General features: G+C 48.1%; 2 protein-coding genes across 2 annotated transcripts; one reads left to right on the plus strand and one right to left on the minus strand.

The window, feature by feature from the left end:
- The first annotated feature begins 6,045 nt into the window (after positions 1 to 6,045).
- Positions 6,046 to 35,223, plus strand: NALF2 (NALCN channel auxiliary factor 2). The gene is made up of 3 exons (XM_004275788.2): positions 6,046 to 7,890; positions 31,727 to 31,898; positions 32,303 to 35,223. The coding sequence occupies exons 1-3, from the start codon at positions 7,033 to 7,035 to the stop codon at positions 32,686 to 32,688; spliced, it is 1,416 nt and encodes a 471-aa protein (XP_004275836.1). The 5' UTR covers positions 6,046 to 7,032; the 3' UTR covers positions 32,689 to 35,223.
- Positions 35,224 to 58,030: 22,807 nt separating this feature from the next.
- Positions 58,031 to 59,471, minus strand: LOC101282836 (THO complex subunit 7 homolog). The gene has a single exon (XM_033439170.2). The coding sequence runs from the start codon at positions 59,435 to 59,437 to the stop codon at positions 58,832 to 58,834; it is 606 nt and encodes a 201-aa protein (XP_033295061.1). The 5' UTR covers positions 59,438 to 59,471; the 3' UTR covers positions 58,031 to 58,831.
- Positions 59,472 to 71,266: the final 11,795 nt, after the last annotated feature.

A 71,266-nucleotide genomic window follows, 5' to 3' on the forward strand; every position in this document is an offset into this window, starting at 1 on the left:
GTTTCTGTTAGGTAAAAGAAGTTGAGAATGCTGATTAGGGAGCAGCTGGTCAAGAGGGTTCTGGTGGAAGACTCGGGAAGGTGGAGAAAAACTGGAGGGATGGATTGGATAGTAGTACTATCACTACTCTGATAGTAATGTGAAAATCAGTGGGAGGGTGGAAGTGAGGCTTACACTGTGGGAGTGAACTGATGACTTTGGGAAATGTGGGTCAGGGTGAATTTAGTCCTAGTATCTTTGAGGAGTTATCAGACTCTGGGCCTGGTGGCCAGAAAACCAGCTCTCTTGGCCTGGGTTGGTAGCAGCCACAAGAGCTGCAGGCCCTAGGGTAGTGGTGACCCCAGAGGTGGCTGACCATCTCTACCTTTTCAGCCTAGAGTGGAAGAGTCTAGGGTGAGGTCACTCTGTCAATTACCTAGGATTGAGGTTGGATTCCTCACACTAGAAATTGGAAGAGAGGGAAAGCCCAAGGTGGGCTAAGATGTGGACATTTACTTCTCTTGGTTTGGACTGAGAAGGTATCAAAGTATCTAAGAGGAATCCCCTGAGTTAGAGGTCTTAAACTGGGGCCCTATATCTCTCTGCCCCATCTGTGCCAACTTACTCACCACAGCTGAACAATCAAGCAAGCTGCAAATGCTCTCTGGTGTTCAAATCTAGGCAATTACCCAGAATCGCCAACCCTCTTCCAAGAGGAAGTAAGGTGAGCATGAACACCTGTGTTCAAATTCAGCCACTTGCTGTGTGACCTTAGGCAAGTGACTTAACCTGTCTGTCTTCATCTGGAAAAATGGAGACAATAACAGTTCCTATCTCATTGTCTTAGAGGATTAAGTGACTTAATACATTTAAACGCTTAGGACAGTACCTGGTACATACCAAGCACTATATAAATGTTTGTTTTTATTGTTATTGATTCTCTCTCCCACTTAATCACTTGATACTACCCTGCTTGCTGTACTATCCCTGGCTCTGAACCCTAACTTGAATAATTACTTCTGACCGTTCCTTCTCTAGGCCTGTTTACCTCTAGACCAAATAAGCCCAGGTCTTTCAAGTGTTCCTCACATGATGTAGCTGCTGATGCACCAGCCTAGTGACTCACCTTCGGACACGTTGCACTTTGTCATTGTATCCTTATTTAAATGGGATGTCCAGGATGGAGCACAGTGCTCCAGGTGGGATGTGACAAGTGTAGAGAAGGGCAGAACCATCTTTTCTCTTGTTCTGGTTCTATACTTCTATTAATGCAGCCTAAAATCGAATTACCTCTTTTGGCAGCATCATCACTCTGTTGGCTCACATTGACTTTACAATCAAATCAAGGTCTTTTTCACATGTGCTGTTGTTAAACCAGGCAGGTCTCTTCTATCCCGTGCTAGTGGAACAAACAAGCTGTAGTTGCTGTGAGGAAGTCAAGTCCAGCAGTCAAAGCCCAGTATCTGCAGGAAATGTAGTCCAGGCAACCAGCTGGTGGTTGGGGTTCATGGCAGATGCTTCCAGTTGCCTGCTTAGTAAGGATTTCTCTTTCTTGCTCACTTACAGAATCCCAACTTTGCTCGGAGCAGCAATGTGCCAGCTAAAAGTATTGGATTTCCCAGCTTCCTCTGTAGCTAGGAGTGTCCATATGACACAGTTCTAGTCAAAGAGATGCAGGTAGATATCACTGGGGAAAGTGTTCCATTCTGACTAAAAAAGCAAAGCCTCTCTAGAAGGTCCATTGTCCTTAGCCATCTTGCCCTGTGGCTGTTTCCCCTTCTTTCTGTCTATAATACAGACAGGAGGCCCAGAGCTGCAGCAACCATCTTGTGAACATGAGGCAAAAAGCAAATAGATGAAAGCTGAGCCTAAGGATGGTGGAGATGATAAGCCAGGGTCTTGATGGCATTGTTGAACTGCTCTTCCATCCCTGGACCACGTACTCAGGGAACTTTTGTTGCATAAGACAAAGAAACATCTATCTGTTTAAGCTGTGGTTGTAGAGTTGTCTATTATTTGCAGCCCAAAGCACACCTAACTGACATAGGGTTATAATATAGGAAAACCGGGGATCCAAATGGAGGACAAACATGACTAGAGGCATCTAAACATTTATAAATACAAGTGGGCAGCAGGATCAGAGGAGTCCATCAGTAAGACATCAGGCCTCAGCCACTGGGTCGGGGCTTGGGCTCAGGACTCTCTCCCTAGATGGTGTACTAAAAGAGCATGACTGGGCCTAGGCCTTGACAGGCGACTGGTGGTCAGGCCGGGTCTCTGACTGGAGGACTCAGACACAGAACATGAGACAAGGCCAGGGATCAGAACTGAACAAGGAGACTGCCTCAGTGGAAACCTGAGATCAGACTCAGACCTGTGGCAAAGGGACTACTTGATCCTGAGTTCTAGCGTGCAGGGTGGGATGACTTCAACCCTTCCCGCCTTAGGACAGGTATAGCCTGCAGGTGGGAGGAAAATTACTCCAACTATGGAGGGAGGAAAGGGACAGAGGGTGGGATCAGGCAAAACCTGACAAGCTTCAGCTCAAGCTGTGCTTTAGCCGTCCTGACACTCTTCCTACGGGTATGTAAATTCACCCTTAATTACGGGCTCTCATTTCCATCTTTTGCCCATGACCTTTTAAGATCTGAGCTTAACAGAAGGCTCCCTGTGTCACCACATTGGTCTCTTTAAATGGATCCCACTTTTACTTCTGCCTAATTGTCAGAATTTCACTGTGGAAAAACCCTTTCCCTCCCTCTACTCCAACTTGCCTTCCCCACTGCCTGGTTTGAGAGCATTCTCTCACTCTTCTTGGGCAGTCTGGGTCCCCTCAGAAGTGACCCACCTTTACCCTCTGGCTTTAGCCCCTGCTGACCTGGGAGCAGGTAGAGAGAAAGGGCTGGGAAGAAGGCTGGTCAGGGCCCACCAGCTCTGGGGAGAAGCAGCCCCCTCCCCACCTGGCTATTCTGTTCCAGGGGCCCAATTAGAGGCCAGTGCCTTCCCTTCCCCCATCCCAATTTCTTGTGTCATCTAGAGCGGGAGAAGGAGAACTTCCTCTGACCCCTGGTGTGCTACCACTTCTCCTTTGTGCACAGTGGGTACTGTGTGGGTAAGTTATTGTTATATTGTGCTCCTGTGATAAATGGACCTTTGTGAGACACTTTTTCACCCTGTCTGTGCTGGGGAGAAGGGAGGGAGTCTTGCCTGAGTGACTTCTCACAGAAAGCTCCAGAGGTGCTCAGAGCTGATAGCCTAGGCCTGGCAGGCTGCTCTTTCATTGGCACTCAAGGGTGTCAATCATTGTGGTCCTGCCAATCAGCTGTGAACTAGGTATCTGTAGGTGATTAGCATTCTTTGTTAAACAGAACACTGAACCCTCCAAGGACTAAACAAAGAATGGCTCTGGAAAGACGGTTCCTAGGTGCACAGGGGCAGTCGTGCCCATGTCACTAATTTGAACCCTTTAGTTTCATCCTCCTTCTTCAGGCCCTGTCTCTACTTGATTCCTTACATCTAGGCCCGTCCTAGGTTCTTTCAGTTCTACCCCTGTTATTTCCCTCCCATGTGCATTTCTTCTCTCCTCCCCTGCTGCTGCTGGCCTTGTTCAGCCCTCAACAACTCTTACCTGGACTACTAACCAGTCTCCTAACCCGTTTCCCTGCCTGGAGTCCCCCGGACCCACCCCCTGCCCCACCCAACACAATCTCTATCCCTGAAGCCAAATCAATCTTCTAAAAATACAAATCTGATTGTGTCACCTCCTGCTGAAAACCTTTCAACCTCTCCCATGGCTCTTAGTACCCTTGGGATAAAGTCCAAACTACTTAGCATGGCACCCGGGGCCCTTCATGACTTGGCTCCTGCCAAATCGTCAGCCTCATTTTTGGCAGTGCTCCCATTTCACACGTAGTCACAATGAACTACTTCGCAGGTTTCTGAGCATGCCATTCTTGGCTTTGCTCCTGGGACTTTACACATGACATTCCCTCTGCCTGGGACATCCTTCACACACCACCTTCTCTCCCATCTGTCTAACCAATTCTTACTCATTCCTTAAGATTTCGACTAAACTCCCGCAGCCCAAGATATGTATTTCACTCATGTCTATATCTCTGATGCCTAGTACAGTGTCTGGAACATAACAGGTCCTCAGTAGATGTTTGCTAAATAAATGAATGAATGAATGCCCCCAACTCAGTTGGCTATGTGCAAAATCATCTCTGAGGGACGCTGGCAGAGTTGATCAGTCCCTCTCTCTATGGAGGGAGACCTCTCCTCCCTTGCATATCATCCTTACTATACTGGGTTACAATTCCTTCTCTAAAATATCTGCCTCCCTAATTCAATTGTGAGCATCTGAAGGGCAGCGCCATGTCTGATCCACCTCAGGCTCCTACCTAGTCCCCAGCGTAGTGCTTGGAATATAATGAATAAGCCTCCCAAATGCCTGACAGTTTTGTCCCTTGTCTCAAATCCCTCTACTCTTCCCCACAAATTCTCACCACCAATACAGCCAAACTGTCACACTCGTGACTTTGCAACCATACAAAGCTCCTCCTCATCCCTGAAACTTTTCACCTGCATTCCTATTACCTGAAATGCCCTTCCCACCCACCCACCCACTCAAATTCTGCTACTTCTTTAGGAACCAGCTCAAATTCTCCTTCTTCCAGACAGCTTTCGTGCATCCACCCCAGCCCACCTCTGAGTAATGCTAACAATGCCCACCCATCTCATACAGCCCTGGGCATCCCCTCGTGTTACTCGGGGGAAAACCGAGACTCAGAGAGAGAAAGGACTCTCTCAAGGGCACAAAGGATGTGCAGTGGTAGAACTATTACCTGAACCCAAGTCTCCAGTCCACGAGTTCTCCCAGTAGCCAACATATGTGCCTCATCTGTATATTCCTCATAAAGACTACAATTTCCTAGAAGGCAGGACTATCTTCCACCCATTCATCTTCCCAGGGCTTGACTGGAGTGTGGGAAGCTCTAGAGCCAGACTACCTGCGTTTCTCTCTTGGCCTCATTGGTTACTAGCTGTGTGACTTTAGGCAACCTAACCACCCTAAACCTCAGCTTCCTCATATGTAAATGAAGATAACAGCAGTGCCTACGTAATTAGACTGTTGTGAAGATTAAATGAAATAATGAATGTAAAGTGCCTAGAGCAGTATCTAGCACCTAGTAAGTGCTCAACAAAGGCTACTTTATTGTTGGTATTCTTAATATTAACAAAAATTAGAGGTGGGAGTTACTGGGGTGGGAGGGAACAAGAAAAGGAAACAAGCGATCGGATCAGTCTGAGATTTGGTGGAATCCAAACAAGGTTAGTGGTGCAGCAGGACGTTTGTACGTCTGAGTTCCTAGTGCCATGTGACTCTGTGAGGGCCCCAAGCACATGGTTCCATCCTGGCGGCGCAGCTTCCCTAACTCTCGCTCAGCTATTCTCAGCAGCCTGTAGGGGGAGCCAGGAAGCTAGGACGGGGGAGAGGCTGGTGGAAATCTTAGTAAGGGCAGAAACGACACCCCATCGCTACTACCCATCTTAGCCCACTGTCTTGCCCCCTCCAGGACTCTCTCTAAGCTCTGTCCTCTGCAGCAGCTAAGCCGGGAGCTGTCCTTCAGCACCAGGGGCCGCCTTGGCCTGGGGCAGGACAGTGAGGGCGACAGCGGAGTTAGGGACACTGGACTGGTCCGATCCGCAGCCGGCTCCAGCGTCGCCTAGTCACGGGGACGGGGGCGGCGACCCAGGGTGGCAGCGAGACGCTACGGAGGTGCCTCCTTCTGCCTCTAACAATCACCCTCAGAAGTCCCCTAGTCCTCAGGGGGAGCGACCGGCTGCTTCGGGGAGGGAGGCGGGCTCCCGGGTCACCAGGGGAGGGGGAGCGCCGGGCCTGGGACTCAGCGTGCGGCCAGTACACGCGGGGAGCGGGCGGATGAACGGAGGCGCTGAAGTGAATGGAGTTGGGGGTGGACTGGAAACATCCCCAAACAGCACAGGCTGCGGCCGGCTGGGGGGGGGTGGGGGGGGGAGTCCTGAGGCGCAGGCGCAGTCGGGGCCCCAGTCCCGCTCCCTCCTCCTCTTCGTGGCTCTTTCTCCGCCCCCAGTCCCCCCCAAACACACTCGCACACGGGCTCTCAAGGTGTTCTCTGCACAGCGGAAGATGGCGACAGACTGAGGGGGCATGGCCAGCGGGAGCCAAGGGGCCGTGCCGCTCGGCGGCCGCCACAGCGGTGCGAACGCGAGGCGGAAGCGAGAGGCGCACTAAGTAAAGCCCCGCGTCGGCGTCCGGCGCCTGTGGCGCCGCCGGGAGCCAGGTGGCCCGCCCGAGCCGGAACTCCGGGAGCGGCGGGCGCGGAGCCGGAGCGGAGCTGGCCCGGGACCGGCCCCGGCCAACGGCCAGGGCGCGAGCGAAGCCCGAAGGGCCGAACAGAGGGCCGGCTGGCGGGCCTAGGAGGGCGCGAGCGAGGCTGGGAGCGGCGCAGAGCGGGCGGTCGGCGGGCGGGCGGACGGGCGGGCGGGAGCTGAGCAGCGCGGCGCGGGGCGAGCGGAGCGGAGCGGAGCGCGGCGGCCGGGCCCGCACGGCGGCGCTGAGGGGCGCAGAGCTGCGCCGAGCCGAGACGGCCGGAGCGGAGTGCTAGCCGGGCGGCAGCCGGCGCGGAGTGAAGTGGCGCTGAGCCCGGGGCAGCTGAGCGGCCCGACACTATGAGGAGTGCGGCGCCGCCGCCGCAGCCGCCACCGCCCCAGTGCCCCGCACCGCCCCCCGCCGGGACGCCGGGCAGCGCCTAGCGGGCCGGGCGGCCGCGCCCGGGCGGCGAGCGAGGGAGCGCGGGAGGGGCGCGGGGACGGCGCGAGAGCGCCCCGCCACTCCGGCCTGAGCGGGGCCCCGGGCCGGCCGGCCTGCCTCGCCATGCAGCCCCCGAGGTAGAGCCTGGACGGCGCCGAGGAGCGCGGAGCGGCGCGCAGCCGGCTTGCCCGCCCGCCAGCCCGAGACGGCCGTCCGGCCTCGCGCCCGCCTTTTCCCTCCAGCCCGGACCCCCCTGAAATATGTTCAGGGGCGCTTGGATGTGGCCCGGGAAAGACGCCGCCGCGCTGACTATCTGCTGCTGCTGCTGCTGGGCTCCCAGGCCGAGCGACAAACCTTGCGCCGACTCCGAGCGGGCGCAGCGATGGCGACTGTCCCTGGCGTCCCTGCTCTTCTTCACCGTGCTGCTCGCTGACCATCTGTGGCTGTGCGCGGGGGCCCGGCCCCGGGCCAGGGAGCTGAGCAGCGCCATGCGGCCGCCCTGGGGGGCCGGCCGGGAGCTGCAGCCGGTGCCTCCTCGCGCGGTGCTGCCGCCGCCGCCGCAGCCGCCCGACCAGCCCAGCGCGCCCCCAGGCACCTGCGGCCCGCGATACAGCAACCTGACCAAAGCCGCCCCCGCCGCCGGTCCCGGGCCGGACTGCGGCGGCGTCCCAGAACCCACGGGGCTGGACGCAGCTTGCACCAAATTGCAATCTTTGCAGAGACTTTTCGAACCGACCACCCCAGCGCCCCCTCTACGGCCCCCCGACTCCCCTTCCCGTGCCCCGGCCGAGTTCCCCACCGCCAAAAAAAACTTGCTCAAAGGCCACTTTCGGAACTTCACTCTTTCCTTTTGCGACACCTACACGGTCTGGGACTTGCTGCTGGGCATGGACCGCCCCGACAGCCTGGACTGCAGCCTGGACACCCTGCTGGGGGACCTGCTGGCCCTGGTGGCTAGCCCGGGCTCCGGGGCCTGGGAGGTGTGTAGCAACTGTATCGAGGCGTACCAGCGGCTCGACCGACATGCTCAGGAAAAATATGACGAGTTCGACCTCGTGCTGCATAAATACTTACAGGCAGAAGAGTACTCAATCCGGTCCTGCACGAAAGGCTGTAAGGTAGGGACTGGCGTCCGCGGCCACAACGGCTGCCGCTTCGGCGGCGGGAGCCGTGGCCGTGGGACCGGGAGAAAAAAGGAGGTTTCCCCCTCTACCCACCTCACCTCCCCCCATCACCCCCACCGTTCTCAGTGGGGCACGGGTAGTGCTACCTTGGGACCCTCCCGGGAAGCAGGGCCTCAGGGATTCAAGTCAGGTAACCACCTGGCCAACTTCTATTGATTCTGGCTTTGGGCACCATCTGACTGGGGCTTTCTCGCGCCCCGCCCCCCGCATGAGGAGGGAGGGGTCCGGGGGCTCCCCCGGTTGGCAAAGGGATGGAAAGAGAGCTCTGGCTCCCCCAGCCCCCGTCCTCACCTAGCGGTGCCCCTTTCCTTTCTTTGGCTGGAATGGAAAGTCCTGGGACTGGCTGGTGCAGGGGGAAGGCCAGAGGTGGGGGAAGACTATTTGGCAACCTAACCCTGACCCTTTGGCCCCTGCCAGTGGGTGAGAGGAGGGGCACCTGGTTATGGGGCACAGCACACTGTTGACCTTATATGACCTGAGGTGGCTAGTCAGAGTCTAAGCAGGTGGAGCCCCAGGGTGCCTGTTTTCTCCCAAGGAGGGTACCTGCCAGCTCCTCTCCCCTGACAAGAGAAGGAGCTGGGAGCAGGGCACAGCAGCTTGTGGGAGGACTACTGGAGGCTGGTGCACTACAGAAGTTCCAGTGCTTTCCCAGTGCCCTGGGGTGGCAGTGGAGGGAAAGCTGGCTTACTGGCTGTTGGGGACGGGCATCCAGAGGAGAGGCGGGGCCCCTGCAGAATGGGCCTGCCTAGGGCAGAGCTGAGTGTTGAGAAACTTCTTGACCCTGAGCAGGGTCGTTCTGGACAGTGGGTGTATGGGGGCTGTAAACATTTGGGACGTGGTGCTACTGCTCTGTTTGTGCAGCCTGGCCAGGTGGCCTGCCTCTGAGAGGAAAGAGAACAGCAAGGTCAAAGGGTCAAGTGAAGAGGAGACCAGGTGGGGTGCTGGTCTCACCCATCCTCAAGCTGGGGGCTGAGAGCTGGAGAGGGAGACAGTTGTCTCATAGCCTAGCTTGTCTCCCTCCGAGGCTTTGGGGAGGGACAGAAAGTGCCCCTTTCCATCTGACGTGACCCCTGCGGACTTCTGCTCAGTTCCACGCTCTTGGTGGGCTCCTTAGGGATTTGGGCAGGGGGTTGGGGAGGAAACGGGTAGCTCCTTGCTCCTGACTTCACTTTCTCGTTCTCCTTTTTCCTGTTCTCGTAACCTAGCAGTCTCCCTCCCGCCTCCCTCAGCCTCAGCTGACTCACTGCCTCACTCACACTACCAAATGAGATATTCCACTTCTTAAAGGTGTACAGACAGATAGACATACACACACTGCCAAACAGCACCACCACCACCCCGGGCAAAGTCACACAGAGGTAGAGAGAGGTCGTCAACACCCACAAACGGTGCCACAGAAGCAGACAAGGTGTCATACATATGCACATCTCCCCAGGATGTCAGAGACACACAGGCAGTACTGTCACATGAAAAAGGACACATTTTGTCATATAGAGATAGAGACACACACCCTTGATGTCAGTGCGAGCAGAGGGACACGGGCCACTAGCAGACGGAATAAAGGATGTCTGCCTTTTGTGGCCTTCCCTCCAACCCCGTGGCCCCGACTTTTTCTTTCCCACAATCTCCAGGATGAAAAAGAGACCATGCTACAACTTTCCCGTGGGGTTTTCTCCAGGTCATAGTTGGCTTCAGGCTCTGTCTGATCCGGCACTGAATGATAATCCCTCATGTTGATTATTTTTACCAAGCAGTTTGTTGGAGGAGAAAGACGACTGATATCTTGGATTCAGGAGGCCTGATCATCTCTACCACTTGTTCGTAGTGTGACCTTGGGCACATCACTTCACTTCTCTAAGCTTTTGTTTCCTCATTCGTAAAACAAGGATAATAATCCTGGCTCTGCCCACATCCTGAGTCTTTTGTGAGATTGAAGTGGGAAAAGGTAGCTGATAGTATTTTGTAAGAATAACAGAACACCTGGCAGTGATGTCCTGCTTAGGGTTTGTAGCCTCTTTCACGTGTATTATGAGATCACAACTGCCTGGGGAGGCTGGTAATACCAGCATCATGGGCCCCATTTTACAGATGGGGAAACTGAGGTGCAGGGGGCTCAAGCAGTTTGCCCGAAGGCCAGTCGGCTAAGGAGCAGAAGTGCCAGGACTCCAACCCACATGGCGTCGATGCTAAGCTCACGCTTTGGCCATGGCCTCTCATCAGGTTTGCAATGGCCAGGGCCCTCCCTGCCCTCCTTTGTCTCCTTGCCGCTTTCACACTCTCACTCTCTCTCTCCCTCTCAAGTGAACTCCACCTGCTCTCTTGCTGCCTGCTGTGCTGGGAGAAGGGCAGTGTCAGCTCCACAGCTTTCTTCCTGTCTTTCCCACCCTCTCCAACATGCTCTCCCTTCACTGAGGCCTATACCCACAGGCCTCTGGATTCCAGCTGTATTATAGGCCCTACAGGAAAAGACAGCCCTGCTCTCCTCCTTCCTGCAGCCCCTCTGTCTTCACCCCAGTGCCCCACCTCTATCCCAGGCCTTTTTTGCAGATCCCCAAGCCTGCCCCCCAGTTTCAAGCCCTGCTGTCCAGCCCCTCCCCAAAATGGGATCCCTTGGAGATAATGCCACATCCTCCAAGCTTCTCCAGGGTGGAGAGCACACCGCCCCAGGCTAGGGTGAGGTGGCTTCCTCTGCTGCTGGAAACCAAACCTGGAGCCTTTGCTCCAAGGCCAGGTGACCCCGATCCCCGGGGGCCTGTCCCCAGTATTTCAGTTAGATCTTTCCCGGGCAGCCCCAGAAACCCTGTTCTCTCCCTTTGCAACATCTGCCCCTGTTTCGGGCCACACAGGGCCCCACACATCATACCTGTCCTCAATGCTGCCTGTGACACCTCCCAATTTAGTACCAGCTGTGACATTTCCTTAATGTGTGACTGACTTCCTCTCACACAGCAGGGCGATGATAACTTAGGGAGGCCAGTGCCCGTTCCCACGCTGGCCTCTCCCAACCCCTGGGGCCCCGCTCCACCCCTCCCTTACCTCCCTGTGCACGCATCCCCTCAGCCCTTGCCTCCTGCTCTGCTTAGCCCTTCTGGCCCTGCCTGTGGTTACTGGACCACCCCCTCACTCCCCCAGCCCTCTCCATCTCCCAGCCCTGCCACACCCCACCTGGTTCTGATTGCCTCTTCCTCCACCTCTGCCCCTTCCCTACTCTAAATTGAGGATAGTCTGATGGGGTGTGGGGGGGGCAGTGGTGGAGATGGGAACAAAACCCTGGCCTCTTCTCTCATAGCTCTGATCCAAGAAGGGATAGAAGGCCAGTTCTCAGTTCTCACTAGCCATAGGGCCACAACCATAAAGGTTAGTGCCAAGGAAGGATGCGATAGTTCTGTTATCTTCGGGACTGGCCCACACCCACCTGGTATACTGTGTGTTTGGTTCTGGGTCTCACACTGAGCAGTTTAGGAGGAGGCTAAAACTCAAGTTCTCCTGGACAGAGTTGAAGGAGCTGTTTCACCTGAAGAAGAGGAGACTCAGGAAGGTGTGGTCTCCAACTTCAGACCTCAGAAGAGTTGTCAGGATGCAAAACAAGAGGCATGTCCTGCTTAACCCCAGAGGGACTTCATGGTTAGAAAGTCCTGGGTTCAAGCCCAGCTTTTTTATGTATTACCTGTGTGACCTTGAGCTAGGGACTTCAGCTCTCTCAGCCTCACTTTTCTCATCTGTAAAATGGAGGTAATTCATCAGAACAGCCCTATGAGCTCATTATTAATGAGAAGTCTGCACAGTACCTAGGCCTGGCATATCAGAGTTGTTCAGTTAACAGTTTTTTCCTTCCAAAGAGGGAACAGAGTGCCTTGAGAGGAGGTGAGTTCCTGCTCCCAGGGGAAAGGTCTAGCCTGATTCAGACAGAGCCCTGGGGGAAATGCTGTGGAGATGACTCTGGCTCCGGAGTCTAGAGCGGGTTGGATCAGCTGACCTCTGAGGTCGGTGTCAGCTCAGAGTTCAGGCCAGTGAGCAGAGCCTGCCGCCTCAACAGCAGCATTGGATAGGCAAGGCCAGGGAAGGAGGCCTAACACCCACACCCAGGGGAGGGGGCTGCCAGAGCCAGCACCTCGCCTTCTGCCCTTACCCGTTGGGGACCTCTTCCTCCACTCCGGCTGGCAGCTGTTTCTGCCTCACTGCCTTCCTCTCTCCTCCCACCTGCCACAGTTTTCCTGCCAAGCAGGATTCCCAGGCTAACGCTGGTGCTGAGAGCAGGAAGCTCGGGGCACTGGGCAAAGGGCAGGAGCCCCAAGTTGGCAAGTGGTCCCTGTTGTCACCCAAGCTTTCAGGCACGGAGCAGTGCCCCACAGTCAGCCTCCCTGACCCAGGGTTCGTGAGGGCAGAGAGAGTACCCTTGTCCCCATTTGGGGGTGGAGGAAGGGGGAGGCAGTCAAGAAGCAGCCTCCCAGGACCATGGCAAAGGCTCCCCTGAGGAGGGGCGTCCAGATCCACCGAAGCTCACTGGCCATGAACGTGAGCACCGGGCTTCTGGGAAGGGCCGGGGACGGAAAAGGCAATGTTTGTAGCTCAGACAGGGTATAGGGGCTTAAACGTGAGAGTGGGAAAGTGGCCCCATGCTGCCCACAGCTCTCCGGATCCCCTTACCCCTACCCTGACCCACCCCACTACCAATCCCCATATTCCTCCCAATTTTGGCCCACAGCCAACACCCCCACATACCAATGACCCCACAACCTTCCCAACCTTCTGCTAGACCCTTACCAAACCGCACCCACACCTCACTCCTCCAACGCCCACTTCTCCCCACAGTTACCCCCACCTGCTCCCACCCCTCCCCTTCCCCCCACGCCCCTCCCTGCTCCCTTCTAACTGCCAGCCCTCTCCCATCTCCCATCCAGCTCCACTCCCCTCATCTCTCACCTCTACCTCATACTCCACCAACCTTTACCCCGCGTCCTGACCATCTTCTGGCCTCATCCCTAACCCCCGTCCCGGCACTGCACCTCTTGCCCTTGTCTCCTGCATGCCCCCTCACCCCTCGCATCCCTCGCACCCCTCTCACACTTCGCCTCTCTGATCCCCATCCCTCCTCCTGCCCCCCTTTCATCTTCTGGTCCCCTCTTCTCCTGTCCCCTTTATCCCTCTCTGCTCTTTTTCTCCTTCCTGCCTTCTGTCCTCCCCACTCAGTGTGGACGTGTGTGTGTGTGTGAATGCACACATGCTTAGACACATAGACACACACACAAGGCACAATCTTCTTCATGGCTACTTCCCATCCTTCCCACAGGCTGGTGCCTGACTACTATAGTCACCATAGCAACGGGAACCTCCATGAAAGATAAACTGGTATCTCCTGAAGGTGGGGGCGGAGGGGAGTTAAGTGGAGGAAGGGAGCCCAGCAGCCTTCCACCCACTCTCATGGTCTGACTGGAAGAGTCTGCTGAACACAGTGGAGGTAAGGGTGAGGAAAGGGAAGACAGTGGGTGCGGCTGAGGTTAAAGGAGAGTCAGGGATCTCCGAACACATTACAAGCATGAGAGGGTGCCTCTAAGCCATGTGGGTGCATGTTGGTCTCCTCCCCAGGCATCGGTGTCTCAGGGAAAGGGCACACCCACTCTTCGGTGTGTGGGTGCATATGTAGGACGATACCTTAGGCTCGAGGGTGGGAGTTTGCCCTAGAAAAACTTCTCCCTCGGGGCAGTTCTTTTATGGGCAATTCTTTTATGTTCCCACCCTGTGAGGCTGTTTATCTGCCCTGTGCCCTTGCAGACTGGGCATCAGACCTGCCCCCACCCCTACTCCCCCATCCCCAGCTCACGTCTCAGCCACATGTGGATTCCAGCTGCAGGTGTTTGCTGGAAAACCAGGGGCAGCTTCTGAGGGGGGTTTAGACAAACGTGGGCCTCCAGGAGCACCATTCTCCAATGCTGAGCCGGGAGGCCTCTGGGGAATAGGTATGTTGTGTTCCTGTGGTTACAGGCGCACAGACCAGGGTGTGTGCAGGGATGCTGGACCAGACTTTTCTCCCTGGGTGTATGAGGGTGTTCAGAAAAGCCTGAATTTTTGATACCTCGAGCCAGGCAGCCATGCTTAGAGAGGAGAGCAAGGGCACCAGGTGAGTTGCAGCTGGTCCTGGTGAAGGAAGGGGTTACCATGGAGTGACAGGAGCTGCCAGGACCAAAGCTCCTGTTTGAATGGATTCTGGAAAAAGGAGCTGGAACCTGAGCCACAAGTCTCTGGGCCAGAAGGTGAAGGCAGGCTGGTGCCAAAGAACAAAGGGAAAGGGGAAAAGAAAACTGCCAGCCTCCAAGTGCCTGGGAGATGCCAGGGGCTTTATGTGTGTCCATGAACTCATTTAATCCTGATAGTCATCCTAGCAGGCAGGTACTCTCATTATTCCCTTTTTACAAATGTGACAACTGAGGTTCAGTGAAGGAATGTGGCCGACCCATCCAGGACACATAGCTAAAAGGTGGGAGGACTGCCACACAAACCCAGGTCTGTCTGTTCTTTCCCCAGTGCACACATGTATGAAGAAAATCTTAATAAACTCCCCCAGCTGTCAGAGGCAATGCCCAGCTGGCTCTTGAGAGGCTGGAGTGAGAAGCTGATGAACTGCAAGGGAAATCCAGCAGCACCTACTGGCAACTTGTAGGGACCCCCTGGAGTAGCTCAGATCCAAAGTGGGGACCCACCAACATCCTCCTTGTTCAATACCCCAGTCTCTTGTCCTTGAGCCCCAATGATAATCACCAGTATCCTCTTGAGATTGTGACAGAGGATGGGCGTGAGGAAAGGAGGTGTTTGCTCCCTCCTTTTTCTACAGGCTCTACCACGGAGATGGGAGGAGCTGGGCTCCTCTTGCCTGGAAGGAGGGTATCTGTTAGATTCTCAGCCCCAATCTGCCGGAAGGATCAACCGGGGCAGGAGAGGAGTAGGTCTCCTAGACAGACCTAGTGCAGGCCTGAGCCCTGCCCAGCAGCTGCTGGGAGAGCTGGGAGGGGAAACCATCAGACCTTATCACCCCAGAGCCTGTGAAGGCCTGGCTTGGCCTTTGGACACCCAGTTCCCATGCCAGGCTTTTGGTGAGCCCTGGCCTGGGATGGCGAGGCTTCTCTTGGAGGTAGAAGGAAGTGCCAACTCACCAAGCTCTGCCTGGAGAAGGACGAGTGGTGGTGGTGAGTGTTACCATTGTTTCCTGTCTTTGTATTTGGTTTTCAGCAGATAGCATGGCTACCTGGCTGATGTGTGAAAGGTGAGCATATCTGCTCAGTGTCGAACTCAACTAAAACTTCCAACCAGGTTAATCTTTCAGAGCTATTAGAGACTCAGAATCTTTTAAAAATACCTTTTTTTCCAATTGCCAAAAAGGTGGTCTCTGAGAAATTTTGGAAAATAGAAATATAACAGGAAAAAGGTCCCAGAGATACTCTTAATGTTATAGTGTATTTCCTCCTAATATGTCTTTTTGTAGCATAGTTTTTTATTGTGGTAAAATATACATAACATCAAATTTACCGTTCTAACCATTTTTAGGTGTACAATTCAGTGGCATTAAGTATATTTGCAATGTTGTACAACCATCTCCACTATTCATCCCTAAAATGTTTTTATTCTCCTAAACAGAAACTCTTTACCCATTAAACAATAACTCTCCATTCCTCCCTCCCCCCAGCCCCTGGTAACCTCTATTCTATTTCCCATCTCTATGAATTTGACTATTCTGAGTAATTCATATAAGTGGAATCATACACTTTTTGTCCTTTCATGTCTGGCTTATTTCATTAAACATAATGTTTTCAAGGTTCATCCATGTTGTGGCATGTATCAGTACTTCATTCTTTTTTATGGTTGAATAATATTCCACTGTCTGGATGTACCACATTTTTTAAAGTCATTCATCTCTATGGACACTTGGGTTGGTTCCACCTTTGAACAATTATGAATAAAGCTGCTATGAACGTTCATAGACAGGTTTTTGTGTGGACCTATATTTTCATTTCCTTCCACATTTTGGCCATTGTGAATAATGTTGTTATGAACATTGGTATACAAGTATCTGTTTGAATCCCTGCTTTCAATTCTTTTGGTTAGAGACCCGGATATGGACTTGCTGGATCACGTGGTAATTCTATATTTAACTTTCTGAGGAACCTCCATAGTGTTCTCTACAGCGCTGCACCATTTTATATTCTTATGAGCAATGAATGCACAGGGTTCCAATTTCTCCACATTCTCATCAACATTTATACTTTTCCTTTTTTTTTTTGATAATAGCCGCCCTAATAGATGTGACTATATATTTTTACATAGTTGAAATCATCCAGGTTTTTTACCCTGCTCTTTTTAACTTATTGCTAAAGTTATACTGAATATCTTTCCATGTAATTAGATATTCACAAACCTCTTTTATTTGGCTGTGCCGCATGGCTTGCAGAATTAGTTCCCCTAGCAGGGATTGAACCTGGGCCCTTGGTAGTGAAAGCATGGAGTTCTAGCCACTGGACCGCCAGGGAATTCCCACAAACATCATTCCTGATGAGCATGCAATATCCCATCCCATGAATTTAGTGCAATTTAGTTACCTAGTACCCTATTGTTGGATATTTACTTTAAACTTTTACTATTGTAAATAAAGCTGTGATGGATATCTTTGTCCATAAATCTTTGTCAGATCTGTGATTCCTTTTTTTTAATAAATAGTATCTCAATCATTTTTTTCTTATTTCTCTGCTTTGCTAGTTTCTTAAATCACAAAATAATGCACCTTCATTGTACCAAATCTAACAATACAGAGGTTTATAAAGAAACCTCTGTATTCCACTTAGTAATCTTCATGTTCCCTCCCCCCACAGTCCCACTGCCCTGAGGTCACTGATGTTAACGATTTGGTGTGTATCCTTCCATCCCTCTCTGAGCTTACATCAACATTTGCACACAAAATGACTTTTTCTTTCCCTTGTTTTGCATACAAATGGAAGCATATACATTAACTCTTCAGGACGAACATTTGGAACTAGTCTTACAGAATCAAAGAGTATTAACCTTTCTAAGGCTTTTGACATACAAATTTCTTTCTTACCAAATTTCTTTCCAGAAGGCTGCTTCTAGTTTATACCCTCACCAAAAATGTGAGACTAATTTACCACCCTTGTCTAATATTGATTATCATATTTTTTAAACTTTACTAATTTGTAGCTGAAAAGTGTTATAGCATTGGCTTGTAATTTGCATTCCTTAGGTCAGATTTTGCTTTTCTTGTTTATGGGTCATTTGTTATTGCCTGTTTTATGAATTGTCTGTCCATGTCTTGTGTTTTTATTATTGATTTGTATGTATTAATGATTTTTTCTGATTACATTTGTGGCAGTTGTGTTTTTTTCCATTTATTATTTGCATCTTACAGCTTGAAAGGAGGGCATGGGAAGGAAAGGAATTATCCCAGGCACTTTTTATATACTTTATCTCACTTAATTCTTACATCTGTCCTGTGAAGTGTATGTATATTTATCCCCATTTTACTTAGGAGAAAACAGGCTCAGAGAGGTTAAGTAACTGGCTCAAGGTCATCCAGCTAATAAGAGTTGGAGCTAGGATTTGAATCCAGGTCAAATCCAGGGTACCCAATCTGTACCAGTGTAATTTTACTATAGGTAAAGCTTTGTGCTAGTTGCTTTACAGACATCATTTACAGAAAGGTTATGGATATGTGCTTTTATTATCTCCATTTTGCAGATAAGGAAAGTATAGATCAGGGAATTTAGTAACTTGTTTGAGTTTTCATAACTGGTGACAGCAAACCTGGGATTTGACCACAGGAATGTTTGAGGTTAAAGATGTTTGAGCCTGTCTTCTCCCCATGCATGCTGCCTCCCTAGGGACCATCTTCTTGGATCCAAATTGAGACTCAGAGAGGGAGAGTACTTTGCTTACAGTCACATAGCAAATTAGTGACTGAGTCCCTACCTCCTTACAGATGACTTGTCCAAGTTCATACAGCCAGTTAGTGGCAGAGCCAGAATCTGAACCCAGCTCTGGCTAACTCTCCACCTGACTGGAGCAAAGGCTTTTTGATGAAGAACATTTATGGAGCAAGCTGGGGAGAAGGAGCAATTAGGTAGAGTGTTGTGGCTGCCCTGAAACCTTTCTGAAGGAATGGACTCTAGTATTGGAGTCTTCCAGGGCAAGGCAGTTCCAGGAGCCCCTACGTGACAAGACCTAGAACAGGAGAACTCATGTCCAAAGGCAAGAAGACCTTTGTACAAGGAGAGAGCTGCCTTCCCATCACAGGTTGCCAAAGATCAGAGCAGGAACAGTTGCCTCTTTTCAACACTCCCAGGGTGTGTGTGTGTTTGTGCTCCCATGCATGCACACATGCATGCATTTAGAGGAAAGAGGAAAGGGAGTGCTTTGATGGGGGAATGGAAGTGGTCATTTGTAGCCCCTAGTACCCAAGTATTCTTCCCCTGACACTCCCTTACAAAGAAAACTTTACTCATATTGGGAGTGAGCTGAATACACTGATTTTAGAAAATCACTCTCCCATCCAGTCCTAGAAATCTCTCCCCAACTTGACTTGAAATTCCATCAAAAAGATTCGCTTAAGTAACAAGCTAATTACTTCAATGGTGATAGTGAAATGGAGGGACCATCCTAGGGGCAATATGGTGTATAAGCTTGGGAACTGAAGCCCAGGTAAACTTGACTTCACATTCCAGCTTGAAATCTGTCTTCTCCATAAAACAGTTGTTGAGACCTTTCATCTCTCTTGGAACCTCATTTTCTTTGAATTCAAAACTAAGAAATAGGGTCATTATTAGGCTTCAATGACATATAACATGCTAATCTCTTAAGAGCACAGTGCCTGTGAGATGGAAAGTGCTCGGGAAATGGTAGCCACCATATATTATTATTGGCTGTGTGGCCTTGGACGAGCTTTTTTTTTTAATTAAATTTATTTTTGGCTGCATTGGGTTTTCGTTGCTGCACGTGGGCTTTCTCCAGTTGTGGCGAGTGGGGGCTACTCTTTGTTGCGGTGCACGGGCTTCTCATTGCAGGGGCTTCTCTTGTTGCGGAGCACAGGCTCTAGGCACATGGGTTTCAGTAGTTGCAGCATGCAGCCTCAGTAGTTGCAGCATGCCTGCCCTAAAGTGCACAGGCTTCAGTTGTTGTGGTGCGTGGGCTCAGTAGTTGTAGCGCACAGGCTCAGTAGTTGTGGCGCACGGACTTAGTTGCTACACGGCATGTGGGATCTTCCCGGACCAGGGCTCGAACCCATGTCCCCTGCATTGGCAGACGAATTCTTAACCACTGTGCCACCAGGAAAGTCCTGGACAAGCTATTTTAACTCTGGTCCTTCCTGTCCTCACCTGTAAATGTTTCTCCATCTCAGGGGGTGGTTGTGAGGATTCAATGAGTTAATAAAGGTCAGCTGCTTAGAACAGAGCCTGGCGTATGTTAAGCACCTAAAAAATGGTAGCTATAATTATTGTCACCTTAATTAGATGTGTTTAATCTAAATGACTGCTTAATACTCAATTGAGATTGACAACACTTTCCCTTAGGAGAAGGGAAAGGTAATTTGGGAGCAGCAGGTGAAGTGTCTAGTGTGGAGGTGGAAGGTTAGGAGCCAGAAGGCAACTGGAGAGATTCTAGTGAATGAGGGCACAGAGATATGCTCAGGTAGGGGAGGGAAGAGCCAGAGATGGAAGGACTCCAAAGCCTTGATTTACCTCACCCCCAGAGACCAAGCACAACTAACAGGTCCTTTTATTAGGTCTCTCCCCAGCCTCTCATCTGTTTAGCAAGGTACTGTGTTTGGGGACAGAAGTAAGGTAGGGGCAAGGAGCTGGTTTCACAATGATCCCTGCAGGGAGCTGGAGATTTCTACCTGGGCCTGGGCCCAGACTAACAGTGTGTGCCCCCTGGGAGGGGGCAGCGGGATTTTATGCCAAACACATTTGTGTGCAACTCAAATGAAGCCATGGTTGTCATGTCACACTGGCACCATTTCTATGGTGGGTGGCCTGCACAGCTGTTGGGCACAGAGGCCCTCAAAGTTCCCCTCCTCTCATATGAGTTCTCTTTGGCTATGGGGCCACTCATTAATTCCGCTGGCCTGTTAAGCTGACCTGACCTAAGCCCATGCCCCAGACAGTGGTGATGAAGTAGACGATCCATGACTGGGCAATAGGGCCTGGGGTTTTTTGGCTGAGTCTGGCAAGCTTGGTCAGGTCAAGTCTTAGGGATTTTGTTTTGTTGTTTTTGAGGTTCATGGCTGCATATCAGTTTATATATTTATTTTATTTTCATTTTATCAAAGTAATGTATGTTCATAATTTTAAAAGACATATAAGCTACATATATATAGTCACCCTTCAGAGTTAAACACTTGAAGCTCTGTTAGCTTTTTCTTCTGATATTTATTGTCACATTTTTAATGGTGTGCCAAGACTGCTATTTCTTGACTTTTCTGTTTGAAATATCTTTGTGCACACAAAGATACACACATATACATATATATACATGTATACACATATGAATATCTATTCCATATATAGATATATATTCTTGTAGCATCTGTCTTTTAAATGATATGTAATGTAATATCTTTTAAATGATAAATATAGAGCTCATTGCTTATAATTAAAACAGAAGCCCTCTGCTCCAACCCTAAGCTTCACTCTTCATAGTCAAATACTTCTAAACCTCTTAGCTGTTTCTTCTAATATTTACCTCCACATCCCTAAATGATATACCAATACTGTCATTTCTTTATTTTTTTTTCTGATTTAAATATGTACTGCCTTTTTATTTTTTTAGAGTGGAATTTAGCTCTCTTACTACCAGCAGCACCGTATGTGCACTCCCCTCATATATCCAATATTGTCATATCACAATTTCTGGTGTTAACAGTATTCCATATTTACATTATAAGGATTATAAATATTGTTCACAGCTGAGTCATGTAGAATACTGTGATTACATTTTCTTCCTTGGCCAACTTGTTTTCCTGGAGTTAATAATTGCCTCTCTTTTTTCTATTTGCTTAGTTTTCTATGATTTTTTTCTTTTTTGTTTTTTTGCTAATGCATCCCCAATTTCTCCATCAAAGCTGTAAGATTCATGCAACACATTACATAAGCCATTACTTTCACCCTTTTCTTGGAGATCTCCACCTTACTCCAGTCTGGGCTAGTTGCTGGAGGCTTGGTTTACAAGTGCTTGGATTTCAAGTACTTAGCAGGCATCTCTTCTGTATACCTAATTCCATGTGGAGTCCTAAGGGAAATACACAGATAAGACACAGTCCCTGTCCTCAGGGAGCCTACCGTCTCAAGGATGTTTAATTCATTCAGATGTCTTGCCAGAAGGCTTGAGCTCCTTCCAGGGACTTTGATCTAGGCTGTGTCTTTGATCCCACACTCCAGGCAGAAATTCCCCTCTCCATCTCCACTGAATTACCAAAAGAATACAATACAGTCTCCCAGAGAGCAAATGTGGTCTTAGGCTGCAGTAACAGAAACAGAGCTTCTAGGATAGGAGGGCTGATACTTCTACTTGACTCTGTGTTAATAAACTCTGTCTGGGGATTGCATTCAGTTGCAAGGGACATAGAAAAATAGGAACTTGTCTGAATAGGAACAACCAGGGTAGAACAGAGAACTGGAAACCACATCCCAAAAAATAGTTGAAAAACTAGTTTGGCTTCCTGGAAGAGTAGTCTACACATAGCTCTCTCAATTTTTCTTCCCTCACATTCCCTTTTAAATTGGCTTCAATTTGGTTTCTGCCCCCACTGCTCCACTGAAACTGATCTCACCATGATGAGACTGCCAGCATGTCCGCATCTGCTGACCACTCTTATTCTTTGAAACTCTCCTCCCCTAATTTATAGAATGCCACTCTCTTCTGTTTCTTCTCCAAGCTCTTAAACCACTCCCCCATCTTCATCAGATTCCCTTCTTCTACCTGCCCCTTAAATGTTAGTGTTTTCCAGGGATCCATTGTTGGTCCTTTTCTCTGTGCGTTAATTTTCCCTAGGCAATATCCTTGGCTTCCACTATTACTTTATCAGTCAGAGTGAGCCAGGTTACGCTGTAGTAGCAAACAATTCCCAAATATCAGAGGCTTAACACGACAAACAGTTATTTCTTGCTCATAATACATGTCCAAAATAGGTCAGCAGGGAGCATCTGTTCATGATAGTCACCAAGAGACCCAGGCTAGCAAAACGTCCATTTCAACACCACTTCCACAGTCAGCAGCGGAGGCAAATCGTACTCCAGCTCTTAAAGCTTCTCCCCAGAAGGGATCCATGTCACTTCAACTCACATTTCATTGGCCAAAGTAAGTCTTATGGCCATACCTAATGTCAAAGGGTGTGGGAAAGTATAGTCCTACTATGTTCCTGATGATTAACTCCTTAATCCTTGATGACTCCCAAACCTTTATTTCTAGCCCAGACCCTCCTTCTGAGCTCAGACCATTGTGTCCAGCTGCCTCCTTGACATTTCTACCTAGCCTAGTATATACTGACCTATATTTCAAAGTCAGCATGACCAAAAACTGAATTCATCTTCTTCACCCCCAAATCTACTCCTCCTCCTGGTTTCCCTTCTTTAATGAATGAAACTACTATTCATCCTGCCACCCAAGCCAGAAACCTGGTATCCCCATCACCTCTCATTCAGATTGTTGCAATAGGCTCCTAACTGGCCTCCCTACCTCCAGCCTTGATGCCTGTGCTCCATCATCCACACTTTCAGAACATAAATCTGAAAAGTTAGTCAGTGATAAGACTAACTTATCACTGACTTAAAAGTGATAAGCAATCTTTTAAAAAGCAGTTATTTAAAATCCACTAAAGGCTGTCCATTGCCTATAGGATGAAGCCTGGCTCCTCCTCAGCATGCAGAACATATCATAATATGGGCATGGCCTTCCTCCGTAGCCTCATCTCCCATCATGGCCCCCTTTGTACCCTCTAACTATGCTAAACTACCGACAGTGCCTGAAGCCGGCACTGTTTCACACCTCCAGGCCTTTATACCTACTTATTCCTTTGCTTTAAGTGCACTTATTCCTGCCCTATTCCACCCAGTGAACTTCTACCCATTTTTTCCAAGCCCCAACTCTAGCCTCTCCCACATGGAGGTATTTTCCTGTGCTTCAGCCCTCAAAACACCATTGATCCTTCCTCCCTTTGTGCTATCATTGCACCAAGTACATACTGTTTATCACAGTGACTTCTAATGATTGATGCACAAGGTTGTCTCTCCTGCTCCTTAAAGATAGCAATCTTGTCTTCCCTATCTCTGTCATATGTAGTTCCCCAGCACAGTGCCAGGCACTTGAACATGTTCAGAAATTGATCATTGCAGGAAAAAATGAATGGGAAGACCTGACCTGATTCAGGGAAGTTTACAAATACCTACTGCAGGGCTGGCATGGGGACAGGAAGTTTATGGTCCCAGGAGAGCTAGGAGGAGCCACGAGCAATGCCACAGAGAGGCATTATCTCAGCTCAGAAGGAGAAAGAACTTCTTTAACTGTGAGACTTGTCTGAAGATATGGGCTGCCCTAGGAGAGAGCGTGCGCCCTGTGACAAGAGGTGTGCAGTCAGTAGCTGGATAGCTTGTGGCAGTGACGTTGGAGTGGAAATTCCAACAGCAGATAGGGAGGTGGAGTTGTGATTCTCACAGTCCTTCCTATTCTCGAGTGGTCATGAACCTGCCTCCTCTGCTCACCTGATTGATATGGGTCATCTAGGCTCCTTCAGAGAACTGCTCCTGCACTAGGGACACCACTTCTCCACTAACCAGGCTGCCCCTGGCCTTGGAGCAGGTGGCCTAAGAGGCTTGGAGGTGACTGGACCCTCTGGAACTGCAGTAGCTCTGGGTTCTTATCCACCTCTCAAGCCATCTCCCCCGCCTTTCCTCCAGGCCAGGCCAGGCCAGGCCACTCTGACTCATGACTGCTCATTCTCAGCAGCAGGAAAGCTGTTGCTTATTTTTACAGCCACTTAAAGTAAAGCCATGTCATCCACCTGCATTTGCCCTGTAATGCCTCTCATCTCAGTCTGACTCTGCCAATCCCAAGGAACTACTCCCAGAGATATGTCCAAGATCTCCCTCCCCTGGGTTGGAGAGATTGACCTTGACCTTACCCTGTTCTGACCCAACCTTCTGAAAGCCCAGAATCAGGAATAGGAGCGTGCGGCTCTTTTCAGACCTGCCCAAGGAGGTCCTTCACACAATGCTTTGTGTATTGATGGATGCAGCACAAAGAGACATGGGATTAGTCACCAGAGTACCTCCCTTCTAATCCTGGCTTTATAGTTGATTTCTCGCATGTTTCTGACTTGGCTGAACCAAATCCCTTTTCTGAGCCTCAGTTTCCACCTAGGTGAATTCCAGGGGCAGGGTGGTTATGTATGTGCTGTGGACAGTGGGTTTCATTCCCAAGCCCAGCCCAGATTGCCACTCTGCCTCCACGGTCTCTGCAGCTGCAGCTCCTGGCCAAGTGTCCCAGGAGTGCATTAGGAAAGCAAAGAGCCATGAAGAGGTCTGTAGGGAGGATTTGGATGGGGAAATAGGCCCTAGGGAGGGAAGCAAGCTGGAATCCAAGAAGGAAACTGCCGACTTCCTGGTTGGCAGGAACTGAAGCTCTCCTCTCTGGAGGGTTTTCCCGCCCCCTAACCGAGGAGCCCAGGATGGCCTCCTCTTCCTAAACCCTCTGGCCCTGAGTCTTGGCTGTGGGCTGTGTTTGTAGGTACACACTTGTATGCATTCCCGTAGCACCCTGGGGGCCAGGAGAAGTCACATGCTTCTTCCCAGAGGAGCATAGGGATGAGAATGCCCGCCAGGGCTGCAAGTCAGGGAGCAGGAAGGTAAGGCTCTCCAGGTCCTCCCACTCCTCCCTAAACTAGCAGCTGCAGAGCCCAGGATGGGTGGGGATCCCCCTCGTCTTACCTGCTCCCATTTCAAGAGTGGTTTAAGGGACTTCCCTAGTGGTCCAGTGGGTAAGACTCCCTGCTCCCAGTGCAGGAGGCCCGGGTTCGATCCCTGGTCGGGGAACTAGATCCCGCAGGCATGCTGCAACTAAGAAGCCCACATACTGCAACTAAAGATCCCGCGTGCCGTAACTAAGACCTGATGCAGGCAAAATCAATCAGTAATTTTTTTTTTTTTTTTTTTTTTTTTTGCGGTACGCGGGCCTCTCACTGCTGTGGCCTCTCCCGTTGCGGAGCACAGGCTCCGGACGCGCAAGCTCAGCAGCCATGGCTCACGGGCCCAGCCGCTCCGCGGCATGTGTGATCTTTCCGGACCGGGGCATGAACCCGTGTCCCCTGCATCGGCAGGCGGACTCTCAACCACTGTGCCACCAGGGAAGCCCCAGTAAATATTTTTTTAAAAAAAGACATTATACAAAAACAAAAAAAAGAGTGGTTTAACAGCCCAGCCGGGAGGAGGGGTGGGATAGCCTTCTCAGCTTCCTTTTTGGGTTAATTGGTGTTCCCTCTAGTTACTCCCTGCTTCCTTCCCCTCCCAGTTCCCATAGCAACTTGGCTGTAGCAGCCAGAACTTGATTGAGCCCAGCGATGGCCTGCTGGAGGTGGGGAAGGGGATTCTGTAGGGAAAGCAGGGCACTGTCAGGTCAAGGCTTTTCACCCCACCCATCATCTGCTGCTACCTTGAGGGTCCAGGATGGTTAAGCTCAGAGGACAGGGCATGATGAAGAAGGCTTTCCTGCCAGGGCTGGAGTTTGAAGAGCCTGAAAGCCAAGAGCAGGCCTGGTTCTCCTCAGCTCTCCTCCCCTCCCCACGCTAATGTGTCCTGCCCCCTGAGTTTGGAATGCAGTCACTGGTAGGATGGTCCAGTAGGAAGAACCCTGGAGTTAGAGTCGAGAAACTGGGTTTCAAGTTCCTCCCTCTGCCACTACTTTATGTGACTGTAGAAGAGTCCTTCCCCCCCACCTTTTCTGGGCCTCAGTTTCCTCAGCTATAAAATGAAGCAGGGCTAAGTTCTCTGCATATTAAAATTAACTGAGGTGTTTTGAAAAACTCTAGATGTGTGGGCCCCACCCACAAGGATTCTGACTGACTTGATCTGGAGTGCAATGTGGGCCAAGCAGAAGCATTTTTAAAAGACTCTCTGAAAACCATAATTCAAAAAGAGTCATGGACCACAATGTTCATTGCAGCTCTATTTACAATAGCCAGGATATGGAAGCAACCTAAGTGTCCATCATCGGATGAATGGATAAAGAAGATGTGGCACATATATACAATGGAATATTACTCAGCCATAAAAAGAAACGAAATTGAGCTATTTGTAGTGAGGTGGATGGACCTAGAGTCTGTCATACAGAGTGAAGTAAGTCAGAAAGAGAAAAATAAATACCGTATGCTAACATATATATGGAATTTAAGAAAAAAATGTCATGAAGAACCTAAGGGTAAGACAGGAATAAAGACACAGACCTACTAGAGAATGGACTTGAGGATATGGGGAGGGGGAAGGGTAAGCTGGGATGAACTGAGAGAGTGGCATGGACATATATGCACTACCAAATGTAAAATAGATAGCTAGTGGGAAGCAGCCGCATAGCACAGGGAGATCAACTCGGTGCTTTGTGACCACCTAGAGGGGTGGGATAGGGAGGGTGGGAGGGAGGGAGATGCAAGAGGGCAGAGATATGGGAACATATGTATATGTATAACTGATTCGCTTTGTTATAAAGCAGAAACTAACACACCATTGTAAAGCAATTATACTCCAATAAAGATGTAAACAAAAATAAGAAATAAAAAAAGAGGGAAGAGATATGGGAACATATGTATATGTATAACTGATTCACTTTGTTATAAAGCAGAAACTAACACACCATTGTAAAGCAATTATACTTCAATAAAGATGTTAAAAAACTAGTTAAAAAAAAATAGCAGGATACCTGGGGAAAAAAAAAAAGACTCTCTGAATGATTCTAATATGCAGCCAGAATTGAGGAACTAGAGCAAAAGACCTCCGAGGGTCTCCCAATTGACTGTTGTCTGGTTCTGAGACATTTCTTCCTTTGCTCTGCATGCCCCGCCTCCAGCAAGCCCCACAGCTCTCCTGGCTCTTCCCCATCCTTGTGGATGAGTGCCCACATCCCCTGCAACTGCCCAAGCAACCCGGTCCCCTCTGGCTCAGTCCTAACACTGATGAGATGGGGCAAGTGACTTAGGCCTGCCTAGGGAAGAGGGCTACGGAGACTAAGGCAGGCTTGCTGTCCAGGTGGTAGCCCTGAGAGCCAGACTTCTCATTTGAGAAGGACCCCAGCCCCTTTTTAAAGCACATGGGCCAGCAATGACCTCAGCTGGCCATATGTGGGGCTAAGGAATTGGATTACCTCTCAGCCCCGTGTCACTCTACTTCCTCCATTCCTCTCACTAGTTCCTTGCCTTTTCCTGTCTTGCCTCCCACAGGCCTGGTGTCCTCCTCAGGCAACCTGCTCGCCATGGTGACTCTGGGGCCTGGGGCCTGAGGGAGGGTCGTCTAGCTAAGGAGAAAGGCCTCCCTCCCACTGTCAGGCCACCCCTCTCCCAGCCCCGCCTCCCTCAACTCCCTCTCTCTCTCCCAGAGCAGAGGCGGGGAGTGCCCGGCCACCAGCGCCTGCTATTAGGCTAATTGCAGTTGCCTGGGAGGAGAGCTGGCCCTCCACTGCAGCCTCACCTGGGAGCAGGAATATTAAACCGAAAGAGCCCAGGGAGAATCGCGCAGGGGCCTCTGAACCCCAGCAGTGGAGGACTGGGCTGTTCCACACAATTCAGGGTGAGGGTGGGGGTGGACTCTGGGTCCAGGCTGCAGAGATTGGGGCAGAGGCTGTGGACAGAGCTGCCTCTTGGCGCCCTGGGACCCACAAGATGGAGGGGGGGGAGTCTCCAGGGTACTGGGGCCCTTAGCGTTAGGGATATCCTTTTGTTTCCTGTCTTACTTTTCTTTCTGTCTCCCCCATCTCCTTCTGTTGTCTTATCCCTCTTTCTTATCTTGGCCTTCCTCTGTTCCCATCTTCTTTACCCCCCTTTATTCCCCTGCTGGCTCTTGAACCCTCCTCTTTCTTCCTCCGTCTTTCTTACCCCTCCTCTTCACAGCCCATCTTCCACGTCTCCTGTCCCCCACCCTGTTATCCCCTACTCTTTCTTACCCTTCATCTTCTCTCACCCTCACTGTACCTCTTTACCTCCCTTACACCCTCCATCTCTTATTCCCCTGCTTCCTCCCCAGTGCTGTTTTTTCCTACCCCCGCTATAACCACCATTTCTTACCTTCCAACTCCCTACTCTCTTACCCTCTCTTTCTTCCTCCCCTCCTCCCTTGTGCCTCTGGACTCCACTGCCACTCTATCCAACCCCTGAGCCCCTCTCCTACCCCTGTAGCTCCCTCTTCCCCTGCCTCTTACCTTTACTTGTTCCTTTCCACCTCCTTCCACTCCCTTCTCACTCCATTGCACATACCTTTTATCCCAATAATTTCACTCTTGAGTTTATATAAATAAAATGTAACACAAGTGTTCAAGAGAGGTGTGTACAGACCTGCTCGCTCACCAAAGCATTGTTTGTGATAGTGGAAACCTGGAAATAACTTAAGTGTCCATCCACGGGAGATTGGTATCCTTTGCACTTCATTCATATGAAACCGTTCTCCATTCTTTTAGCACACCATGATGTGCTCACATCTGTACCTTTGCTTAAGCTGTTGCCTCAGTCCAGAATGCCCTTTTGTCTCATCTCTGCCCATGCCATCTAAAATTCTACCTTGAGTCCCAACTCAACTCTTTTTTTAAAAATATTTATTTATTTATTTTTGGCTGTCTCGGGTCTTAGTTGTGGCACGCGGGATCTTTCGTTGTGGTGTGCGGGCTCTTCGTTGCAACATGCAGGCTTCTCTCTAGTTGTGGCACGTGGGCTCCAGAGCACGTGGGCTTGGTAGTTGTGGCCCTCAGGCTTAGTTGCCCCACAGCATGTGGGATCTTAGTTCCCTGACCAGGAATCGAACCTACCGCCCCTGCATTGGAAGGTGGATTCCTAACCGCTGGACCACCAGGGAACTCCCCCAGCTCAACTCATAACCTCACTGAAATCTTTTCTGGCTTTTCTATTTGCTTCACTCCAGTGGCCACTGGTTTAACTTCTCTTATAATATAGAAAATGTGCCATCGTTTCAAGTGAGATCTGTCTATCCATGAAACTGAAATTTCTTTGAGAGTAGGGACATGTCCTCATTTACTCATCTGGTTCATTCCATCAACAAGACTTGTTTTTTTACATATATTGTGATGAGTACTCAATATGGTCAATAAGACCAACCCACGTCTGCTTTTATGTGTCTTACGTTTTAGTGAGGTTGACAGAGAAAAACAAAACAAGGATGCAGACAAACTCATACTTGTGGTGAAGAAACATTTAAGAAAAAGAATAATGAGGGGGCATTCTCTAACTAGAGTGGTCAGGGAGACCCTCTCTGAGGAGGTGACTTTTGAACTGAGGCTTCAAAGTTGAGAAGGACCTAGCCAGGCCAAAAGTGGTGGGGGGCAGGGGAAGAGTATATCAGGCCAAGAGAACAGTGTGTGCCAAGGCCCCAAGGTGGGAAGAAGTAGGGCATGTTCAAGGAAAAGAAAGAAAACCTCAGCGTGTGGAGCATTATGAGCCGTATGGGAGAGGGAGAAAATGAGGTTGGAGAGACAGACAGGGGCCAAGTTATGCAGGGGTTTGAAGTCTGTGGTCGAAAGTTTGGGTTTTATTCTAAATGCATTGAAGGGTTTGAAGCAAGGGAGTAACGTGATTGAATGTCATTTTGAGATTGCTCTTACTCCTGTGTAAACAGTGCATTGGAAAGAGCAAGGGTGGAGGTGGGGAGGCCACATAGGAGACTGTTGTCCAGGTGACAAATGACAGTGCCTGCACAGAGTCGTGAAAGTAGAGGGAGAATTGGCATGCCTTGCTGATGAACTGCGTGTGGGGATGCTGGCAAAGAGAGGAGTGATGGCTGACACCTAAGTTTCTGGATTGAATACCCAGGTCGATGGTCATGGCACTTAACCGAAGTGGTCAAGACTCAGGGGCGTGGGCAGATTTGGAGTAAAAACAAGAACTGAATTTTAAGATTTAGAGCATGTTAAATTTGAGAAGCCAGTGAGGTATCACATCTGTGTTCCTCAGGGGGGTAACTTGCACCACAACCCACTACCACCCATCACCACGCCCCTGCCCCCACTTTGGAAAAGGCCAGTGTGGGATTACATTGCCCAAGTCCATGTTCACCGTGGAGTTATTTGTATTTGAGTGTAAATGTTTAAAATCTGTGTAAGAAGCTCTGACCACGTTGCTCAGAGTGTGGTTGAAAGGCCTCTGGCCGCAGAATGACCTGGACCCTTGTTCCAAAGGCAGATTCCTGAGCCCACCTCAGTCCTCTTGAAGCTGAATTGGAGGGGGGCATCTGCCTTTTTAACAAGTGTCCCAGGGGATTCTGAGGCACACTGAAGTCGGAGAACCATCGCTACAAGGAGCAACTATGGGAAGGTGCCCCTGAAAATACGAAGAATGGATGTGGGCAGGGCTCTGGGCATCCTGTTAAAATGCAGGTGTGACTTGTCAAGTCTGGGGCAGGGCCTGAGATTATGCACTTTTCACAAGCTCCAAGTGATGGTGATGCTGCTGGTCCAGGTCCACACTTTCAGTAGCAAGGAGTTAGATCACTGGTTCTCAATGGGAGATGATTTTGCCCCCCACCCAGGGGATATTTGGCAATGGCCAGAGACATTTCTTGGTTGTCACAATGAGGAGGGGGAGGATGCGACTGGCAACTACTGGGTAGAGGCAAGAAATGCTTCTCAATATTCTATAATGCACAGGACAGCCCCCACTACAAAGAATCATCCAGTCCAAAATGTCAGTAGTGTCGCCGTTGAGGAACTCTGGTCTTGATGATAGCCAAAGAGTATAGAGCAGGGAACCTTTCTTAGCCAGGACCAAGTGCCTGGTGGAAATGGGCTAGATGAGGGGCAGGAAGTATACCCACGAAGTGAAACGGCCAAGCAAAGTTTCCAAATGAAATGTGGTGTCTGCTCCACTCCAGGGCGGACACCAACAGGACAGAGCACGGGTTAAGTAGAGCTTGAAGGCACATGTGGTGCTTGGTAAGGCAGATTCCTGTTTTTATTAAAAATAACCCCTCACATTTGTATTGCACTATAGAATTTACAAAACATTTTCATATGTGTCATATTATTTGATCTACACAACACCCTAATGAGGTAAAGCAAAGATTATCCTCTCCATCTCTCTTCTTGAGTTTAGAAACTTAACACCATCAGCCAAAGAAATGTTTGCTGAATTGAATGGAAGTGAAATTTACCTCAATATAGGTGACCTCAGACAAGTCAGGACATCTCGCGGGACCAGCTATAAAATGGTATGGTTGGATGGGCCTCTTCCAGCTCTGATATAGGAGTCATTTTGTGATTTTACCAATGAACAAATTCAAAGTCTTGGATGACTGCGGATTGGGGACTTGGGAGTTCTGGCTATGAAATGGGAGATTTTAGGGTCGGAGGTAGTGGTCTTGACCCAAACCCTTCTTCCCCACCCCCTGGATCCTGAGGGTGGGTTGGTGAGCACACCGTGCCCTCCCCCTACAGAGTATAGGTACACCCCTCCTCATCCCTCTCCTCTGAAGCGGAAAGGGGCTGGCGCCTGGGCTGATGCTTTTTCCTCTCCCTACAGGCTGTCTACAAGGCCTGGCTGTGCTCAGAATACTTCAGCGTGACCCAGCAGGAATGCCAGCGCTGGGTGCCCTGCAAGCAATACTGCCTGGAGGTGCAGACCCGGTGCCCCTTTATCCTCCCTGACAATGAGGAAATGGTGTACGGAGGGCTCCCTGGCTTTATCTGTACAGGTAAAGGCAGGGCCCTGGGAGGAGGGAGGAGGCCAGGGGCCCAGAGCAGGCACCAGGTCGGGGCTGTGGGAGCAGGGAGGGCAACAGGGAAGTTGGGTCAGGAGAAGGTTAGTGGCTGCAGGAGTAGGTAGTGAGGCCCCAGGTTGGGATGGGGCAAAGTGGAATAGGGGGAGAGAGCAGAGTGGCCATCTGTATCCAAAACATACCTGGCCAGGGAGTTACCCCAGAAAAACTGTCTGGGGTCCCTGGAAGATGTGTCCAGAAAGGGACGATGCTAAGGGGCAGGGGGAAGAGTCTTGGGCAGGACTACCAGAGCAGCCCCAGCTTTGACAATCACCTCTCTCAGAAAGACATAGCCAGCAGCCCCCTTAGCACCCCACCCCGCCTTGCTTATCCATTGGCAGGGTTGCTGGATACTTCGCCAAAGCGGCCGGAAACCAAGTGCTGTGACGTGCAGTGGGTCTCCTGTGAGTCGGAGAAGAAGAAGTTCAAGGAGTCTGAAGCCCCTAAAACCCACCACCAGCAATTCCACCACTCTTACTTCCACCACTACCACCAACAGTACCCCCACTACCACCCCCGCCACGACCCCCCAGGCCACCTCAGCCACAATCCCTCCCTGCTGCCGGTCTCTGGGGGCTCCCGCCTCAGTCCCAGCAGGATCCGGCTCTACGTCCTTGTTCTCATGCTCCTCCATACCATGGTGTCCTTCTCCAGCGGCCAGGGTGGTGGGGGACCGGGCCTGGAGGCACTGCCTGCCCTAGACGAGGGCCTGACTCGGGAAGAGTGACAGCAAGGAGGGAGATCAGACCTCCACCACACACCGACATCAGCTCCAGCGCCCCCCCCAGGGGGAGGGGGCGGGGGCCCCTCCCATGGGAGGTGTAGGACCAGGTGGGGGGTGGGGGAAATGGGGCAATCACACATCGCCCCCTACCAACCCCCACTCCAAAAGCAGCTCCAACAGAACCGCAGAGGGCCCCAGGGAGCTGCAAAACTCATCCAGGAGAAAAAGGCAGGAGCAGCAGGTGCCCCCCTCCCAGGCCCCCATCTATGGGGCTTAGCCAAAAAAAAAGGGGGTAGTGGGGGGTGGAAATGCCCACCACCACTGAGAGCCCTGACCCCAAGGAAGGAGGCTTCTCACCCAGCCTTGGCTCTTCAGGGAATGTTGGGGGGCACAGAGGGGAGAAGCTCTTTCCCCCCTCCGCATTCCTTTTGTTGCCACGATCCTTAATTCCTCCTGCCCACACCCCTGCAGGCAACGGCAGACGACGCAGCAGCCCTCCTCCCGCTCCAGCGCACCTTGTCCCATGTGGGGCCGCCACAGGGAAGGGCCCAGCTGGGACATGAGGTGTACGCAGTTGCGGCTAGGTCAGGGCCCCAGTTAAGCTGTGCCCCAGCACCCTAGGCCATGAGGTATAGGAAGTGGGTGCAGAATGAGTGGCGGGAGAGAGCGGAGATAGGGAAGAGGGAGAGGAGAGGAGAGAGGTGGGCAGAGGGCTTAGAGAGATGGCTAAATGGGCTGTCACCACCTGGCTTTGGGGAGGCAGATGATCAGTGTTGAGGCAGGCTCGAGGACACATCCCCAAATCAGAAAGGGTTGCGTAAGGAGCCCTCTGGAGAAGGCGCACAGGGACTGGGTTCTTGGGCCTTGAAACAGAAGGCTGAGGGCACATGGTCAGACTGCCGCTGTCTGAAGGGCCATATCTTACAGAAGGTGCACATACTCCCAAGGGCCACTCTTGCCCTGGAGATCTTGGCCTTGGGGCCAAAGACGTTTCCATTTCTGATCTCCATGGGGAGGAGGGACTTAAGCCCAAGAGGGTCAGGCCTGGCCTGGGTCCCCAGACTCCCCCAACTCGTCCTAGCCCAGGCCTCCATGACGGAAACCCTGGTGGCGTTGCCCCAGAGCTTTCCAGAGATGAGCCTCCCCCATCCCCAGCCTGTCCCCGTCCCCAGCCTACCAAAGAGTATTCATCCCTTCTCATCCCTGACCCCATGGGTTACTATCCCAATTGTGGAACCACTACACTGCTCCTCACCCTGTAGCAGGTCCCCTAATCCAGCCACCCGTGCCCCTAGCTGGAGAAAGTCCAGAAACTGGCAAGAGGACCTGCTAAATAAAGACAATGTGCTGTGGTCCCTTGGTTGAGAGACTTGAAGTGTTTAGTCAGGCTAGAGAGCTGCACGAGAGAAGAGGCCTGGAGAGCCCCTTGGGGGCCATTAGCCTTGTGCTGATCTCCTAGGGGTGGGAGGCCACATGGCCTGGGACATCTACAAGCCAATAGGAGCAGACGAGAAAGGAAGCCACAACTGTGTTCCTGGGACAGGCCAAGCGGCTTTCAGTGCCAGAAGGGCCTGTGTCCTGGGCTGCAATGCCAGTGAGTTAAGGGGAGGGGTGGGCCTGGAGCTGCATTAGGGGAAACCAAAAGGGGGAGGGGGAGGGAACAGCTGGAATCAGCTGGCTGGGGGATAAATGGGAAACCTCACTAGTAGAGAGGGAATCATTCAAGGGCCTCAGCTGGGTCCCCAAATAGGCTTTGTGAGACCAGGGAGTCCTTCCCTGCCAGTTTTCTCATTTCTCACAGCGTGTTCCCCTCCCCCTGCCCAGCCCTGTGCCCTGCCCACACACTCCATGTTTGGCCTTCAGCATTTCAGGCCTAGCCACATACCCCATCCCTAGAGTGCTCTTTTCAGCTGGGGAGGGGAAGAGGTGCTGGCTCCTTTCCAGAGATGCTTCTGTAGATGTGAGAGACTCTATGTATTGCCTTGTAACTCCTGCATCCTCAGGAGGGACAAAGGGACCGGGAAGTAAAGGGGGACCTTAGGACCCCAGGGAATGGACCCTTGGAGACTCCCATCCCCTCTTCCCCCTCACCAAGTGCCCAGGAGACCCCTGGCTCAGACCAGCCCAGGGCCTTGCCCAGTGGCAGGGGAAAGGGGCACCTCACTCCACCTCGAAGTCATTTGACTGTCCCCATCCACCCCACTGCCCAGATCTTCCACCACCCCTCCAGCTGCCCCTGCCGTTCGTCACAGGCAGCAGAGCTGGGCAGCTTTCTTACGCCATTTTCTACACTGTGCTTCATGAGTAGGACTTTCTTGCACTAGTTCCTATGACTGAGTCTCCAAGCTGGATTCCTAGTAGTCCCTGTCCCTTCCTCCCTCACCTGGCTATGGTTCAGTTGTCGCCCTTCCCCTGCCTCTGTGTTTCGGTGAGAGTCTCTGTATGTGTACCGCTTTCTGTTTTGTTGCACTGTGGGGCAGAAGCCTCTCTGCTCTTGTTTAACCCCATAAAGAAATAAATGGTAAGACTTGATGATAACCTTCCCTTCTTGGTTTTGTTCTGTGGTGTCAAAAATTGCCCAAGGAAAAAGTCTATGGCTTGGGGAGGAGGCGGGACCAGAGGATGCTGAACCTCTGTGCCACCGCTTGTTGGCTCAAGTCTCAGAAAAAAAGGGGAAACTCTGTAGTAGGCCATTCTAGAGAAGGAAATACAAATTCAACCCCATCATGTGTTCAGCAGGGATCAGGCAGAGAAGTGTGAGTGAAGGAAGTGGGCTGGGCTGGCTGAAGTATGGACGCCAAGGCTGGAAGTGGTGACAAGTGCAGGGTGTGGATGTCTACAGGGGCAGCTCAAGCCCAGGGTTGACTTGTGGGAATGTGGGCCCAGCGTTGCCAGGTCTTCTCATTCTTCAAGGGACATCAGGACTCGAGAATTTTACGTGAAGCCTCTAATTTCAAAATGTTGGCTCAAGTCTAAAAAAATCCCATATACCTCTGTGTGGGCTAAATATGTCTGCAGGCCCCACATGGCCTGGGGATTAGCAGTTTTTCACCTTCGTCACGGCCTTTGCTTCTAGTCTCCCAGTCTCATCTCTTGCACTCTGCCTCACCAGGCCCATCTTCCTATCCCAGGCAGGAAGGCGCTTGGGGAGCACAGGAGAGGTGACAGACAGAGCCCTCCACCACTGCCACCTTCTCACATACCCAGGAGAGGGGAGAGCATGAGTTAGTTGGGAGGGAATCTGGTGTCCTCACTGAGCTGCTGAATTCCTTCACGGAGAAAACCCAAGTCCCTCAACTCCCCAGAAAGCAGCAGAGCACGGAGTTTAGGGCGTGGTCTCTGGAGCCCGAGTGTATGAGTTCACGACTTGGCGTGAGTTCCCTGACTTTCTTGAGCCTTAGTGTCCTCATCTAGCAAGAGGGTTATTGTGAGACTTAGATGATGGACATAAAGCGCTTCGCACAACAGCTGGCATGAAGGAGCCGCTCAACTATTGATCATTATCATTGTCATCGGTCACCCGGTCTTTCTTCTCTTTCCTTGACCTCCACCTAAAACAGTCACCAAGTTCCGTCAATTCTCCCTGTGTAACATGCGTCAACTCCTTCCCCTCCTTTCCACCCGCTCCCTCTCAGCCGCTTCAGACTCTCAGCAGCTTTTGCCTGGACTACTACAATACCCCACAACTAATCTCTTCTTCAATTACTCCAATTTCGATCCATCTTCCCCAGCACTGCACACTTCGGCACTTAGGAGGCACGCCATAAATATTTTTGTGAAAGAACTGCTGCCGTAAAGCACACATCTAATCTTCCCAAAGGGAACATATTACACCCGTGAGCAAAAACATCAGATGGTTCCACATTGCCTGTAGAATCGAGTGTAAACTTCCCAGCATGACTTTCAAGGCTCTTTGGATTCTGATCCCATCCTACCAGTCTGAGGCTGTCACACACTCCCATCCCACCTTTCACTGAATGAGCTCTGCACCTTCTCACCTCCTGCCCTTGGCTCACATGGTTTCTTTTTCCCGGGATGTCCTCTCTCCATCTCTGTCCATCACTGCCTTTCAGAGTCCAGTTCAAATGCCACCTCTGCTGTGAAGACTTGCACATTCCCCCTCTCCCAAGCTGAACACCCCCTTGTCCTCTTCAGTACTTCTGTAATACTTTGTACCTTAATCATGGTACTTACCACATCCTGCCTGTATTTGGCTTATTCACTCATTCAAAACATACCTATCGAGCAATTACTATAAGTCAAGCACTATGCTGGGTGCTGGGAATAGCAGTAAAATACAGACACGTTATAGATCCACAAGATAACATGATGTCATGTGTTCAGCAACCATCATATGCTTACTATAATGTTCAAGTTTTTGTCTCACCACATGTCCATGAGGGAGCCAGGCTCTCTTGGCCTTGAGCGTAGGAAAGAGAGGCAAGGGACTGGAGGAGGCTATATACCCACAGTGCTAAGGGAGTAAAGGGCACAATGGCTGTGCCAAGGAAGTGACCCTACCAGCCACACGTTGCCCTTTGACTCCTGGATTTTGCCCTGCAGCTGCTCCTCTGAGCGACCCCTTCACGCGCTGGGCCTAGGCCCTGGTGCTCTCCCTTCAGGGCAGTCCAGCTGCAGGCAGCCTCAGTCTCTTCCAGCCTCAGCATGTGCAGGAGGGGCGGCGGCAGTGACTCACACCCCTGGCCATGCAACAGAATCACCTGGAGAGTTTCCGCTCTGGTCCCACCAGCAGAGATTTGGATTGAATTAGCACAGGTTGGGATCCCAGCTTCAGTATTGTTTAACAGACTCCACAGGAGATTCTAACGTGCAGCCAGGCTTGCCAATCACGGGATGAAGCGATGGCTGGGGCTATGTGAAGTCCTTGTTATTCTCAGATAAGTGGTGCTAGAAAAAGGCCACTTACAATGAGTCCATTTGAAGTGGGGACCAACATTTCACAATAGAGTGGGGGAAAAGGAGGGAAGGGTTTGACTGGGACTTTATCTTGGAAAATAAAATTGGAAAGGTGAAAACATTTTTGTTTAAATTTAAAATGTGTAAATAATTGCACATATGCACTAATTCTTAGAATGAACAAAGAATGAATCCAGCATTGGGGGATAACAATTTTCCTGACTGACGTGCATGACAACACAATATTGACTTTTGCCACGCAATCATAAACAGAGTTTTGTTTTATTTTTCCAAAATTAGAGAGCTTCTTCAATTATCCCAAGGACCTCGTGTGATCCTTTGAGAGTTGAATCATTCTCTTTGAAGCCTTGATCCTGTCATTACCCAAGTCAATTTTCTCTTCTGCTGGTGGTAACTGGTCTCTCTCTGCCAAATTCCATTTATGAATGACTCCACATGACGTTAGAGATGGTCTTCTACGTCACTTTCATTGACTTCATGAAACCCTATATCTTTTTCGAGACCTTCAGTTTCACTCTGAAATATATTTGCATTGTGTAATACTAGCAATTAACAAGAGGCTGAAAAAGACCTTAGCATAATGGGTTTGGATAAACTGTATTAGGCTGTGAAATGGGGGGGAAGGGACTTACATGTAGGACTCAAAATAGTGAATTATTTGGTGCTATGACGGCTTTGCCTTTCATAAAGTCCCGTTTCCTTTTGGGGTTAATGTACTTATCTCTAACATAAAAGGATAGGGTTAGATGTCGTTATAAAAATTAAATAAATTAACTTAAATGAAGTAGTATATGTGATAGCGTTGAGCACAGTTCTTAGCACAGAGGAGGAATTCATAATCCTTGCTTTTCCTTCCCTCCAAAAACATTCTTAGATGTTTTGGACACATGAACAGAAATTACTCCAAAATACCTCTAGAGTCTGACAATTTCTCCCACCTCCATTGTCACCACGTAGACCAGGCCACCATCAGCTCTCTCCTGGACCACTGCAATGGCACTCTAACTGGTCTCTCTGCTTCCAATTTTGCATACACACACACACACACACACACACACACACACACACAGTCCACCCACAGTGATCTTTCAAAAATGCAAATCAGATCATGTCTCTCCCCTGCCAAAACCCTCCAATAGTTTCCCAGCTTAATCGGAATAAAATTCAAACCCCTTACCATGGCCCACAGGGCCCTACATGACCTGTCACTTGCCTACCTCCAATCGCCCAGTACACTCCCTTTAGTTTCCTTCAGCCACCCGGCCTTATTTCTTTTCCTCTGATACACTCAGCTGACTCCTGTCTCAAGACCTTTGTACCTGCCCTTCCTCAGCCTGAAATGTTCTTCCCCTAGATTTTTGCAAGACTGACCCCTGCTTATTATCAGATGTCAGCTTACATGCCACTTTCTCCGAAAGTCCTTTCCTGACTATTCTGGGTATGCTAGTGCCCTTCCTGCCTGCAGATGCTCTATCATACCACTTGTTTCTATATGATCTAGTGCTGGTAACTATTTGAAACGATCTTGTTTACACATCGTCTTTCTTGTTCATTGCCTCTCTCTTCACTTGAATGTAAGCTCTGAGTAGACAAGCGCTTTCTGTCTGCTCCCTGTTTCCCCAGTGCCTTAGTAAAGTTTCACTAAGTGAATGGATGTGGATGCGGATCAGTGGTTCATTTGGGCAGGCGTGAGTGGTGGTCGGATGCGTGGAGTGGGTGGCAAAAGATGAAGCCTGAAAGCCTGAGGTCAAAACATGGAAGGTCCTGAAGGTCAAGGTGGGAAATTTGAGCTTTACAGCGAGGCCCATGGGAAGCCATGGAAGATGGTTGAGCTTAAGAGGAGTATTATCAGCTGACCCGGAGGAAGAGTCATCTAGTGCCACGTGCCGTATGGATTGGTGGGCGAAGCGAACGTAGGGTCTGGTTTAAGAGTCCATCAACCACTATGTGCCCCACCTTCGCACTCGCTACCCTCTAAGCCTTCCTCCGCGTACCTGGTCCACTCAACTCCCTCACTCTTCTGGGACCACGCAAGAGCCCTGACTGCCGTTCCCCGCCACCGGCCGCTGGGTGGCGCTGTGGCTCCTCCTACCCGGGCAGGAGGCGCCAGGGAGGCGGAGGCGCAACAGCCGAACCGGGCCTTGGCGCGGGGGTCCGTCGGCGCCTGCCCCGTGGGCTCTTCCTAGTCCGCCTCGTTCTCCCTCCTCCGCGCTGCCCCGCGTCCAGGCCCTTCCCGTCCCCGCCCCCACCCCAGCCAGTGGGACCCGCTTTCCTCCCCCTGTGGCTCTCCTTGGCTTTCCGACCCGCCAGGCCAAAGTGAGGTCGGGCGGAGCGCAGGGGCGGGTGGGGCCCAGGGGCGCCCTCCCTTTTCAGCCCATTCAGGCCTCAGGCCTCCCTGGACCCCAGGGACGAGACAGAGCTCCCGCGGCCGCCGCCCTGAGCCGCTCGGCCACCCGGTGCAGCCAGGCCCGAGCTAAAGGGATGTCAGGGATTCAGGGATAGCCTTTTGGTGAGAAGGGGCCCCAGCCATGAAGGGGCCAATTCCCCTTTTGTGTTAACAGCTCTGCTTTTCCTCTCGGCCCCTGGAGCAAACAAGAAGCCAGTCATCTGGGACTCCTCCTTTGGTCGCTTCTACTCCACTGCTGTTAGCCCAGGTATCCGATATCTCTATGCGCATTCTATATCCTAAACTGATCCCTCCATCCTCACTGCTGTTGCCTGCCCAGTTCCTCATTACCTCCCAACAGGCCTCCCTGCCTCCAGCCTCCTGCCCTTGCAGCCCAGACTTCCTTGCACAGGACCAGGAGCCTCCTGGACCACCGGCCTGACATCTTGCCCCTGTAATGGCTCCCATTGTTTGGAAAAATGGGAAGCTGGCATTCAAGACCCTCCACTGACCTCACTATTTTAGCCTCTCCTCAACTTACATCTAGAGTAAAAGGCCTACCGCTGGTCGGCTGCCCCGAGTAGAAGAGGAGCTGGAAGGGGAAGTGAACACAGTGGGAGGCTCTGTGGGACTCTGTACAGGGCTCCATAGGCATCTGTTTGAACAGTGTTAACTCATGATCACACTGTCACAGCTGGAGGTATGCAGAGAACACAGCACCTGCCTCCCCTAGAACATGGGAGCATATCCATGTTTATTCCTTTGCCTCCTCCCTTTGTCTCCCCTGTCCCCTGGATCTGTTTTGCTCTCCTGCCATCTCCCTGTACCCTTTCCCATCCACGTTGCCCACGCCTTTATGCCCCTCCTGCTGGTCCATGAGGCTTTTACTCATCAAAGGCACACCATCCTTTCACAAAGTGGTTGATGACATGCATGACCAGGTTTCTCTGTGATGCTGAGTCTCACTTTCAGCAGTTTTTTCTTGAGTAACAATATTCACAGATGCTAAGACTACAGGTAGCTAGACTCCTATATTGAATTTAGCCTTGTTGAACCCAGCACATAAACATGGAAATTAACATGGAAAAGCATACAAGTGAACAGGAAAATTGGCAAAGGCAGATGTATTGGCAAATAAAGCACTGATGGTTAATTTCAGGCTGCTTGCGCCCTTGAAATCCGTGCCCAGAGTTAGATATGGCTCATTCATGGTCTTAGGAGTGGCCTGATAGAAGAAAGAACTTGGGATCAAAAACATAACCCTGAGAAGGGTGGGATAAGAGGAGACAGCTCATCTTCCCTGACTCCATCTCAGGGTAGCTTCCCCGGGGAAATGACAGCTTCCTGTCCCCCAAACAAGCTCTACTGCTAAGAATATCCTCTTCCATTTGCTATGCACATGTACACACAGTGTCTGGTGCTCCTCACCATAACCCTGTGCAATAGGGACTATCAGTTTGAGTTTACAGATGAAGAAACTGAGGCTCAGAGAGGCTAAAAGCCCCACCTTCGCCCCCACCACCAAAAAAACCAGAGAAAGAAAACCATAAATAAAACGCAGAGCAAAAGGCCAGGACTAGAAGCCGAGATTCCAACTCCAAGAGCAGTGCCAGCACCCTCTCACCCACAGTTTGGTGACCTGTTTAGGACCCAAAGGTAAGCCAACTGGCCCAGGCCCTGTACCATCACTCTGTTCTCAAGAGCAGTTGAAAACACAGGTAGCGTTAGTGAAACAGAGGAAAGGGCTTTCACCTGGATCCTGGGCTGTGCTGACACCCTGCCTGGGTCTGAATGATGGCAGGGCAACTCAGTCAATATTGAGGTTTGCAGGATCAACAGAGCAAGAGCCAGCTTCTTGCCAGGTAGCCTCTAAAGCTGAGGTCTCCAACCGGAGGCTTCCAAAAGCATTTTGTCTGGCTTGGCAGTGTTGGTCTGTGCAGTGCTTAAATTTGACTTCAGTTTCCTCGATAAGAGGTTTAATAAGAGTGTTAAACAAAAGTTCAGTAAGAGTATAGTCATTAAGAGCATGGCCCGGGTTTGCATCCTGACTGTGCCACTTGTTCTGTGTGACTCTGGGAAGGTTACTTAAACTCTCTGTGCCTCACTTTGCTCATCTGTGAAATGGAGCTACACAATAGTCCTCTACCTCGTAGAGTTACAGCGAATATTGAGTTAGGATGTCTAAAGCACCTAGAACAGTGCCTGACATGTAGTAAGTGCTATAGACATGCTTGCTGTTGCTATTACTATTTTTATTGTATATAGATTAGGGAGAGTTCACATAAAATCCAGATTTCTATCTTCTTAAAAATTCAGCAGTTCTGACATTACTGGACCCCCATTGCCTGCTGGAACAGAATCTTCCCTCTTCAGATGGAGTGCACCATTGCTTAGTAAACTACTTGGAGAAGTCACTACCACAGTCATCCACGTCCAAGTGTAATTAAGTCAGTTTCACTCTGCTCCTTCCTGCCCAGGCCACCTGGTCTACTCTGGTCTGCTTGGCTTTACTAGACCTCTACGAAGTCCAGGTTTGGGCTGCCTCCTTGGCACCTAGAGGTGAAACCTTCTGGGGATTTCGGCTGAAGTGAAAAGGGGTTGGCAAGAGAAATGCACCAGAAGACCAGGACTTAAACCCTCCTTCTCCGAAAGCGTTTCTCCCAGTCATCTGGGAGGGAGCAGAGCGCCTACATCTGAGTAGGGCACCCTCCTTACCAAGGCCCCCTTCCTTTACCTGACCAAAGGTCCCCAATTTGATCCAACAGACTTCCTTCTTTTTCCTTTTTGTTTTTTAAAAGTCTGTGTGAAGCCCTGGACTGGTGTAAAGGTCCTGAGGTACAGGGAAAGCAAAGTAAAGGAGACAGAGCACCTGCCTTCTAGAGACTCACAGTATAGATTCTGAAAAAGTCTGAGTTGGAAAGAATCTGGAGAGATAACTGAATCTGGAGAGATAACTGGAGAGAATCTGGAGAGATAACTGAGGTGATGGCTTTTGCCCAGAGTTCTGTGGAGGCCTCGGGCTTTAGAGATGAGCTTCGGATGTTCTGCAAACATTGGATGTATTGGTAGCTATCAGACAGCAACCAAGGGCCATAACCCTTCATTTCAAATCACTAATTTGATCAAAATCGCCCCATAATTCTGCTTGATTTACTTTCTACTAAGGCAAATGAGATAAATTTGAACTCAGTAAACACATTTCTATTCACAGAGCACTGCTTTGATCTGTTTTATTTAGTACGGTTCTGTTAAGATTTCATGAAAAGGGGGAGGGTTCAGCTGCCTTAGAAGGGTCTCCTTGTTTGGCAGAAAAGGAAACAGACCAAGAGTAAGGAAAAGACTTACCTAAGGTCACACAGCCTGGCAGGAGCAGAGTCTGGTCCAGAAGCAGGGGCCCCTGTCAACCAGTACTAGGCCATGCCCACTATACCTCTTAAGTATTGAATACAAAATCTGATTTAAGAATTGAGTTGGATTAAGAGCATCCTTCCCTATGGGATCTTAACATGGCTAGAACAGATCCTGGCTCCAGGATACTTTGGAGCTCAACCAGCCTAGCAAACCACCATCTTCTCCACCATATGACTTTCTTATGGGGCCTGAGTGTTCAACAGGCCCCAGGTCTAGGCTTCTTTCTGTCAGAGGCATCACCCTCCTGCTTGCTCTGTTTTCTGGGGCAGCCTGAGAGTCCCTCAAGCCAGAGCCTGGGCTAGGAAAGCTGAAATTTATTACTTGCTCAACATGGCTTGACTCCCAAAGGCTGGATCTGAGCTCTGAGCTTTTTGCCTACCCTTCCTGGGGACTCGCAGCCCTTGTCTTTTTCCTACTCGTTCCACCCCCTTCCTCCCAGGTGTTGGACCCCTTCAATGCTCACTTGCTGGCAGACATTCCTGTGGGCCCTCCCCCTTAGTCACCACTCCCCCTGAAACCACTACTGCTGCCTCAGACCTCCTGCCTTTTATCTTGCCCCAGAAGCTGAGCCCTCTGGTCCCTTAATTGTTCAGGTTGCTCTTTTCTGAACTCACTCCAATTGAGCTCCATAAATTGAAGGTAATTGGACTGTCTCGCTCAGGTTATGAGCCCCTGGGGCGGTGTCTTCTGGGTCTGGTACAGCCATGCCCAGAAAGGGTGGGGGCCGAGGGGAGGGGCACAGAGGAGACCAGCCTAGGGGTCTGGCTCAGACCCCTGAGGAGAAAGCAGAGGGTCACAGTGCAGACATTCCTCCACCCGCTAAGCTTTGCAGCCTCAATCCCCGCTGCCTGCCCTAGTCCTCCCAGGCCAGTGACTGTGTGATGGGCCAACCCTTCTCCACCAACGATGTTGGCAGCAGTTGTCTGGTATATAAAATGGTTTTTCAAACACTGTCCAAGAAGTTCTAAAACTCTGGATAAAAGACCCTCCTTGGGGGACACCTGAGTGAGTCACCAGTGAAGAGCTAGAAGCTTATAGGAGGAAACTCAGACTGAGAATTCTGGGCAAATTGTCCCTCGGTGGACATGCTCCATTCCATACAATAACACCTCCCCAGGGAAGTTGATGCTGCCGCCTATCTCGGAAGGTTGACTTGGCCACATCCAAGGTATCCAGGGAGATGGGGGTCATTGTTGCTCTAAGAGGTGGTCACAGCAAGGATTGAGGAGCTAAAACAGTAATGTTTTGCTCCACACTCATGACTCCCTCTCTGCCCGCCATCTCATGATGTCACACTGTCGTGGTACTGCAGTGGGCCAGGACACATCCTGGAGCAGCCCTTTGGCCATTCTCCCCTCGACATGGGAGGTGCTCACTCCCCACCACCACCAAGGTCATGCTCCACTGGCTCATCCCCTTGTGCTTCCCACTATGTCAAAAACTTCCCATCATGTCCATCAATACTCCTGAAGGCAGGAGAACCCACATCATACCCTCAGAGCCTGGCACAAAGTAAATGTCTGTTGAATAAATGAATGTGAATGAGTTAATGAATGTAGTAATTATGGTCTGAATTCTTCCATGCTTTACACCTCGACAGAATCTACCTCCTTCCTTCCCTTGAATGTCTAACATCATAGCATTCCCTCACAGGAAGTGACAAGGGGACATATATTGTCTGTCCTCTTGCCTCCAGTTGGGACTGTATCCAAATGCTCTGAAGTAGAGGGTTTTTTAGGACTTCCAAGGCTGAAAGGGAAGCAGCTGGGCTGTAGTTGAAAGAGCACTCAAACTCGGAATCAGAAGTCCTGTGGTGAGATCTGTTCTTGCACTCACTAGCTAGAACCTAAATTGCAAGAGAGGAAATGAGGCTGGAAAGTAGGAATAGGCTTTGTATATCACTTTGGAGAGAATTTGGACCTCCATTCATTCAACAAAACTTTACTGAATATCTAATCGCTCTGGCTGCTGGGTGAAGCAATCACTGAGGACCAAGGCTATAGACAAAGGGACAAGTTAGGAAGCTGTATCACTAGTTATGGCGAGATATAAAGACCTGAATGAAGACGGTAGCAGCGGAGAGCAGTAGACACATTGGACAGCTATTTAGGAAGTAGAATCGATAGGACTTGATGTTTAATTGGATGTGAGCATTGAGGGAGAGAGGACAGTCTAGATAGCTACACCAGGGTTTCTGTTGTGAGAGACTTAATGGATAATACCGTCACCAATAAAGGTGAGAAACAATGGGCTCTGGTTTCATAGTTTGATGGAAGAGGATTCAGGAAAGTAAAGAGCTTGTTTGGGACATATAAAATACTAGGAGGAGGGAGAAGCGAGATCCAGTAGACAATTGGATATATAGGTCTAGAGCTCAGCCAAGGGGCTTGACTGGACTGAGAGTTTGAGGACTCCTTGGTATGAAGCTAGCTAGGGAGAAGGTATAGAGAGAGGCAATGAGGATTAAGGACAGGACCTTCAAATCTGCCAAATTTTAAAATACATATAAAAGACTATGGATGGGGGGATAAATTAGGAGTTTGGGATTAACAGATACACACTATTATGTATAAAATAGATAAACAACAAGTACTTATAACACAGGGAACTATATTCAATGTCTTATAATAACCTATAATAGAAGAGAATCTGAAAAAGAATATATATATATATATACACACACACACACACATATATATATATAGAACTGAATCACTTTGCTGTACACCTGAAACTAGCATAACATTGTAAATCAACTATACTTCAATTAAAATAGAATATGGATGATGCAGCAATGAAGACTGAGAAGAAGCAGTCAGTCAGTGAGGTAGGAGGTGAGCCATGGTAGGGGAGAATCATGAGACCCAAGGTAGGTTTTCAAAAGGCAGAAGTAGTTAACACAGATGGTATAGAGTTCCAATCAAAGAAAGATTGCAAATGTCCCTGTGGCTTCTGCCCTGACTGTTGCCCATGCAGTTAGCATAGTAGCAGAAGCCTGGTAGCTGTGGTTTGAGAAGTAACTGAGAGGTGAGGAAATGGAGACCGTGAATTAGACCGCTCTTTCAAGAAGCTTAGCTGAGACCAAACACATGAAGGTAGTAGCTGAAGGAAAATACAAGCTCAAGAGAGAGTTTTTAGAAGATGAGAGAGATGGGGTGTGTGTGTGTGTGTGTGTGTGTGTGTGTGTGTGTGTGTGTAGTCTCAAGGGAAGAAGCCAGCAGAGATTGAAGAGTCAATAAAGAAGGAGGCATGATGATTGGATCCAGAACACGGAAAGAAGAATTAGCCTTGTGCAGGAAAAGGAACACTCCTCTGAGAGCAAAAGGAAAGAGAAAAGGACACCAGGAGATGCACAAAAGCTTGTAGTTCTGGAAGGGGAGCTCATACCTATGGCCTCTATTCAAAAAAGGGACAAAGGTTTAGAATTGTGGCCAAGGGAAATGGGAGAGAGAGTTGAATAGAAATCAAAGGATCAACAGTGTTCAGAAAACAACTAAAATTAGAACTCACACATTTGTAGTGGTACCCATTTGACTGGCATCCAATTCTTCTCCAGAAGTGCTGGCAGAAGAACAGATGAGGCAGATTTTCCAGTTGAATCAGGGTTTGGGATTTGTAAGGTAAGTGTAATAGATAGGCAAGAGAGCTTGGGTAGGGCTTCCCTGGTGGTGCAGTGGTTGGGAATCCGCCTGCCAATGCAGGGGACACGGGTTCAAGCCCTGGTCTGGGAAGATCCCACATGCTGCGGAGCAGCTAAGCCCATACGCCACAACTACTGAGCCTGTGCTCTAGAGCCCGTGTGCCACAGCTACTGAAGCCCATGTGCCTAGAGCCCATGCTCCGCAACAAGAGAGGCCATCGCAGTGAGAAGCCCACGCACTGCAACGAAGAGTAGCCCCCGCTCACCGCAACTAGATAAAGCCCGTGCACAGCAACAAAAGATCCAACACAGCCTAAATAAATAAATAAATAATAAAATAAATAAATTTTTTTAAAAAAAGAGAGCTTGGGTAGTGAAGTTATACTGGTGAGAATGATCAGTCATGGAAGCCAGTATGTGTAGGGAAAGAAGCAAGGATGGGGGACTGCTAATAAACTAGGAGAATGGTGGGTTTGAGGGTCAGAAGTTGTAATGAGATGGAAGAGGTATGGGAGTAGGGAAGTGTGAGAGCTGCAAGATTGTAGTGGGACTCTTGGGATGACAGAATTCAGAGGTAGTGAGATTCCAGGTGATGCCAAGGTCAGGATATGACCATGAAATTGCTTTCTGAACTGTAGTGGAAATGAAAGTCATTAGAATTGAGGATATCAAGGATCTGTGAGGCCAGAGCAGTAGTCCTCAATCCTGGCTTGCAACGGAAATCTTAATCTTCACTGCAATCCTGGCACACTAGAATCACCTGGGGGCTAAAAAAAAAAAACTGTGCTAAAGCCACATCCACAGACATTCAGATTCAATTGGTTTGGGTTGGTCCCAGGCATCAGTATTTTTTAAGTTTTCCAAGTGAATGCAAGTTGAGAACCACTGGGCTACATAAACAGGTAGAATCATCTACATGGATTTTGAAATCAGCCAGTGTGACAACAGGAGTTGGAATGAGGAAGGAATATATAAACCAGAGAGAATCAAAACACTCTAAGAATGTGGGAGACTGGATAACAGCGATGGTAGAGGGAGGAGGATAGAGGGTGATAATATCAGATGGAAAGAGTATTGAAGGAGGAAGAGGCTTTACGCAATAGTGGGGGCCAGTGGTCAGGAAGCAGCTGCAGGGATTTAGGTGATGCTGACCCTACTTGGAGGCAATGTGCTGGTGGGATGTGGGAGGAGGAGCTGAGTTGTAGAGAAAGCACTGTGCCCACAAAGAGCCTGGTTTCAGGAGTTAGTGCAGGAGGTACAGGGTGCACTCTGAGAAGAGGTTGAGCGTGTAGGGGAGTTTGCTTACCTTAGAGTGACATTTGCAGAGCACACATTGGAATCAGAGTTGACACACTGCTCAGCTCCAGGGATGCCATTCACATTGAGAATGATGGGCTTGGTAAGGAAGAAAGTCCAGAGCAGTATGGGAGAGAATAAAAGAATGTGACCAGATGAGACTTCTGTGATCCTTCTCACTCTTCTTGCTTTAAGTTTTGCTTTGTTTGTTTGTTTGTTTGAAGGACTAATAAACAAACAGGCTTTGGATCCCACTCATTTCAGGTGGGTCTCTTCTGATGGCCTTCCCCTTACATTTCTCAATGCATCTTTTTTCTTGAATTTTTCTCAACCTTCTTGGCCACTTACTCCTTACAATTTCCTGGTGGGCCCCAGCTTGAAAGAACACCATTGTGACCTGATTTCACCACATCGCCTTGCATTCAAAGGTCAGAGAGTCAACCTAGTCCCTCTACAGTAGTGGCTGGTCTGCAGTTTCAGAGAGGCTGTTGAGTCTTTTACCACAAGGCTCCCATTGGGCATTCCCTTCTTCAGACCTGATTCTTTCAGGCAGAAGAGATGTGGTAGATGTCTCCAAGAGAAGGGCAGAGGGACAAAAGGAGTCCCATGGCTAAAAGAAGTCACAGCTAAAAGAAGTTTCACCTTTGGGCCCCAAACACTGACAATTATCTGACTAGAACGCTTATTAGCTGAATAGAGCAGAGACAGAATACTGACTCTGGTAAAAGTTAGACGCAAGAGGGAAGAGATATGGGAACATATGTATATGTATAACTGATTCACTTTGTTATAAAGCAGAAACTAACACACCATTGTAAAGCAATTATACTCCAATAAAGATGTAAAAAAAAAAGAAAATAGATTGCAAGAGAGTGGGCATTTCCTACGTTAATTGGACCTAGGAAAAGCTTCTGCTCTGAGTTGGCTAATCCGAGCTCTATTTTCAAAGAAAATGTTCATGTAATAGTGCCCTTCTCCCATCCCATGCTTCGCCTCACCGTCATAGCTGTTTAGTGCAGAGTGAAAGCACCCAGCATTAACTCTGGGAAGGAACAGCCAAATCATATTTTTCTTGGGTCCTGGCATCACACATGCACCCTTACCTACCTTCAGCTCCCTCTAGAACTTTTCAAACCAGCCAAACCTCACCTAGACAAGACACTAAGGCTAGGTCTTTCTCAAACCCAGGGGGAGAAAAAAATCAGTGTGAATGGATGTTCCTAGCATGCGATAGACAGATTTGTAGGATGACTCCTCCCCGCTAGTGATCCATGTAATCCCCTCCCCTTGAGTGTAGGTGGGACTATATTTTAAAAAGGATGTTCCAGATGTTATTAAGGTCCATAATCAGTTGACTTTGAGTTAATCAAAAGGAAGATGATTCTGAGTGCTGACTGAATCAGGTGAGCCCTTAAAGGAGACAAGAAGTGTTTTCAACAAACAATGCTGCTGCATTTGGATATCCATAGCCCCCCCAAAAATTAAACTTGATGTAAACTTTGTACCTTACATAAAAATTTACTCAAAGTGGATCATAGATATAAATATAAAATGTAAAACTATAAAACGTTTAGAAGAAAACATAGGAGAAAATCTTTGGGACCTAGGAATTGGTGAAGTGTTTTTAGATTTGACATGAAAAGCCTGATCCATAAAAGAAAAAAAATAATAAAATTGATGTCATCAAAATTAAAAACTTTTGCTCTGTTAAAGATCTTGTTAAGAAAAAGAAAAGAAAGCTACAGACTGGGAGAAAATCTTTGCAACCATGTATCTGATAAAGGACAGGTATCTAGAATGTATAAAGAACTCTCAAAACTCAATGGTAAAAAGCCATCCAATCAGAAAATAAGCAAAAGGTATGAAGAGATATTTCCATGAAGAGAATATGCAGATAGTAAATAAGCACATGAAAAAACGTTCAACATCAGTAGCCATTAGGGAATTGCTAATTAAAGCCACCTATCCAAAAGGCTAAAATAAACAACAACAACAACAACTTTTTAAAAAGTGACAACACCAAATGCTGGTGAAGAGGTGAGAAACTGGATCACTCATATACTGCTGGTATTGATAGAAATGTAAGATAATGTAGTCACTTTCGAAAAGAGTATGGTAGTTTGTTTAAAAACTATACATATGCTTACCAAGTAACCCAGCAATTGTACTCTTATATTTATTCCAAGAAAATGAAAACCTATGTTGACACAAAAATCTGCACATAATTGTTCATAACAGCTTCATTTGTAATAGCCAGAACTGAAAACAACCAAGATGTCCCTCACAGGTGAGTGGTTAAACAAACTGTGGTACATCCAGACCATGGAATACTACTCAGCAATAAAAAGGGACAAACAATAGATACATGCAAAAGCTTAGATGGATCATAAGGGTATTATGCTGAGTGAAAAAAAAGCCAGTCTCAAAAGGTCACATACTGTTTGTTGTATAACATTCTCAAAATGACAAAATTATAGTTGGGGAGCAGATTAATAGTTACCAGGAGTTAGAGATGGTGGGAGGGAAAGGGGTGGGCGTGACCATAAAGGAATAGTAGGAGGGAGACTTTTGAAGTGATAAAATAGTGCTGAATCTTGACTGCAATGGTGTTTACACAAATTTGTACATGCGATAAAATGGCGTAGAACTATATGCATACGTCACACCAATGTCAGTTGCCTGGATTGGACATTGTACTATAATTATTTAAGCTGTAACCACTGAGGAACACTGGATAAGGATACATGGGACTTCTCTGTACTATATTTACAACTTCCTGCAATTTTATAACTATTTCCAAGTAAACAGTTAAAAATGAGAGAGGGAGAGACAGAGACAGAGAGGGCCAAGCAGATGCTCTTTTTTGGCCTTGTAGAAGTAAAACACCATGTTATGAACTGCCTATGAAAAGGGCCATGTAGTAAGGACCCGAGGGTGGCCTCTAGGAGCTGAGAGTAATCCCCAGCCAACAGCCAGCAAGAAAATGGAGACTTAAGTCCTACAATCACAAGGAACTAAATTCTGCCAACAACTAGTGAGCTTGGTAGAGAACTCCAAGCTTTAGAGGAGATTGCAGCCTTGTGGACACCTTGATTTCAACCTAGTGAAACCCTGAGGAGATGACTCAGCTAAGCTTTGCCCAGATTTCTGATGCATAGAAGCCATGAGATAATAAATTTGTTGTTGTTTTAAGCCACTAAGTTTGTGGTAATTTGTTACCCAGCAAAAGATAACTAAGGTAGAGCCCCGAGGGTGAGATGCCATTGAACAACTGGGAGCTTTTCTTCTAGGGGCCACAGTTGAGACTTATACACTCTGACAAAAGAGATCAGCAACATCAGTGGGGAGGGGCCAATCTTGGGGTTGAAACAGATGCTCATGGTCTTTCCCAAAAAATGTGGTTTTTCAGTTTAGAGTCTTGAACTGCCTCCAAACCAATCCAGCTCTGCTGGCTGCTTGACCCTGCAGTCTGCTGTCACATCCCAAATATGCTGTTTGCAGTCACAAATGAATTGCACATTGATGGTACCATGCACTTGCCCTGCTTCTTGCTGCAGATTTTCAGCTGGAGCTAATTTCTCTTGCAGCCTTCCTGGCCCTGCCCGGGGAGGTGGCCTCGCACCCAGGGCCCCAGCTGCATGAACAGCCCTATCTAGTTCACAGGCAGCTGCATCAAGCCAACCTGAGGCTCAGAAACTGGCTCCTTCCCCCTTCCTTCTTGGCCCCAGAGCCAGGGCCGGGAAGACACCAAGGCTTGCTCTCAGTGTATACCAGAAAGGTCAAAGACATAGAGTGGGATTGCACAAGTGGGCTGGGAGCTTTATTTCGATCTTGCCACTGAATATCACGGTCACTGTCTCACTCTACTCAGGCTACCATAAAAGAATACCACAGACTGAGTGGCTTAAACAACAGATATTTATTTTCCCACAGTTCTGGAAGCTGGGAAGTCCAAGATCAAGGTGCCAGCAGATTTGGTTCCTGGAAAGGGCTCTCTTTCTGGCTTGCAGACAGCTGCCCTTCTCACTATGGCCTCACATGGAAGAGAGAGGGGTGGGAGGGAGAAAGGAAAGAGAGAAAGAGTTCTGGGGTCATCTCCTCTTCTTATAAGGACACCAGCCTGTGTGATTAGGGCCCCACCCTTATGACCTCATTTAACCTTTATTACCTCTACACAGGCTCTACCTCCAAATACAGTTGCATTTGTGGTTAAGCCTTCAACATATGAATTTCGGGGAGACACAACATTCAGTCCTTAACAGTCACCTTCTGCTGTGCTTCCAGCATGCACAAATACTGTTCCACTACAGGTGGGCAAGGTGGGAGAGGAGTGGGGGCAAGAGCCATCTGATCATGCCCTCATAGGCTTGACCAATCTCACTTCAAGTATTGGAAAGTGGTATGTATAGTGGAAAGAGCATGGACTTTGGTGTCAGGCACGTGTTTCCTCTTACTGGTTGTGAGACTTTGGGAGAATCATTTAAACACACTGAGCCTGTTTCCTCATCTGTCAAATGGAGTCTGTAATGTATATTTCTCATGGGTGTTGTGAGGGTTAAATGAAATAATGCATGTAAAAGCACCTATCAGCACCTAGCACATAGTGAGTGGGTATTCAATAAATATTAGTGCCCTTCCTCACTGGATCTCTCAGCCCATTCCCCACACCATCCACTTTCACCAGGTCCAATGCATGTTCTGACTACTACACACACTGATCTGTGTAGAAGACAGCAATACTCAACATCCCTGAACTGGAGGCTGTGGTAGGTGGAATTTCTAAGAATGGCCCCCAGGATTTCATGTCCTCATTCTCAGAACCTGTAAGTGTGATAAGATATTACTCCCATGCTTGTGTTATGTTATATAGCCTAGTTGACCTTAAAAAATGGGAGATTGAGTGGAAGATCATTCAGCCTTAAAAAGGAAGGAAATTCTGATACATGCTACAACATGGATAAATCTTGAAGACATTATGCTCCGTGAAATAAGCCAGTCACACACGAAAAAGTATTGCATAATTTCATTTATATGAGGTACCTAGAATAGTCAAATTCATAGAGAAAGAAAGTAGAATAGTGGTTTCCAGGGGCTGGAGGAGGAAGGAATGGATTATTGTTTCATTGATATAGAGTTTCAGTTTGGGCTTTTGCAGATGATTAGTGGTGATGGGTGCACAACAATACAAATGTACTCAATGATACTGAATTGTACACTTAAAATGGCTAAAATGGTATATTTTATGTTATGTATATTTTACCATAATAAAAAAGAGTTTTTTCTAGATGTGCCTAATTTAATCACAGGAACCCTTAAAAGCAGAGAACTTTCTCCAGCTGGTGGCCGAAGAGAAGGCAGAAGGAGAAGTCAGAGTTGACACATTGTTGCTCGTTTGAAGACAGAGGGGGCACATGAGAAGAAATGCTGGTGACCTCTGTCAGAGCAGTGAGGGCCCCCAACTGACAGCCAGCAAGGAAACAGGGCCTACAGCCGCAAAGAAGTGGATTCTGCCAAAAACCTAAATCAACGTGGAAATGGATTCTTACTCAAGCTTCCAGATAAGAGCCTAAGTGAACCGAAAACTTGATCTTGGTCTTATGAGACTCCGAGCAGAGAACCCAGTAGAACCCATCCTAACTTCTGACCTACAGAACTGTGAGCTAATAAATAGGTATTGTTTTAGTCTGCTTGGGGTTTTAGTCCTATGAGGAAGCACCATCCCATGCCCTAGAAGTTTGTTGCTATAAGCTTTATTCTTTTAGATACGTATGCACACATTTTCCCAGCTATTTGTTAAGTGCCTCCTATGTGCCAGACACCTAGGCCTTGAGGATGAAGGAACAGCACAGATAGAGCTATGGAACTTACAGCCTAGCCCAAGGGCAGTATGCCCTCCCTCTGGCCAAATGGAGACATGCTTTCTGATCTGTTATCAAAATCCCCTTGGGCCCTCCTTGGGCACCTGAAGACTTGGTGCCATTCCCTAGTGGTTGTGATGGGAGTGGCAGAAAGGTCCAGGCTGGGAAAGTCTCTCTGAGGCTCAGAGCCTGCACACCGCAGTTCTGTACCATAGCATGTCAACATCCCTTAAGTAAGCTTGTGGAGGCTGGACAGGGGTCTCAGCATCCTGGGACAGACTGAGGCCCAAACTGAAATTGCCTGGGCTTCTGAAAGAGTAAGCGTAGGGAGAGGAGGTAAAGTGAGCGTTCCCTGGGGCCATTTTCAAGGCTCACGGTGGATATTTGGAAAGGAGACCCAGAGAGGGAGGCGCATAGTGGGAAATGTGCTTGAGGGCGATTGGGAAAGTGGCTGGGAGCAGGGAAAGACTGGCAAGAGATAGCAGAAGTGCACACAAGCGAGATGAGCAGGAGTCCAAGCTTGAGAAGACAAAAAAGTTGGAGTGGGATCCCGAGAGGAAAAGGCAGGGAGAAAGGGGGCAACAGTGGAGAGAGGCCCGGGCCTGGCCAAGCTCAGGGCTTCCCTCAGCAACTGAGAAGCTGGGTGGGGCCTATGCTTTTGGAGACCCAATCCCTCTTCCATGCCCTCCTGGGCAAAGCAGGGGCCTAAGCTTTGGGAGAAGTGCCGGGAAGTGGGGCTGGGGACAGCTCAACTCTCCAACCCCTTTAGCAGCCCTTACTGACTCACTGGTAATCTGTTTATGTGTTTATTTGCAAGATTGGTTTCTGCTTCAGTGAGGCGAAGCTTGGCTCCCTGCCGTCAGGCCCCCAGTTCTGACTTAAACTCCTCTACAGGGCAAGCTGCCTGCTCCCTGGCCCATTTGGCTGACTTTCCCCTGCCCTCTCTGTTCCTTTGGCCCCTGACTTGTGGACAAGGAAATTCTGGAGTGTTGGTCCTCTGGGACAGGCCAGGGCTCTGGTTCCCTACAGACCCAGACATCTGGGGTGGGGGTGGGGCAGGTCTGGGCAGAAACTCAGGCTGCGTAGGAACCCTGAGAACATCGAACTGAAATCCTGCCCAGGGAAATCTGCAGTTGTCCAACAAGAGCTTCACTTTAATACATGTGGTAATTTTTTTTGTTGTGCTTCTTCAGACTGCAACAGCTGCAGCGGGAGAGGCCCTCAAGGGGGGCAATGAGGCTGGAGCCGGGTGGCAGGGTGGGGAGAAGGTAAAGGCTGGGTTGCCACCAAAGGCCAGAGCCTAATGTAGGGAAAAGAGAGAGGTACAGGCAGTTGGCATATAAGAGAATAAATCCTCAGGAATGCAGAACTGTGTCTGGAGGGAGAGAGGAAGGGGAGGTGCAATGGCAGCCAAGGGGTGGGGTGAAGGCCTGATTAGGGTGGGACATGGTGTGGATGATGGAGGTGGGGCAGAGGAGGGAGGGCAGGAGAGAATCACCCTTTTACTGTTTATGAAGATGGTCTATTACCATAACTCAGCATGTGAAGTATTTTTCTACTGCAAAACTGGAGAGATAAAATTCTGGAAGGTCATTCCCAAGGATAGGAGAGGGGCACCTGAATGAATCATCAGAGAAACCCTGGGGAAGTAGGTGGAGATTATAACCTGAACTGGGAAAGGTCTGATGATTCATTGGGCTCGAGACCTGCCAATCCTCTCTCCTCTGCCAACAGACTAAGAACTGGAGGCATTTCTCAGGCGAGACACTGAAACTCAGTGAGTGCTGTAATAGGGGGAGGGGAGTGAGTTTTGAAATGAGAAGAGACAGAGAGTCTTCTACTGACCTTTGAAGGGGCCTGACCTGAGTCATAGGACTAGAAAGGACCTCGTGATCATCTGATCCAACCTCTTAATTTTACACTTACAGAACTGGAGCTCAGAGAAAGAAAGTGATGTGGCCAAGGTCACAAAGTTGTGTTAGTGAACTGGGCAGATGGACGGGCTTCAGAAAGAAGCCACATAGGCCCCTAGAGAGAACAGCCCCAGGTGTTAGCCTAGATAAGGTCTGCAAATACTTGGTGCCACTTAACCACTACAAATACAGCTGGCCCTCCATGTTGGCAGATACTGCATCTGAGGATTCAACCAACCATAGATTGAAAATATATATTTTTAATTTTTCAGAAAGTTCCAAAAGGCAAAACTTGAATTTGCCTTGCTCTGGCAACTATTTCCATAGCATTTACATTGTATTTACAACTATTTTCATAGTATTTATATTGTATTAGGTATTATAAGTAATCTAGAGATGATTTAAAGTATATGGGAGGATGTGCATAGGTTATATGCAAATACTATGCCATTTTATATAAGAAACTTGAGCATCCACGGATTTTGCTATTCATGGGGGTCCTGAAACCAATTCCTCATGGATACAGAGGGACGATTGTAATATAGTGCCTTATACCCATTCCTGTGCCTATGGTGGACATTACTAATTGGTCACTGCACCCCAACTTCAGTGCTGACTCAACCTCAAAATCCGTCTTAAACTGAGCACTCTAGGCAGTATTGACACGGAAATGAAAGCAATTTGTAATTTCAGGCCTAGAATAACAGCTGTGTGTCACAAAAGGGTAGAAGTAGTTCTAATCGGTTAGATGTCATTATCTAGGGCTCTTTGGTTGCAAGCAACAAAAGGAAGAGTTGCCCTCAGAAGGGGAAGAAACCAGGACGTCTCTGTAGACCTAAACAGTATAAGTTTGTGACCCTTCCTCACAAGAGCACTGCCACTCATGAGACTCAGCTCCAATGACTGGCACCCAAGCTTTGTTGCTTTGAGTATCCCATTATCAAACTCCCCAGAGAGTGAAGTTGATTGGACCAACTTGGAACAAATTTTTAAACCCTGGAACAATAAGTGATGGAGGGAAGACAGGGTCATATAGCACAGGGCAGACTTGACTATTAGGCCTGTGAATTGGGGCATGCCCAGAGATGCTTTCAGCTGCAATTAATCGAAAACACATCAGAAGTGACTTAAGCTAGGAGGAAAATTCATTGTTTTACCAATATCATGTCTAGGAATATGGAGTTCTGGGATTGGTTAATTCACCACCAAGGACCCAACATATTTCCATCTGTTAGCAAAAAAAAAAAAGTGAGGAAATAGCTATTGGCTAGACAATCAGCAGTGACTATCACAAGCATGTTGCTGTGAGCCAAATCACCACCCCAAGAGGTGTCTACCCTAGATATGCTTCAGGAAAACCAAAAGGGACCGAGAGAAACAGGACGGGGTGAAGGTAGGCTTTTCAGAGACTAAAGCCATAGAGGTCTCTAAGAGGAGTTACAGAAACCCCTGCAAGGCCCCCTGAAGTGCAAGAAAGGCCTCTTGAGGGCTAGATAAGTGCTTTCTTCATACATGGGACCAGGAACCAGGGTAGTTCTCTCAGGGGCCAGCAGAGCTACTCAGGACAAGTATAAAGTTTCCTAGGACCAGGAGATAATCTGGAAATGTTCCCACCTCACCCCCTGTCCAAAGCTAAATTAACAAAGCAGGTTCTGGAAAGGATGGAGAATCCCATCAGCCCTAATGATGGCACCAACCCAAACTTTCCAGGCAATGAGTCTGAGTAGCGTGGTTGAGACAGGATTGAGGCCAAGACTAGGAATAGGATTGAGTGCCCTATAAACTGTGCCAGCCAAGCCCATCAGTGGAAAGATCTGAGTTCCATTAGGAAAAGGAATGTCTTCTATAAACTCATTTATTTCTAGGGTTCTGGAATTTTTAAAAATTTGTGTGTTCCCCTCAATTTCTTTTTTTTTCTAGAAAGTTTTGCATATTGATTTTACTTTGCATCTTGTAATTACCTCTGATATCAGTGATTCTTAATATCATGGAACCTCTCCCACAATAAGCATACACCACAAACATTTTGTACATAATTTCACCAAGTTCACGGCCCTCCTGAGAGCCTATTCATGGACTTCATTTTCAAAAGTGGTAATGATTTCCAGAAATTTACTAATTTTCTCAGGTAAATCCTAGAAATGCCACCTTCTCACTATCTTCCACTTATTTTGCGAGCAAATCAATGTTACCAGTTAAAAACTACCTAGAATACCAATGAGCACTAACATATCTGGCTTGAAAATACTTCATTAAACATTTTTGGATGTTGCTTCCTAACTTTTAAGTATAAAAAAGGCATTTCAGGGCTTCCCTGGTGGCGCAGTGGTTGAGAGTCCGCCTGCCGATGAAGGGGACATGGGTTCCTGCCCTGGTCCGGGAAGATCCCACATGCCACGGAGCGGCTGGGCCCGTGAGCCATGGCCGCTGAGCCTGCGTGTCTGGAGCTCCGCAACGGGAGAGGCCACAACAGTGAGAGGCCCGCGCACTGCAAAAAAAAAAAAAGGCATTTCAATAAAAACAAACATATAATGAAGTCATCTCCCTTTGTGTGAAGCAATATGAATGAACTGTGAATTAAAATTTAACAGCAACGTAGTTCACTGCCAAAACTTTAATTGTCTCAAGAACACAACAAATTCTGAACACACTAAGATCATGTTGCTACTTCAGTATTCTTGGGAATGGTGAGTGATGAGTTGGTCTATGGTTTAGGATCAGTTCCCATGCTTGTTTCTTGAGCTGCTTCTACCTCTGAGAGCTTTTCATCATTTTCCAGTGCTTGCTGAAGTTCGTGGATGGTAGTAAAAAGAACGTGAAACTGTTTTCTTCTCAATTCTAGCTTATCTTCAACACTTTGTTTAACACGTGAAAGATGCTCTAATTCTTTTCCCAGAGCCTCTATTTCCTTTAATGTCTCATGCCTGTCTGGATGACGCTGGATCGCTTTTGCCAATGCATCATATTCTTGGCGATTTTTTCGTATTTGTTTTGCTTGAAGAATTTGCTTTTTGAACTCAGCAATTTTTTCATGTGCTCCAGCAATGTTACCTTCTATTTCTTTGTAAGTTTTTTCATAATTTTCCACTTCTTTGAGATTCATATTATATACCAGCAAAGTTTTGCCCATTGAAAGTTCACATTGGGACAGTGTGCTCAGCATTTGTTGGTACTGGCTGTACCCCTCTTCCTGGGCTCCAGAGTAGCACCATTTAATGAAACTTTTCACTAGCAGATTAATTCTCTCATCATCTCCAGCACCCTCTCCGTCGATTAGGAGACGCTTCCGTATGACTTCGTCGTCGGTCATGGCGTGAGCGGCGGCGGCGACGGCGTGAGCGGCGGCGGCGACGGCGCAAGCGGAGGCGGCGACGGCGCAAGCGGAGGCGGCGGTTGGCGGTGGTGGAGGTCAAACTCCCACAATGCAGCTGGGTAAACAGCAATGGCGGAGGAGGCGGCGGCGCACGCGGCGGCGCACGCGGCCGCCCGCTCCGTCGCCTGAGCCGCGTCGCGTCGCGCCGCGCCGCCGCCGCCGCCGCCGCCGCCGCCGCCGCCGCCGCCGCCGCCGCGGGACCTGCGCTCCGCGCGCTCCCCGAACTCCTCCCCTCAATTTCTGAAAAAGATTTCTTTTGCAAACTCCCATCTGATCTCAGATCAGTTCAAGTGAAAAGGCATTTGGCCGCAGACAGGTCAAGACAGCTAGGAAGATGATCAAGCTCCCAAACAGGAGGAATGGAGGTGGCTGTGATCGGCCACTTGGGGTCTTGGGATGAGAAGATGAAACCGAGGTAGATCAAGAGGTACCATTTCTATGAGATTAAGGTCCTTTCCGGACATTCCCCTCATGGAAAGGGGATGTACATGTCTGTGGTCTGTAGATAGAACACTATTTGAGGGCTTTGGGCCTGAATGAATGATAGAGCTGATGAGGATTCAGGTTGGGGCCCTTTTGAGGAAAGACTATACCCTAGGGAGTTTCAGTTCTTTACTCTTTTTCACCTTTGCCTCTACCTTGAAGATAAATGTGAATGTGCATGTTCCCAAATCTCAAAGAGCCCCAGTTTTCTCATTTTTAAGTTAGAGATACCAAGTAGGGAATGCTGCAAGGATTAAATGAGATAATATGCCAAGTGTTTAACATTCTTGGCCCAGAGCAGGTGGTCAAAGAGTCGATAAAATCAATAAAACATACTTTCTTTTTTCCTTATTTCAGTGTGTATGTATGTATGTGTGTGTGTGTATCCTTCTGCCAGACACTGGATACTCTGCTAGGGGCTGGGTATTCAGAGATGAAATTATACAGTCCCCCTGCCCTTGAATATCTTGAAGTCTAAAAAAGAAAAGAGTTAAGGAAACATCATTTACAATGAAGTCTCTAGTAAGGGTATATATGCGTAAGTTCAGTGGTAATATGGAGAAAGTGAAGCCAGAGTCTACTTGAGGAATTCAGGGAGGGCTTTACAGAGGAGGTAGCATTTAATCTGGGCTCTGAAGGATGAGTAGGAATTTGTTCAGTGGACAAGCATGGGGAGAGTCTTCAAGACAGAGGAAACAGTACTGCAAACCACAGAGGTATGGGAGAGCATACCTAATTCAGTACTGCTGGAGCTTTACCTGTTACCATATCAGGCAAAAAAGGTAAATTTAATCCTATAGTCTGAATAATTTTGAGCAGGAAAGTGGCTTATCACATTAGCAGTGATATTTTAGGATGGAGGGATACTGAAATTAGAGGTTAGAGGAAAGATTACTATTTTGGGCAAGATGGGACCTCAACTGGAGCACTGGCAAATGGAGATGAAGAGGAGGAGGTGGATTGGACAGTTATTGAGAAAACAGAACCTTTAAAACTTGGTGATGAGTTGGTTGTGGAGAATGAGGGAGAAGAGGCATCTAGTATATGTCTGGTGTCTGGGTAGCTGTGTAGATGATGGTAACACGCACTGGGATAGGCAACACGAGAGGAAGAGGGAACACAGTGTGGGGCAGGGAGGAGATGATGAGTTCCATTTTGAAATGTTAAGTTGAAGAGCCTATGGGATGTTCAAGTGGAGATCTTCACAGTCAGCACAGGATTGAAATCTGAGCTAGAAATGGAAATGTAGAAAATCTCAGCAACAGTGAAAAGGAGAAGAGGAAAAGCAACATTAAAAGGTAGACAGAGGCCCTTTGGAAGACAGTCTGGTAATTCTTCAAAAGGTTAAACATGGAGTTACCATTTGACCCAGCAATTCTTCTCCTAGGTGTATACTCAAGAGAAATGAAAACATATGTCCACACAACAACTTGTACACAAGTGTTCCTAGCAGCACTATTCACAGCAGTCAAAAGTTGGAAACAACTGAAATGTCCATCAATGGATGGATGGATAAACCAATTGCGGCCTATGCATACAATGCAATATTGTTCAGTTAGAGAAAGAATGAAGTAGTGACACAAACTTTGACAATTATGCTAAGGGAAAGAAGCCAGACACAAAAAGCCACATATTGTTTTTCACATAATTCCATTTATATGAAATGTCTGGAATAGGCAAATCCAGAGAGACAAAGTAGATTAGGTGTTTCCTAGGGCTGGTGAGGATTGAGAAATTGGGGGTGGTGGCTAAGGGGTATGGAGTTTCTTTTGAGGATAATGAAAGTGTTCTGAAATAGACAGTGGTGAAAGTTACACAACTTGGTGTTTACATTAAAAACCACTGAATGGCATACTTTATTTTTTTAACATCTTTATTGGGGTAAAATTGCTTTACAATGGTGTGTTAGTTTCTGCTTTATAACAAAGTGAATCAGTTATACATATACATATGTTCCCATATCTCTTCCCTCTTGCGTCTCCCTCCCTCCCACCCTCCCTATCCCACCCCTCCAGGCGGTCACAAAGCACCGAGCCGATATCCCTGTGCCATGCGGCTGCTTCCCACTAGCTATCTACCTTACGTTTGTTAGTGTATATATGTCCATGCCTCTCTCTCGCCCTGTCACAGCTCACCCTTCCCCCTCCCCTTATCCTCAAGTCCGTTCTCCAGTAGGTCTGTGTCTTTATTCCTGTCTTACCCCTAGGTTCTTCATGACATTTTTTTTCCTTAAATTCCATATATATGTGTTAGCATACAGTATTTGTCTTTTTCTTTCTGACTTACTTCACTCTGTATGACAGACTCTAGGTCTATCCACCTCATTACAAATAGCTCAATTTCGTTTCTTTTTATGGCTGAGTAATATTCCATTGTATATATGTGCCACATCTTCTTTATCCATTCATCCGATGATGGGCACTTAGGTTGTTTCCATCTCCGGGCTATTGTAAATAGAGCTGCAATGAACATTTTGGTACATGACTCTTTTTGAATTTTGGTTTTCTCAGGGTATATGCCCAGTAGTGGGATTGCTGGGTCATATGGTAGTTCTATTTGTAGTTTTTTAAGGAACCTCCATACTGTTCTCCACAGTGGCTGAACCAATTCACATTCCCACCAGCAGTGCAAGAGTGTTCCCTTTTGTCCACACCCTCTCCAGCATTTATTGTTTCTAGATTTTTTGATGATGGCCATTCTGACTGGTTAAAAAAACCACTGAATGGCATACTTTAAATGGGTGAGCTATATGATGTGTGAATTATATCTCAATAAAACTGTTACTAAATTTATTTTAATATGGGCAGAGAAAGAAAGACTGTCAGAGAAAATGGTAAAGGAAAACCCCAGAGGTAGGATAACCCAGAGCAAGCACTGAGGCAGATACACAGAAAATAAGAGCAGGTCAAGAGAATTTTTCACAACAAGGGTCAAATGCCATGGACAAGCCATGTATGATCACGACTGCCTTTCTTCTTTGCTCCCCTATTTTTCCTCTTGTCTGGGTAAGGGGACATCTCCACTGTGATCCTTAGAAGGCAGGAGGGTCTGGGCTCTCTCACACTCAGGCCCTACGACCTGTACTTATGCAAAAGTCTGGCAGTGTATGAACAAAACAGAAGTTTGTTTATACAAAGGCAGGGACCACATAAGAGGAAAGGATAAGGTTATTACCAATGAGAAATCTTAAGATAATTATCCAGTCTCTTCCAGGTGACCAGTTTTATCCTGGAAGGAATATGAATTTTGTCAGTAGCTGGTGCAAAGCTAAATGCCAGTGGGGCATGATATGATGAAGTAGAATGGTCCTTGAATACCCTTCACTTTGGCAAAGTCATCATCAAAGAGCACTAAGTCATTTCCTATGCAAGACCCTACATAAAGTATTTTAACCAACTGGATCTTTTGCCTTCAATTCTTCCTTGAATGGAGTTTATAATCAAAATCCATGAAGGCCAAGTGTACACTGGACCACGAGTTCTACCCGTGAAAAGATCACTAGTCATTCATTTCTCTACATCCAGCATCCCACAGGGGACTTGATACAATATAGGTGTTCAGTAAGGATTCCTTAACTGACCAATTGACTGACTGAATAAATGAATGAAGCAAGTGGACATACATTAACAAAAGAGCAACATGTGTAAAGGTTGGAAAATAGGAGAAATTAAATTCCTACAGTAGAGGGGCATGGAAGTGAGGGAAGATACTGAAAGTTCCAGGTTTAGTTGAGGGGAGCCTAGTTTGCCTTGCCAGTTCAGGCCAGGCAGGGAAAGTTCCTGAGTGGAGCTGACCTAATCTGAGGCAGTAGGGAGTGATGACCCAGGGGAAAGCAGAAAGGCATGCCCAGCCCACAGGCACGCCAATCCAAACACTGCACCCAACACACACAACAAAACTGCAGGCCCAATTTGGCCTAAGGGCCATACTTGGTAGCCTTTGGGAAGGCTTCTTAAGAGGAGGTGGCGGTCAGAGATGTTTGAATGAAGAGAGAAAACTTGTGTGTTTTGAGGAGTCCACATTCCAGGGTCGAGTTGGGACAGATTGCTCAAAGGATGGGAACTTTGAGTTAGGGACACCAAGAGGCAAGGAAGAAAAAAGAGATTGGAGAAATGAGCTTAGCTGGAGCTTCCAGGAAGGAGACAAAGTCCCAGTAAGAGAACAATGGAGAAGCCACCCCAGGAGAAAGAGACAGAATTTGGACTGGACTCATAGCACTTTTAGCATAATATCACAAAATATTTGCTGAGGTGCTTTTCTTACCACCAGACCGAGCACAGGGCCCTCGTCTGATTGTTCTGAGCATGTGCCCTGATGCCTGACAATGTCTGCAGACTGAATGAAAGGTTGGATGAATGGATGACTGAATGAGAAGAAGAGGTGTATTTAACATGGTAGACAGCTTAGGAAACCACCCAAAAGAAGAAAAAAGTTCTTTGTGCAGAGATGTTTATTACAGCATCATCTGTAATGGTGAAAAATTGGAAATACTTAAGTAAATGATGGCACATCCACTCCATGGAATATTATGTGGCCATTAAAATGACAATTATAAAGACACTGTAGCAACACAGCAAATGATTATGATATAATGCTAAGTGACACAAGCAGATGAAATTGCATCTATGCCGTGATTATAAGTATGTAAAAATGATGTATGCATATGGCCAAGCCCTGGAAAGGGGAGCATAAAAATGAAAACAGGTGACTCATGGGGTGGCAGGATGATCAATGAATTATTTTTTCTTTTCTTTTGATTTGTGTTGATGTCATTTATGCCTTTACAAAGGAAAAAATAAAGTTGATAGGTGGCAAACTGAACCATGACCTTGAAAATTGAACAGAAAGACCTGGTGCCAGAGATGGGAATTCCTACAAAATGATGTTGCCAAGGTGAAAGAAGGCTAAGGCTGGAGGTGAGGCTGCAGGCATAGAAAGGAAGGGGTGAGTTAGGGAGATGTATGCAGTTATTGTCTGCAAATATGTGACCTGGGCAGGTTGTAACTGTGCTGGAAGCAAGAGAGTAGGGAATTTGAAATAAGAAGACCAAAGTTCTGCTGCTTACTGTGTGATCTTTTGGGCAGGTTTATGAACCTCTGAGCCTCAGTTTGGTAATCTGTAAAATGGAGGTAAAGATCGTTAATCCACAGGGTTGTTTTGAGGATTAAGTGGAAGAGAATGTATATGAAAGCCCTTTGTAAATGACAAAGCCTATACAACTATAAACAGCTATTACCATTCTCATCATCAGTATAGTTATTATGTCTCCCAACTTGGCTTGAAATTCCATACATAAGAGATTTATTTCAATAACAAGCACATACTTCTGTAATAATCTGAAGGAGGAGCTATCAGTCATTCAAGAGTCAATAAAGCCTAGTTCGTGGTTGTCAACTCTGGCTACTATTAGAATCACATGGGGAGATTTTAACTGATGCCCAGGCCACACGCCTAAGCCATTAAGGCAGAATCTCTGGAGATGGAAGCCAGGCAGGGGTATTTTTTAAAGCTCGCAACCTGGGACTTCCCTGGCGGTCCAGTGGTTAAGGCTCTGCACTTCTTAATGGTAGGGGATGCAGGTTCGATCCCTTGATCAGGGAACTAAGATCCTGCATGCTGTGCGGTGTGGCCAAAAGAAAAACAAGGCTCCCAAGCTGCAGCTGGGAGTAAGAGCTATTGGCAAGTAGGCCCTGAATCCGGGCAGCCCTGACTTCAAATTCCAGGTTAAATTTTGTCTCTTCCTCTCATAGACATAGAGAAGAGACATGTGGTTGCCAAGGGGGAGGGGGCTTGGGGGAGGGGGCTTGGGGGGAAGGCTGGAGTGGGAGTTTGGGTTTAGCAGATGCAAACTAGTATATATAGAATGGATAAATAACAAGGTCCTACTGTATAGCACAGGGAACTATATTCAACATCCTGTGATAAACCATAATGAAAAGAATATAAAAAGAATGTATATATATGTGTAACTGAATCTCTGCTGTACAGCAGAAATTACATTGTAAATCAGCTATACTTCAATAAAAAAAATTATCTCCTCCACTTACTAAGTGTGTGATCTTATTACATACTCAAAACCTCACTTCCCTTATTTTGAAATACAAACAATGGTACCTACATCATAGGGTAGTGGTGAGGATTAAAGGAGTTAACACATGTGAACAACTTTAGCACAATGCCTGGCCCACAGTAAGTGCTATGTGGTGTTCACTCGTTTTGTTTGTTATTTGTAGGCTCTGCTCCAACCTCATCATGAGGGACCTGTCTTGACCTTAGCAGAGGGAAGAGAAGGTACGGCATGGAGTCTGCTTTATCACCAGTTTTGCTCTGACTTTCTAACTCCAAGCCCCCAGTGGCTGGTCTCTTTGCTCAGATGTTCTAATACCTGGAACTTGAATCCCCGACACACGACTTTTACAGCTGGCCCTCTTTAATGAAAATTGGCTTCCCCTAGAGATCTCAAATGCCCATTTCTCTCTTCAACCTCCAGGCCTACCATGTGCTATGGACTAGTCTTGGTTGTTGCTTGAATAATAAGCCTGTCAATTAGTCCAGATTCCACCTGCCCACTTTCACCTAAGCCTTGCCCAGTCGGGTCCCACCCAACCCAAATCTTGCTTCTGAAGCATTTCTGAAAAGAAAACTCACCAGATTTGTATACTCTCTGTCTTTCTGGAACAAAGGACAGACATAGCACCCCAGATTTCTTACCTAATGGGCAGGTGAGAAGGTAGTAGAAAGAGGCTGGGCATCTCTCTTGAGTGTGTACAATCTACGTCGGTGATGGGCATCTGTAATAAATAAAACTGCCTGAATATTTTTTGTACTCTGTATAAATTTCCTATGGCTGCTGTAACAAATTACCACAAACTTGGTGGCTTAAAACAACACACATTTGGGGGACTTCCCTGGTGGTCCAGTGGTTAGGACTCCATGCTCCCAATGCAGGGACCCAGGTTCAATCCCCGGTCAGGGAACTAGATCCTGCATGCCGCAACTAACACCCAGCACAGCCAAATAAATAAATACTTTTTTTAAAAAACACATTTTTTTACAGTTCTGTAGGTCAGAAGTCCAAAATCAGTCTCCCTGGGCTGAACTCAAGGTGTCAGTAGGGCCACACTCCCTCTGGAGGCTCTAGGGGGTGAATCCAGTCCTTTCCTCTTCCAACTTCTGGTGGTTGCCAGCATTCCTTGGATTGTAGCTGCATCACTCCAATCTCTGCTGCCTTGGTCATATCGCCTCGTCAATGTTATATCTGACTCCCTCTTATAAGGACACATGTGATTGCATTTAGGGCCCACTCAGACAATCCAGGATAATCTCCCTACCTCAAGATCCTTATATTAACCACAGCTGCAATATCCTTTTCTGCCATATAAGCTAGCATTCACAGGTTCAGGGGATTCCAACGTGGATAATTTTGGGGACCATTATTCAGCCTTCCACACACTCCAAGGTGTTTTCTCCTTTAATTCCCCTCAAGCCCTCTGCCTGGTTCCCTCCTGCCTGAGAAATGAAGCCATTCAAGCTTCACGGATTTTGTTTGTGTCTTTTCTGTGTGTGTTTATGGTCTGTTTGCTGTCTGTTATTCGTTTGAATGGCGATTGCAGGACCCTGAGCACCCAGTGGCATGGGAATTTTAGCATTCTTATGAGAGATTCCCCTCCTTTGGCTGTATGGATCTGGGCCTCGCTGGAGCAGGCCCTAAAGGGGCTTAATATTTTGTTTCTCTGGAAAGATTGGATAATTGCTGGCCTGGAGCTTCCTGCCCCTGCCTGAGTCCCATACCCTACCTTTCTGATTCAGTTCCTTCCTGTTAGTACCTACTCCTTAGACATAGCCCAGTAGCCCACTCTGTGCCATGGCTTCTGTGTTGGAGATATTATATCAATAATAGCAGGGGAGAGAGAAAAATCTGATTCCAATGCAGCATTCCGAGTGTGATACTAGGAATCCTAAGGTGTTAAGACCCCACCGAGAAGGGCCCCTGACACAGATGCGAGTTGTGTGCAGGTGGTCAGGAATCCCTGAACTGCCTCTAATAGAATGGCTATCTCAGTTGCCCTAAATCTCCCTGCCCCAAGATGCTCTAGGGCGTAGTACAGGTACGGCAGTTCGTGCACTTGGAGTCCTGGCTTTCTCATTAGATTGCTACATGGCTTTGCCAGGTTACTCTAATCTTCTGAGCCTCAGTTTCTTCTTGTGCTAAAATTGAGAAGGAAGTTACATTAATAATAGAACTCATATTAATAATAGTTATATTAATAACTCATATCATAATGGTAATAACTCATATCATCATAACTCATATCATAATAGCTATATTAACGGGTTGTTGTGAGGATTTGGAGAACAGGATATGTGAAGGGCTTTATAAAATATAAAGCACCATAACCTGTTCTGGTGGTTATTCTTAGCTCACCAATCACTCAGTCTTTTCCTTCCTTGCCTGCTCTCCAGCTTCCTGCAGGCTATTTCATGCCAATCTTCTGTTTTAGCTAATTCAGTCCTGCTTCTTTCATTGTTTCCTGACCCATTCCTTGCTCTACACACACAAGGGAACCATTTGTTTCTCACCTGTTGTTCTGCTTCCAGTCAATCTCTTGCCAGTCATACATTAACAATTAGAAACAAGCCCATTTATAGAGAAGCACTACTTCAAAGGGGGTTTGTTTATCAGCCTTCCAAATTTCTGCCCAGTCTAGAGGAGATTTCTCTACTGGATTCCAGCCACTCATGTGGTCAGCCAATACTTACTGAGCATCTACTATGGACCAGGTACTGTGTTAAGCACTAGGCTTACAAGTGAGAATAAGACAGTCCTAGTCTCTGGCCTCAAGGGAGCTCACAGGCTGGTGGAGGGGTCAGACAAGCAAACGAGTGATTCAAGTTTAGTGTGAAGGTGCCATTAGAAGAAAGCACAAAGTTTTGGAGGAGCAGATGAAGGGGCAGTAGACTCAGTGGGTAGGTGTCCTCAAGAGAGGCCTCCCAGTATGGGACTAGTGGATGCAAACTATTATATATAGAATGGATAAACAACAAGGTCCTATTGTACAGCACAAGGAACTATATTCAATATCCTGTGATAAACCATAATGGAAAAGAATATATATATATATGTATAACTGAGTCACTTTGCTGTACACCAGAAACTAACACAACATTGTAAATCAACTACACTTCAATGAAAAAAGGAGAGGCCTTCCAGAGGGGATGATACTCCAGAAGGGGTGATATCTAAGCTGAGGCCTAAACGATAAGTAGAAATTCGGTGAGGTGGAGAAGGAATTTTCCAAGCAGAGGGAATGGCATCCATTCTGGACGAATTGAAAGGACTTTAGTGTCGCAGGAGCGTGGAGTGTGAGGAGGGGGCTGGCAGGTGGTGAGCATGGAGGAGGAGGCAAGAGACAGAGGCAGCAGCCTGATCACATTGGTCCATATTCAAAGCCATGTTTTGACTTTACTTCCAGGGAAATAGGAAGCTATTGAAGAGTTTTCAAGAGTGGCACATCATATCTACGTTTACAAAATCCTTCTCACAGTTTTATAAGGAACAGATTGGAAGAAAGCAAGAATTGGATGCAAGGGGACCTGTTGGGAGTCCCATGCAGGGATCCAGATGAGAGCATGTGGTGATCCAGATAGGGTGATGGCAGTGGGAATGGAGCAAGTTAGAGCAATGCCAGAGAGTTGCGGATGGTAGGATCGTCGGGATTTGCTTTGTGATTGATCAGATGTGGGCACCAACGAGGAGGAAGGAGTCAGAGTTCCCAGATTTCTAGTCACCTGCGTGGACAGCAATGCCATGCGCTGGGATAGGGCACAGGTGCAGGGTGGAAGAAAATAGTTCGTTGAGTTTGGGACATGTTGATTTTAAAGTTTCTGTAAAACATCCAAACAGATTTGTGGATATGCAGAACGGAGGATCAGGCAAGAGAGAGGTGTGGCGTCAACTGACCAGGGCTGCTCCCTGGAGCCATGGGAGTGAATAGGATGGCCCATGGAGAGAGCCTAGAGGGGAATGAGGAGAGGAGCTGAGGACAAAACCCCTAGGAACCCCAGTCTTTAAGGAATAAGGTGAGGAATGGGAGCCCAGACTCTACCTCGTGGTAAATACATAATAACCATTGCCGAAGGAAATCAAAATAGACTGAGAATTGGCTAGAGATAACAAACCTTCTTTGGGATGGAGAAAAAGAGACACAAGGCTTCAGAAAGGAGGTGAAGCTTGAGCTAAATCATGAAGGATAACTAGGAATTCACCAGAAAGACAGGGGAGGAAAATTTCATTTCAAGAAGAGTAAAGAGCATGTTGAAAATTTCAAAAACAGAAAAAGTCATGGCCTTTGCACATGGAATCCTCCATATTCCACTTAGGTCTTTTTCCCTTATGATCCAGCTGTGCGTCCTTAATAAATCTTAATATCCTTAATAAATTCCTGTAATAAATCTTAGCCATGAGTATGAAAAAGCAAAAGTGATGATATGCTCAGGGAAGATTTTCTGATTTACTATATAAGTGTCTTACTTTCCTTTTAGATCTGTATTCATGGCTCACTTCATAACCGAGGGAGCCTAGATTCAGGTGCTAAATACATTTCATGCTGCACTCCCACTGAATAGTAGGGACTACTTAGAGTGATGTGTTAAGAAGGAGTCAGGGTGCAAATGGACTCAGTGGTGGAATGCTATGATTATCAATGTCTGCCATGGATGACGGCAAGAGGAGTTATAGTACATGTGCCTTATGTCTATCATGCTGACCTAGGCTTTTCCTCCCTTCTTTCACTTCTCCCTCACCGTCTGAACCCTTGGGGGGTGAGGATAGGATCTCATGAATCATGAATTGGCAACTAATTGTGAATTGGCAACTCTCCACTCCTAAAGGACGTGGTCTTCATGAGAGAATGAATATTTGCTGAGAACTTATTCACTGATCAGTCACCGACTGAGTATGTACTGTATTCCAGGAACTAAAACTAGCCCCTAGGAATTCCACATAGACTACATGATTGTTCACTCAGCCACAGACTTCACTGTGTTGAACCAATGGAGTAAATCCCAAATTCGGGGCTCCATGCTGAAAGAAAGCATGGCTCTTTCATTCTCAGAGCACAGGCAATGTCCAGATTTAACTCTAAGGCACTAGCATGCAGTAAGAGTCTGTTTATTGGGATCTGGTTCTATTTTTTTTACCTTCGCTTATGCTGTGTTTACTGGCCCACTGAACACAGAATAAAGAGCTGCTTGCCCTTACAAAAACTTGAAAATCATACAAGC

The sequence above is a fragment of the Orcinus orca genome, chromosome X (assembly GCF_937001465.1).
Source record: "Orcinus orca chromosome X, mOrcOrc1.1, whole genome shotgun sequence".
In the NCBI taxonomy this organism is placed as follows: domain Eukaryota; kingdom Metazoa; phylum Chordata; class Mammalia; order Artiodactyla; family Delphinidae; genus Orcinus; species Orcinus orca.

Excerpts from the sequence above, each read along its gene's own strand:
- NALF2 (XM_004275788.2), top strand. The coding sequence starts at position 7,033 with ATGTTCAGGGGCGCTTGGATGTGGCCCGGGAAAGACGCCGCCGCGCTG. Across the intron at positions 7,891-31,726 it reads CCTGCACGAAAGGCTGTAAG|GCTGTCTACAAGGCCTGGCT; the intron begins GTAGGGACTGGC and ends CTCTCCCTACAG. Across the intron at positions 31,899-32,302 it reads CCCTGGCTTTATCTGTACAG|GGTTGCTGGATACTTCGCCA; the intron begins GTAAAGGCAGGG and ends ATCCATTGGCAG.
- LOC101282836 (XM_033439170.2), bottom strand. The coding sequence starts at position 59,437 with ATGACCGACGACGAAGTCATACGGAAGCGTCTCCTAATCGACGGAGAG.